The sequence below is a fragment of the Pelobates fuscus genome, chromosome 9 (assembly GCF_036172605.1).
Source record: "Pelobates fuscus isolate aPelFus1 chromosome 9, aPelFus1.pri, whole genome shotgun sequence".
Lineage (NCBI taxonomy): Eukaryota > Metazoa > Chordata > Amphibia > Anura > Pelobatidae > Pelobates > Pelobates fuscus.
In genome coordinates, this window is record NC_086325.1 from 82,148,120 (window position 1) to 82,220,208 (window position 72,089).

The 72,089-nt window shown below is 43.1% G+C and overlaps 1 protein-coding gene and 1 pseudogene across 1 annotated transcript; one reads left to right on the forward strand and one right to left on the reverse strand.

The window, feature by feature from the left end:
• Window positions 1-7,308: 7,308 nt before the first annotated feature.
• On the reverse strand, window positions 7,309-12,962 carry LOC134573655 (elongation factor 1-alpha, oocyte form-like; annotated as a pseudogene).
• A 1,170-nt stretch (window positions 12,963-14,132) lies between these two features.
• Window positions 14,133-42,327, forward strand: LOC134573656 (elongation factor 1-alpha, oocyte form-like). The gene is made up of 2 exons (XM_063433441.1): window positions 14,133-14,685; window positions 42,116-42,327. The coding sequence occupies exons 1-2, from the start codon at window positions 14,235-14,237 to the stop codon at window positions 42,325-42,327; spliced, it is 663 nt and encodes a 220-aa protein (XP_063289511.1). The 5' UTR covers window positions 14,133-14,234.
• The last annotated feature ends 29,762 nt before the right edge of the window (window positions 42,328-72,089 follow it).

Sequence of the window (72,089 nt, forward strand, 5' to 3'; positions counted from 1 at the left end):
TTTATTCGGCTGGTATCTCCGCCTAGTGGTTTGATGGTATTTGCTGTTTTACTCTGTATAATGTGTAGCTTCTCTGCCGTCCTGTTTTCAGGTTGTTAATGGTGGTTCTACTATTGGTGCATCCCATATAATACCATTAAATGCCTGACGCTATGCATGTACTATTTTATTGGGTCCAGTTAATCTAACTAACCTAACACTGTGTATATGTTGGATTTGTTTTATCTCCCAGATTACGCTTACACTTGCGCATCTCCTGTTATACATGCATCGAATTACCTCAGGTTCAGGCGTAACCGCCATTTGACATTCCCCGCTGATTTCTATTAATGTTGCATACTGTCATTTGTTACCATTAGACAGTCACTAGGTCGCTATTATCACCTATTTCTATCAGGTACAATTTGGTTTCATCCACACTTCAAACAACCGCCTCGACAAGGCCACGTTGTTACACGATGAGGTATCGAACCGGCAATCACAGTTACTATTTGTTTCATTTTGTCATCTGCTAGCAGTAGACAATTACTGGTTCACTATTGCCGCCTGTTTCTATCTGGTATAAATGTGTTCGTTCACATTTCCTACAATTGTTACACAATTGGCCTTTGTTAAACGATTATCGCCTGTTTCTATCAGGTTTGGTTTCATTGTGTTTCCTAACAACTGCCTCTACCAGGCCACGTTGTTACATGTTTGGGGTACGGGGGCTTGATTCCTGCCTTGCCTCGTCAGGCCACGGCTCCACTCCACAACTCTTCATTCGTACTCACTACCCGTAACAATCATTTTGTTACTCACTACCTTGCTAATTTCACCCTCCTCTCTCCGTCAGCTGCCACGACGTTTTCTTGGCACAACGCCTTCATTTCATCTCCTTTCAGGTTTATATGGTAACCACCATGAGAATCTTCAGCACCCTCGGGGTCTATCGATACTGCACTATCAGCTATATCTCCATAGTACTTCGCTATACTGCACATTATTTTCCTTCCCTCGACTTCAGTTCCTTCTTCTTTCTTCCTCCTTTCTCTCCCTTCGTTTCCTCTGTCTCTATCCGGGAATATCCGGGTATCTATCATTTACTACAACTTGGGTTTCCAAGCACGTTACGTTACCCCCTTATCAAGCCCCCGTCTAGGGTCAGAGAACTGGCTATCTAGGGTTAGGAGCTGGCCTTAGCTGTACACCGTAGCTGGTCCCGCGAGGCAAACTCCCCAATCTCAACACAGAGATTTCGCCCCTCGGCCTAAATCATAGTTAGTGCCTCGCATTCACCCACCTATCGGGTTTATAGTTAGGGCCTCACCTGACACGGCCACACGTTTTGGATCTTTACTGTCACCGAGAGGCCACCACCCCGCCACCACGCTAGTGGCTCGAGCCCCACGCCCAAATCATAGGTAGAGCCTCTCACCAGCCGCTTGGCTACTAGCAGGGCCTCACTTGTCACGGGGTAGTGAGCTTTTCGCTTCGGCACTAGTTAGCCAGCCAGTTCTATTTTACTTAACCATATTGTTGTTGTTTGAGTTCATTGTTGTTATGTTCTTTTTCAGGATGTCCTACATACGCAACGTCAGACGAGGGATTGCAGCATTTTCGTGTCTATCAGGGCCGACTATCCATGAGTCGCTCAGTCTCGTACCTCACCCAACTCACATCTCTCAGGCATAAGCTGCATTTTGGCATCCCCTTCCGGTCACTCGGCTGTTGGGGCTCGACACAAGTTATCATCTAGAACTTTATTCGTTTGCTCTAAGATACGTATAACAGAATCGTGACATTCTTCCAAGAAGCAGTGGAGCAGGACTTCCACAGGCATACTGATCACCCTGTAGTCTTTTCTACATTTTTGCCACCTTTTATTCAAACCTTCATACGTACATGATCGCACTATTCCGAACTGACATACACGTTTCTGACAAGCCTTTCAAACCATACCCCATTTTTTACACAAGATATCAAGATAATTGGTTATCGCTTCACAGTAACGTACGTACACAGGTGGGAATACCGGGCAGTATCAGACTCCCTAAACAGCATTCGCGCCACACAACCAGGTCTTAAATCTATGTGCCTGCAACCATACAAGGGTTCGGGAACCCTACAACTCCACGATCACAACTAATCAGACAGGTAAGTCATGTCTCCCCAAGGAAACTTTAAGAAGGTACAAACACTACACCGCGTCACGTCAACGTTCGAACCAGACAATCGAGACACTTAACCACTAATCACTCCCTATCTACTTCTAAATACGATTCTACGTTCACGTTCCGTCATTAGAGTAAGTAGGACCACTAGCTGCTATTTTCACATCCATTCTATAAGAACGACATCCAGTAGCAGTACGCCGGATCAAACATTAGAGGCACTAGGAATCGGCTATATATTATACAGGAACATTCCCAACACAGGAGTAGCAAGACATGGATTTTATATAGTGCTATAAGTGTGTTTTCTAGCATTTCCTTTTGCCCTCTTTTTCAGGCCTACCCTCTACGTCGGTTCCGGCACACCACACCGACTTAATTCCAATCACAAGGTACTTCACTATACGATATTAACCGACCACAAGTTTTAAGGCCGTAAGGCCTGTATTTGTGGGAGGAGTTAAGCGTTCCATATAAACGCTACTCCCCCCCCTTCCTACCTGCCGTACGCACGCTGTTCACCCCACCCACCTCTCCCTCTTATACAATTCATTCAGGGGGGCCCTCTTTTTCAGGCCTACCCTCTACGTCGGTTCCGGCACACCACACCGACTTAATTCCAATCACAAGGTACTTCACTATACGATATTAACCGACCACAAATATATAATATATACAAAACAAAATATGACAATGCCACAAATATATAAATATATACAATAACCCAATATATACAATAGAGCAGGCAGAGTCCACGATAGTCCTAGGCAAAGGTAAAGGCTTAGTCAGGTTAGTGCAGCCACCAAGTACAAAATGAACATCAAGGGGCAAAGTCCTAAGCAGGTCACACAGAAATAATGCAGCAAGGTCAGAATCACTGGAGAAGGAGTCTAGACAGGAACACTGCAGGCGAACACTGGAACAGGAGGCACAGGACACAGGACCATCAGATCAGGAAACACAAGATACTCAGGATACTCAGGAAACAAGACACAGGAGACAGGAGACAGGAGACAGAATCACGGGAGCCAGGAAACAGCAGGTACAGGGTCAAGGATAGAGGATAATGATCTGACAGGGAGTGAGGGGAGAAACCAGAATATATAGGTGCTAAACAAGGGCCAGGTGTAGTGCCTAACGAAAGGAAATGAGAACAGTGCCAAACAGAAAGAGTGGTGAGTGCGAGTACTGCACGAGGGCATATCGACTAAGGAGTGTCGTGACAGTACCCCCCCCTTAAGGAGCGACTCCCGGCGCTCCAAAACCCAAAGATCCCCCACGGGTGACAGAAGAAAATCAGGGCCACCCTACCAGTAGAGGAAAACAAGGAGGAGGCTTAGGAGGAATGAGAGGTGGACAATCCAACGAGGCAGAATAGAAACATACAAAAGCAAGGACTGTAGAGTAACATTTAGCAATAGAAGGGCAGACACAGAAACAGAAGGTAAAGGCACATAAGATAAGAAACACTCCATACCAGTGACCGACAAATGTGTTAACCCACTAGATCTGGGACTATTGCTAGTAACAGGTTCATCACTCAGAAGTCCTGGGTCTGACTTGGTTTCTGGATTGTGGGATCCTCGGAACAAAGACTGCGATGCAACTTCAGTCGAAGGGAGAACAGTCTCTGCGTAATCTTGGGTAGGTACCACTGGAACCAAACAAGGAGAATCCCCTAAATTAATAGGTACAGGATCAAGAACATTCTGCGAGCCTTCCTCCACAGACCGCAGATATGCATCAAGGAAGGGTTCCCCAAATTTCTCCGAGCACGGGGCTAACCGAAGCAGAGACGACTCTCTCTCAAATTGACATTTTTCTGTAGCGGCTAGAGATACCTGGTTAATGAAATCATTCTCTTCTTCCCTTGTGAACTCAGCTTGAGGTAGTTCTTTATTTGTCGTAGATAGACTTTCAACTGAAGGCAAGTCTTCATTTAATACTTGCTGGAGTTTAGGTGGAGTGATAGACATCATGGTAACTGAAATGTCATAGAAGGAGCTTCCTTCATCATGGGAACAGGTACCTCCTTGTTCGGTTACACTCCTTTCCTTTAGCGTTTGGTTAAGCGGCTGATTAGAATAATCTTCGGCGCTTGGTTCAGGTACAAGCTTGGTAGTTGGGGTTTCCTCTTGCAGCAGAGAAATTGTTCTACCAGAGCATGTAACTTGAAGAACTGTAGAGTCTTCTTCAGGCTGTGGGTTTAGAACAAGCCTGGTCTCATTTAGATTCTTCTCTTGGGCTTGATCCATCACGGGTTTGTCACGTTGCACCCAGTCTGAGTCTTTGTCTTCTATTTGAAGATAACTGTCTTTTTTACTTGGCGACAACTCATTTTCCACAGTTGCGGTTGTGAGAGGGGTGCCAATCTTTAAACCCCCAGAGGTAGAAGGGTTAAAATTGGAATCATCAAGCCTCCCCACATCAAAGTCATGAGCTGCCTTTGGCACAATAGCCTCTTCTTCCACTGGTTGTTCTGAAGTTTTCACCTTTGGTTCTTCAGCCTTCTCAGCCAGTGTCTTGAAAGAAGTAGGTCGTTTACCACGTCTCCTACGTGGTGACTTTTTGACAGGAGATTCACCTTCAACGAGATTGGTCCCCAATTTCAATGGTCCAACCTTGTCGTCACTTGCATCACCCGGAGCACATTTTATAGGGGACTCTTCTAGTTCGGATGCATTGTCCTTTGTGGGACAGGCCTTCAGATCAGATCCCGTTACCTGGTTAAGGTCACTGGTGGTCTCCTCAATTGGCACGGTGAGGTAGGAATTCGTATCTCTAGTTGCAGACTCAGGGGAGTCTGTTTCTGCTTCGTGGTTGGGCAGAGTTTGCTTGAGACTTTCTCTGACCAGACTTGTACCCTCTTGAACGGTGTTGAGATCATTCATCTTGGTAGCCGGTAGCTTCACCTTGGGAATAGGCGAGTGGATCTTGCAGAAAAGAGACGGTAATATAAGGGTACTATGGGTCTCTGGTACAGAGACAACATTAGGAAACTGCGTACTGGTACTACCTTCCCATTCAGACTGCTCATCCTCTAAAGCTGCTATGCAACGAGCACCCAGTTCATCAAAGACTTGGTCCATGAGGGGATCGCCAGTGCTGTATAACCCCTCAACATCTTCGTCTTTTGTTTGGGCAGGAAGGCATTCAGCTTTAATTTCCAGAGGGACTTCGGTTTTGCAGTCGGGAGGACCAACAAGCCATTTTCCCAAGTCAGAGTCAGGAGGATTTGTTATGCTATGTACATCAGAAAAGGGAATACCATCATTATTATCAGGCATAAAGACAGTCATTCTTTCTTGTACAAGATCAATAATAAATTGCACTTCAGGTAACAAGGCAACAAGATTATTGTGCATTACTCTCACTTGTCTCTGCAAATATGATAAAGATTTTTTTATGTGATATCTCTTTAAGAGACATACGGATAAGTGTATACACCCTACTTATCACAGGAGGCTCTCTCAACCATATATCGCAATTAGGTAACTGAAAAAGCAATGAATCACATATGTTTTTGTGAAAAGTTCATAGATAAATCCACATAATACAGATTTCTGGATTTGACAGGAGACATCTATAATAGATAAGCATAAATTAGAGGCCTTTCCAATCTGCCGCTGAATTTTTCCTAACTGATTACAACAAGTCTCAATGAGAGCACACTCTTGCTGTGAATCAGCGTGAATACCAACAAGGTTCTTCATTGTGATCCTAGACATTATACTCTGCCGGTTCCAAGTGGTCAGATCATTCTGTCAAGGCATGAAGGGGTGCTGCCCTGCAACAGCACTGTCCCTTTAAGTGTGGGAACCAACTTAGCAGAGAAATAATTCTAGGACACGATAAATGGAGTAATAAAGAAAATGTATTAAGGCAAGCCAAAAGGATATAGATATATATATAATATATACAAAACAAAATATGACAATGCCACAAATATATAAAATAACCCAATATATACAATAGAGCAGGCAGAGTCCACGATAGTCCTAGGCAAAGGTAAAGGCTTAGTCAGGTTAGTGCAGCCACCAAGTACAAAATGAACATCAAGGGGCAAAGTCCTAAGCAGGTCACACAGAAATAATGCAGCAAGGTCAGAATCACTGGAGAAGGAGTCTAGACAGGAACACTGCAGGCGAACACTGGAACAGGAGGCACAGGACACAGGACCATAAGGACATCGGAACACCAGATCAGGAAACACAAGATACTCAGGATACTCAGGAAACAAGACACAGGAGACAGGAGACAGGAGACAGGAGACAGGAGACAGGAGACAGGAGACAGGAGACAGGAGACAGGAGACAGGAGACAGGAGACAGGAGACAGGAGACAGGAGACAGGAGACAGGAGACAGGAGACAGGAGACAGGAGACAGGAGACAGGAGACAGGAGACAGGAGACAGGAGACAGAATCACGGGAGCCAGGAAACAGCAGGTACAGGGTCAAGGATAGAGGATAATGATCTGACAGGGAGTGAGGGGAGAAACCAGAATATATAGGTGCTAAACAAGGGCCAGGTGTAGTGCCTAACGAAAGGAAATGAGAACAGTGCCAAACAGAAAGAGTGGTGAGTGCGAGTACTGCACAAGGGCATGTCGACTAAGGAGTGTCGTGACAATAGTACAATTAGCCCCCTTGCATGTCATATTGGTGATGGGGGCTATTACCGAAGAGAAACCTTTGATGAATCTCCTGTAATAGTTAGAGAAACCAATAAACCTCTGTATGGCCTCTAGTTTGCAAGGATCCATTTGGAAACCAGAGGCAGAAATGTTATACCCCTAAAACTGAACCTCATGTTGATCAAATACGCATTTCTCAGGTTTACAATAAAGACCATTTTTAAGCAAAGTTTGTAGAACTTGTTTGACATGATCATGATAAGTTTGGATGTCGGGGGAATAAATAAGGATATCATCCAGGTATACAAGCACAAAAGAGTAAATATGGTCTCTGAGTACATCATTAATAAAATCTTAAAATATGCATTACATAACCCGAAGGGCATAACAAGATATTCGTAGTGCCCACTCCTAGTGTTAAATGCTGTTTTCCATTCATGATCCTCCCTAATTCTCACCAAATTGTACGCACTCCTAAGGTCAAGCCTTAGCACCCTGGAGTCTATCAAACAATTCGGATTCAGAATTCTCCATCTTTCTTAGCTACAAAAAAGAACCCTGCACCAGCAGGCGAGGATGATTTACGCATATGGCCCTTACTTAAAGATTCCTTGAAGTACTTATCCATTATTTTACTTTCTTGTGGGGATAGGGCATATGCCGCTCCTTTAGGAGGCATAGCCCTGAACAACAGATCAATGGAACAATCATAAGATCTGTGTGGAGGAAGAGCCTGCCTTTTACTAAAGCCTCTCTAACCTCCAAATACTATGTGGGAATTTCGGGAGTTGGAGACTTAGCAGCGGGTAAAGCAACAATGCCCACTTTTTCCGAAATGGGTAACATGCAGCTTTACTGACAGTCTCTACCCCATTCCAGTATTTCCCTTCTAGTCCAGTCAATATGAGGGTTATGCTTGATGAGACAAGGGAACCCTAATACGATGGGACAAGAAGAGGAAACAATTATCTGGAAAGTAATGTCTTCCTTATGCAAAGCTCCTATCATAATGCAAATAGGCAAGGTCTCATGGGTAATAAGAGGTTGAGATAGGGGTCTCCCATCAATAGCCTCAACCGCTAGAGGTGATGATCTATTCCTGACTGGTATAGTGTGTTGATTAACAAAACACAAATCAATAAAGTTACCAGCCGCACCTGAATCAACCAGGGCTTTGCATGAAAAGATCTCCTCGTTGCAAAAGGCAGAAATGTCAAGGAGAAATCTGCTTCAGGAATTACTAGAGGACGTATCCATTGCACCTAAGACCTGTCCCCTTAAGTTCTTAGGTGTGGAAGTTTGTATAAGACAAACATCTCTCATATGCCCTTTCTTGCCACAATATAAGCACAGACCCTCTCTTCTGTTTTTCTGCCTCACACAGTCCTGTAACCCCTAACTGCATAGGTTTGAGTTCAGACAGCGTTGAGAGGTCAGGGACAGCAGGTTTGGAGAATGGAGGTGATAGTGAAATAGTCAAACATCTAGTTCTGTTTCTAGTAATTTCCCTGGTCCTGAGTCTACTATTGATCTGCATCACATAGGTAATAAAGTCATTTAACCCCTTAGGTAGGTCTCTGGCAGCAATTTTGTCAAGTATAACTTTGGATAATCCTTTTTTAAAAGCAGCGATTAATCCGTTGTTAGTCCAGTCTACCTCAGATTCCAAGGTATGAAATTCTATGACATAATCCGAGATTATTATTATTATTATTATTATTGCCATTTATATAGCACCAACAGATTCCGTAGCACTTTACAATATTATGAGAGGGGGATTTTACTATAAATAGGACAATTACAAAGAACTTACGCGAACAATAGGTTGAAGAGGACCCTGCTCAATCGAGCTTACATTCTATAGGAGGTGGGGTGTAAAACACATTAGGACAGGAATTTTGCAGTCAAATAAGGTGGGTTGCCCTTTAGGAGAGAGCAAGAGACAGGTATGTGAGGTAGAGGTTACTCTGGGAGGCCATAAGCTTTCCTAAAGAGATGGGTTTTAAGGCACTTCTTAAAAGATGCAAGACTATTAGTACCTTGAATTGACTCCTATAGCATACAGGAAGCCAATGTAAGGACTGACAGAGGGGTGAGGTGTGAGAGAACTGACTAGAGAGGAAAATCAGTCTGGCAGCAGCGTTCATTACGGACTGTAGCGGTGCAGTACGGCTTTTGGGAAGACCAATCAGGAGAGGGTTACAATAATCCATGCGGGAAATTACTAGAGCATGGACAAGCTCCTTGGTAGACCTGTTCCCTTGTTTGCATTAGGGCAGTGGAGGAGTCTTCCTCTCTGCCTAATGGTTCAAACGTCAGTTTGAATTCAGCCAGGAATTCCTGGTAACAATGAGCGATACTCCTATTACTTTCCCACAATGGATTAGCCAATGGATTACCTTTAAGTTGGTTCATCAGATATCCAATCTTAGCTCTATCTGAAGGAAATGAACCAGGTGAGGCTTCAAAGTGGTACTCAATCTGATTGAGAAATCCCTTACATTTCTGGATATTACCAGAAAAATGTGGTGGAGGAGATAAGGAGATCATAGGTGCCTTATATACTATAGGTGGAGGTGCATTAGGCAGTGGTGACATAATTGGAGAAGCCTCAAGTTGTAAATGAGCCATCCTAGTAAGTAGCTTGCTAAAAGCCTGGGCAAATTAATCCATATGGTAATCATTCTCCTCTAGCTTTCTCTAAAGCTGCTATGTGCTGACACAATTCTGCAGGATCTATGGCCATGTCGTAATGTCAGGATTACAAGTTGATCCAGCAGGCAGTACTGTGTCACACCTAGGACTAAGGATAACATATAACCGGACCTTAGAATGGACAGATTTAACGTCTCCAAGATTAGTCAGGGACACAGATTTAGACACAAAGATGAGGGAAAGCCAAAAGTCAAAGATACCAGATAGCAGGGAAATCAAAACAAAGCCAAAGTAAAATACCAGAAAATCAAGATCAGGAACGCACTCTTGGATAACCATATGCATGAAACCACGACAGGGCACTGAGCAAGAGGAGAACTGGGCCTAAATACCCCTCCTTTGGATCTGATTGGCTGTAACCGGCCTTTGACCCAAAAGGCTATTACCAGGTTACCATTTCCATGATTGCTGCTCAGCACAAACCCTCCTGTGGATTTGAATACTGTTTGTCACAACTCGGCACGACAGTAATGTTGCTTGGCACAACTTTTCCTGTCAGGACAGTAACTGCCATTAACCACATTTTTATGTGCGGATGAATACGTGACAGCCCCCTTTTAAGCAGTGCCCTAGGCGGCCGCCTAGTTGGCGTATAGGACATTCCGGCCCTGATACCATCTTTCACTAAAAAAAAAAAAAAACACACTCAAGCTTATTTTTGGGAGATTTCTTATTTCGGGGGAAAACAGTAGCAAGCATGTGCTGGAAAGCAGGTCTACGGACATAGGCCAGTTCACCAGGGGTTGGAATCCAGCAAATCTATGTACTCACGAATAGAATCCTGCAAATCTATGTTCAGGGAAAACTCCCCTAACATAGATTAGTGAACTAGCGAACTAGCAACTAGGGCTTATTTTCGGGGTAGATCTTATATTCCAAGCATCCCTCAAAAATAAGCTAGAGCTTATTTTCAGGGGATGTCTTATTTTCAGGGAAAGACGGTATATACATAATACAAAATTATGTATGCATTTTGCAGTACAAAGATAGGGGAATTCTTTTCCCTATTTGGTTAACAGATCAATTGGGAAAATTGAGGGGAAACCAGAAACCAGATGAAACAGTGAAAGAAATCTATATTTATATAATTATTTATTATATATTTATTAAATATATAAACATAGATCACCCAATTGGCCCAAATTTTACTGAACTACATTTCAGTCCAAAAATAATCTCCAAGTCTAGTAACTGGTGATGTTTAGAGATTCTGGGGTGCTGGACTCTAATCATAATAATTTGCCACTACCATTTTGAGCTCTGCCCATTTAATCCGATGTACTCAACCCATGACAAAAAAGAAGTCATGCCCTGTTCAAGACCGTGAGCCTGCAGATACATTTATTTAATAACAACAGATAGCCAATTTATCTGAATCAAATATCCTTTTAGTCCACACCTCAATGCAATGGTTTCTAAAACAGTCCTCAAGGCACGCCTGCTAGTCCAGGATTTAGGGATTACCAAGTTGGGTCAAGATGTTTTTAGAAAGAAAAAAAAAACACCTCAACACAACTGGTTAATCCCTAAATGCTCGACTGGTAGGTGTGCCATGATGACGGTTTTGGAAAACAATACCTTAATGAAAAGATTCACCCCAGACTTACCCGTGGAGTCTTCTTCATTGAATAAGACTTTACAGGTAAAATCTGGATTCATTGATTTGTCAGGGGAGAAGCATTGCCTCACTGCCCCTTCTAGTTAGACTGGATGACTAGAATGAAGAAAGTGAATGGTTCATGGACTGAGCACATTTATCTTCAGCTTACATTACGCCTAGAATTGACCAGAAAGGGCATACAGATTATTAAATATGTATTTAGAAGGCTATATACACTGAACAAAATTATAAATGCAACACTTTTGTTTTTGTCCCCATTTTTCATGAGCTGAACTCAGAGATCTAAGACTTTTTCTATGGACACAAAATAACTATTTCTCTCAAATATTGTTCACAAATCTGGCTAAATCTGTGTTAGTGAGCACTTCTCCTTCGCCAAGATAATCCATCCACCTCACAGGTGTGGCATATCAAGATGCTGATTAGACAGCATGATTATTGCACAGCTGTGCCTTAGGCTGGCCACAATAAAAGGACACTCTAAAATGAGCTTTCTTGTCCACACCTTTGATAACACCCACTGCAACTGTTTGCCTCATATCACGGACAGCAAATCGGCCAAGAGGAGGATAGTTTGAGAAAGTCTTCACACACATTGGCTTCTCTGGAATCATCTCAATAATTGCAGCATCATCAGATTTTAAGAACTTGGGTTCAGCCTCCAATGTTTTGCCAGACCTGCGGTCTATGTTTTCCATCAATCTGGCAAACTTAAAGGCTATGTGAGATGTGTGGCAATCCAGGACTAAAGCATAGCCAGCACCAATCTGTCCTGGGTGATTAAGGATGAGCACCTGAGCTGTGAAGCTGCTAGCCTGCATTAGAGGATAATTTTTGCTATGACCAGCCACATTCCCTCTCCTGATATCTTTCACAGATATATTCTTCATGTTAAAGCCAACATTGTCATCCGGCATAACCTCAGTCAGAGCCTATTGGTGCATTTCCACAGACTTTACTTCTGTTGTGATGCCGGCTGGGGCAAATGTTACCACAATACCTGGCTTCAAGACACCAGTTTCTACTCATCCAACAGGTACAGTACCAATACCTCCAATCTTGTATACATCCTGCAGAGGAAGAAGAAGGGGTTTGTTTGTGGGTTTTGTGGGAGGCAGAATACAGTCCAGAGCCTCCAGAAGAGTAATTCCAGTGGTAGCTCCTTCTTCTTTTCTTTCTACCTTCCAGACTTTGAACCAGGTAATATTGCTGCTAGGCTCCAGCATTTTGTCTCCATGCCATCCTGATATTGGCACAAATGCTACGGAACGAGGATCATATTCCAATTTTCCCTATGTAGGTACTGACTTCCTTGGTAATCTCCTGGAATCTCTTCTGGCTATATGGAGGTTCAGTGGAATCCATCTTGCTGACACCAATTATAAGTTGCTTTACCCCCAGGGTATAAGCAAGGAGGGTATGCTCCCGAGTTTGTCCATTCTTTGAGATACCAGCTCCAAACTCACCTACACCTCAAGCCACAATAAGTACAGCACAGTCTGCCTGAGAAGCACCAGTGATCATGTTCTTGATGAATTCCTGGTGTCCAGGAGCGTCAATAATTGTGATGTATTATTCACTGGTCTTAAATTTCCACTAAGAAATATCAATAGTTATTCCACGTTCCTGCTCTGCCTTCAGTTTGTCCAAGACCCGAGCATACTTGAAGGACCCTTTGCCCATCTCGGCAGCTTCTTTCTCAAATTTTGCCATGGTCCTTTTATCGATGCCCCCACATTTGTAGATCAGATGGCCTGTGGTTGTGGATTTTCCAGAGTCGACATAGCCAATCACCACAATATTGATGTGGATCTTCTCTTTCCCCATTACAGCTATAAATCGGTGGCCTCAGCAATGGCAGATCAGTAAACAAGGCGAACGACGGAAGATTCAGAGTAAATATTAGCAGTTTTATCACACAGCCCAATGCCACAGATGTCGCAAGTTTTGAGGGAGTGTGCAATTGGCATGCTGATTGCAGGAATGTTCACCAGAACTGCTGTCCATGAATTTAATGTTTATTTCTCTACCATAAGCCATCTCCAAAGGCGTTTCAGAGAATTTGGCAGTACATCCAACCGGCCTCACAATCACAGACCACATGTAACCACACAAGCCCAGGACCTCCACATCCAGCATTTTCACCTCCAAGATAGTCTGAGACCAGTCATTCAGACAGCTGCTGCAACAATCGGTTTGCATAACCAAAGAATTTCTGCACAAACTGTCAGAAACCATCTTAGGGAAGCTCATCTGCATGCTCGTCGTCCTCATTGGGGTCTCAACCTGACTGCACTTCGTCATCGTAACCGACTTGAGTGGGCAAATGCTCACATTTGATGGCACTTTGGAGAGGTGTTCCCTTCATGGATGAATCACGGTTTTCACTGTACAGGGTAGATGGCAGACAGCATGTTTGGCATTGTGTGAGTGAACGGTTTGCTGATGTCAACGTTGTGGATTGAGTGGCCCATGGTGGCGGTGGGGTTATGGTATGGGCAGGTGTATGTTATGGACAACCAACACAGGTGCATTTTATTGATGGCATTTTCAATGCACAGAGATACAGCAACGAGATCCTATGGCCCATTGTTGTGCCATTCATCCACGGCCATCACCTCATGTTGCAGCATGATAATGCATGGCCCCATGTTGCAAGGATCTGTACACAATTCCTGGAAGCTGAAAACATCCCAGTTCTTGCATGGCCAGCATATTCACCGGACATGTCACCCATTGAGCATGTTTGGGATAATCTGGATCGGTGACAGCGTGTTCCAGGTCCTGCCAATATCCAGCAACTTTGCACAGCCATTGAAGAGGAGTGGACCAACATTCCACAGGCCACAATCAACAACCTGATCAAGTCTATGCAAAGGAGATGTGTTACACTGCATGAGGCAAATGGTGGTGACACCCAGATACTGGCTGGTTTCCAAACCCCCCCCCCCCCCCCCCCCGGACCACCCTAATACAGTATTGGTACTGTACCTGTTGGATGAGTAGAAACTGGTGTCTTGAAGCCAGGTATTGTGGTAACATTTGCCCCAGCCGGCATCACAACAGAAGTAAAGTCTGTGGAAATGCACCAATAGGCTCTGACTGAGGTTATGCCGGATGACAATGTTGGCTTTAACATGAAGAATATATCTGTGAAAGATATCAGGAGAGGGAATGTGGCTGGTCATAGCAAAAATTATCCTCTAATGCAGGCTAGCAGCTTCACAGCTCAGGTGCTCATCCTTAATCACCCAGGACAGATTGGTGCTGGCTATGCTTTAGTCCTGGATTGCCACACATCTCACATAGCCTTTAAGTTTGCCAGATTGATGGAAAACATAGACCGCAGGTCTGGCAAAACATTGGAGGCTGAACCCAAGTTCTTAAAATCTGATGATGCTGCAATTATTGAGATGATTCCAGAGAAGTCAATGTGTGTGAAGACTTTCTCAAACTATCCTCCTCTTGGCCGATTTGCTGTCCGTGATATGAGGCAAACAGTTGCAGTGGGTGTTATCAAAGGTGTGGACAAGAAAGCTCATTTTAGAGTGGCCATTTATTGTGGCCAGCCTAAGGCACACCTGTGCAATAATCATGCTGTCTAATCAGCATCTGGATATGCCACACCTGTGAGGTGGGTGGATTATCTCGGCAAAGGGGAAGTGCTCACTAACACAGATTTAGACAGATTTGTGAACAATATTTGAGAGAAATAGGCCTTTTTGTGTACATAAAAAAGTCTTAGATCTTTGAGTTCAGCATATGAAAAATGGGGGCAAAAACAAAAATGTTGCGTTTATAATTTTTGTTCAGTGTACATTCCCTGCTGAATCGATTTAAATCCAATAATTTATGTATGTAATAAATCAGTAAGAATCCGGGTGTCCGTCGGAGCCGGGAGCGCCGACATCCACAAGCGGCCTACTGGGACCGGAGCCGGGGGGAGGCGGCCGCTCTCCTCGGCTCGGGGGCCCTTAAGAGACCTCAACCCAGCAACCCCCCCCCCCCTCTGGACCGGTGGGGGTCATCCCGGTCCCCCCTGGACACATATCCGACCAAAGAGAAGGGCCAGCTACAAGGCATACAGGGGTTCCGGGACACCGGGACAAAACCAAAATGGCTGCCCAGCGTGGTAACAAGCAGAGAACCCGCATCCAAACACCATCAACAGCCCTGGGGTTTTTTGACTGGCTCTGTGCAAACCTCAGGGATGCACTACTGAGCAGAGGGGCAACATACCTCCAGGCTGAACGGACGGTGACCTCATGGATCAGACCCACAGCAAGACGCAGGCACTATAGGCACTTACCTCACGCATCCAAAGGGGCCACACGGCGGAGCAGGTACCTGAGATCCTCAAGGCGGGAACGGCGCCGTGCTCCACGGGCTCACGCCTCCACTCACTGGCAAACAAAAGCGGAACCACCAAACAAGTGACGCACACAAGCACCTCACCCGACCAAAACTGCGACAGTCACTACAGCATAACCCGAAGCCTTACAGCCAACGCTGCAAAACTGGAGGCCGAGTGGCCGCCCACCCCACGGAGCGAGACTGGAGCCGACCCACAAAGCGGAATCACCTTCCCCAAGAGCCACGAGGCTACCTGTCCCAGCGCACAAGACCTACCTTCGCTGGGCATAGGCTGAACTGCCCATCATGCTGCCTCACAGTTATTTCGGGCCTGGACTGCTACGAACGTCTGCTACAGCAGAATGCCCGGACTCAGACACCTAACACAGGCTACTTGCGGACTATGCCCCTATGCCATTCACTATTTTCATAGGCTATATCTACCACCTGCCCTCCCTAGGGAGTATTTGGGTTGCCCCAAGACTTTAATTGACCTAAAGCTGATTGTTCCAGTGCAATGCCCTATAAATAGACTTGAAGACCAGCAGTATACCACACTAAGATTAATTTTTTGTTTTTTTTTTGTTGTTGTTAATGCGCTACGACGACATACATTTAACTGACCAGCTTGCTCCAAATCTTAAGCGCAACCAGCATTGTTCCATGCATGCCTAGCTTAGCCTGTTACAACATGTAAACAAAGTTTAATAGTTTGACACTCTCATGTATTCTTCACAGTCGTAAATATGGCATAAGCGTAAACGTTTGACCTCCCCAGAAATGCAATACCATAGACACGACATAATATTTAACTTAAGCTTAAACGAGCCTAAACCACTTATAAGCTTGTATGGCCTAGCGTTTTAATTCTACCTACTATTGTTAAAAAGCCTGTTACTTTCATGTCAAAACAAAACAAAAATGTGCACACCTCTCATGCCACTGTTAATCCTATGTTTAACTCAAGCACGCTGTTGTGGCGTATGTTTATGCTCTGTAATCACATGCACGCTAAAAATAAAGAATTAAAAAAAAAAAAAAATCAGTAAGAATACATACACGTTTTGCTAAATATGGAATAATAATTTATTTCTTACCAATATGTTTTCTAGGAAAACAGCAAATGGCAATTAAGTAAAACAGGTATAGCTGTGATGAAATGAAGTATTTTAACTACAATTACTAATTAATGACAACTTAGAAACACCTACCAAAGAGATATAGTACAAAATCATTACAGATCATCTCATTAACTTTATCCAAACCTCCTTCACTTGGGTAACATTTAATCATATGACTACTAGCATTGATGACAAAAGTCTATTCTAGGAGCACTGTATGGTGCTTTGGGATTAACAAGGACAAACTGTACTATTATTTAATCCTATAAAATGGAACAACAGAAGAGAGTTTATTAGCTATGCTCTTGACTTTTACATATATACAATAAATGTATGTCTTTCATCTCTCCAGATACTTTTTAGGACACTTTGTGCCAATAGCAATACATTGTTTGAGGAAAGGTTAAGCAGACATTTCCAGAAAAACAAAATTCAACAATGCATTATAATTTTTCATACAGCCAATATAGTTTGACAGTTTAGAAACGTTTTTGATCTATGTGAAAAAGAAACATTGAAAATAATTTTAATAAAAATAAAAACTAGCCTTTGAGCAAAACAAAATATGATAGATAACCTTCTACTTTTGAGATGTGAATAAGATTGTCAAAAACATGGTAAATTAAACAAGGAATAATAATTATTATTGTAAATGATAGCTGTCATTATTGTACTTATTCAATTAAGATTAAATTTTTGGAATAGCAGAAATTAAAAGTGAAATAATGCAATATAATTTACTTTTTATTCCAGCACCAGGACAACCATTCTGCCTGTATATGCGTGTCTGTATATGCATGTCTGCATGTGTATATGTGTATCTGTATGTATATCATTTAGTCTGTGTGCCAGCATGTTTGTCTATATGTGTATGTATCTGTGTATCTGCATGTGTCTGTTTGTGTATCTATATGTGTGTCTTTATGTGTGTCTGTGTATCTGCATGTGAGGCTGTATGTGCATCTATCTGTTTGTCTGTATATGTATCTGTGTATCTGCATGTGTCTGTATGTGTATCTGCATGTGTCTGTATGTGTACCGGTGTCTCTGTGTATCTATCTGTTTGTCAGTATGCATATATGTGTGTTTGTGTGTGTATTTGTTTGTCTGGATGTGTGTCTTTGTATCTGTATTTGTTTCCTTACGTGTATCTGTATGTGTGTAAGTGTATCTGTGTGTGTCACTGTTTGTATCCACATGAGTGTAATTCTGTGTATCTGCATGTGTCCCAGTGTGTGTATCTGTGTATTTGTGTGTGTGTTTGTGTGCATACATCTCAGTATTTAAACACCAACACTACACACAAATAAACGTGTTTTCCAATATCAGAACTAGATACAGACACACCTACATGTAAATACAAACACTACACACAAGTAAACCACTGCTTTCAAGTGGCAACGGTACATATAAATACACAACACTACACACAAGTACACCCCTAGATTCACACACATACTCTATTAAGAAACATACTTACATTCAACAAACACTACAAGGATCAGCAAATGGAAAATCCCCAGCTGGAAAAACATTGTGGGAGTATATGATATGATCTGGCAGGAGAAACCGAAATCGTGCGAACCTTAAGGCAAACGACCCAGATCCAAAGAACACGAAATAGAGGAGCAACAGGGGAACAAAGAAAAAAGAGGGAAGAGATAGATACAAAAGGAATTTTCAATCTCACAGATTACCCGCTAAGGAAAGACGAAATAAATGTCCTAAAAAAAGGCCTTAAATTTGCCCCGACAGCAGAACTAGATACGTTCGATTTTTTCATAGACTTAAATAAATTCATAAGAAACCTATGTCTAAAAAAATTTTTTTACGATAAAGAAGAAACACCACATGTAGCTCCAGATCCTAAATATAAACAGACACAACTTAAAGAAAAATCCTCCTTTTTTTCCACAACACATGATATCTAATGCAATTACCACATTTGAAACTATGGTAATGGGAGACATTAAAAAAACTAAAAAAACTCAATAGATTCCAACAAAATATGTCCCATAGAGAAAAAACATTTTAAAACAACTACAAAAAAATTAAGAGATAATAATTAAGCCAGCTGACAAGGGGGGGCGGAATCGTCATCCTTTCTAAAGCACAATACAGAGGGGAGTCAGAACGTATTCTTTCAGATCACACTACTTACCAAAAACTTAATTCTAACCCTACAGAGGAAATAAAAAATAAATTTGAACAGTTCATTAAAAAAGGACTAGAAAAATAAATTTTAACTGAAAAAGAAAGTAAATATTTGCACATTCCACACCCCAAAATTCAGTTTTTTTACTACCTTCCAAAAATCCACAAAAGCCTCACCAACCCCCCAGGACGTCCCATCATATCAGGGATCGACTCGATATCTTCAAGAGTCTCGGAGTATATAGACACACTACTACAACCCCTGGTGTTAAAAAATCCATCGCATTTAAAGGACACTATTTACACTCTACATAAAATGGGACGCGAATTTCCACCTAGTCACCAGCGACGTGACATCTCTATATACCATCATTCCCCACAGCATAGGAATTAAAGCAGTACAATACTTTTTAAATAAAGCCAATTTCCACGAAGACCAAATCCAATTTATTATAGAAGGAATTTACCTCATTCTTACTAATAATTTCTTTTGGTATAACGACACGTTCTACCTCCAAATAAGAGGTACGGCGATGGGCACCAAATTCGCACCCAGTTATGCTAATCTACTTATGGCATACTGGGAAGAACACGTCATATTTTCTGAGCATCCCTGGGTGTCGAATTTGGTGTGCTATCGCCGTTACATCGACGACATACTCTTTAACTGGAACGGCCCAATTGAACTTTTAGATATGTTCAACTCTTTCCTGAGTGACAATGACTGGGGCATCACACTAACCACTACACACAGCCAAACAGACATCCACTTCTTAGATCTCCATATTTTCATACAAAACAATTCCATTACCACCAAAAATTTCTTTAAAACGGTAGATGCCAATGGATATATCGAGAAAAATAGCTGCCACCACAAACCATGGCTACAGAACGCACCAAAAGGCCAATTCTTAAGAATCAGACGAAACTGCACTAATAATGAAGATTACATACAACAAGCCACAAAAATAAAAGAACAATTCATCGAGAAAGGATACAAGGAAGAACAATTAACTTTAGAATTAGAAGAAGTCCAAAAGAAGCCACGTTTAGAACTTTTAACATACAAAATAAAAAATAAACAAGACACACAGACCAAAAAAATCCCTTTTATATGCAATTTTAATGGCCAAAATGGAAAAATTACAAAAATTATCAACAAATATTGGCACCTTTTACAGGAAGACCCTATTTTAAAAGATATTTTACCTATACGACCACAAATCACATACAGAGGAGCGCCGAATTTAAAAAGATCTCTAGTACTAAGTAGCCAAAATCCAACAACTACCAAACACTTTGTTACACAGGGAAGAGGTTTTTATGGATGCGGTACCTGCCTAGCGTGCAGGTCCACAAAAAGTAAAAAGAGACACCTTACCAATATACAACAATACATCAATAAAGAATTTACTATCCGAGACCAACTCACCTGTTTCTCAAAAGGTGTTATTTACGTTTTAAAGTGTCCATGCAACCTCCTTTACGTAGGCCGTACCATTAGATGTATCCATGTACGCATTTCAGAACACATCCGAAATATAAGGAATGGGCTGGAAACCCACAGTGTTTCCAACCATTTCAAAAAATACCATAACCAGAACCCAGAGAACCTTTTTTTCTGTCCCTTGAAGTTAGTCAAAAAAGATTGGAGGGGAGGCAACTATATTAAAAAAATAGGGTCAGAAGAAATTAAATTTATATTTGAATTCAACACTTTAATACCAAATGGTCTGAATTCAGATTTTGAATTGTGTCACTTTTTTAAAAATATTTTTCAAATATATATATTTTTAAATAGTGTATATGTTTTAATCACCTAAAACACTCTTATGCACTTTAAATACGGCACTTTAATTAAGTCACTGAAAATATGACTAAAGAATGCACTTACAACTGGTGAACATATAAACATCTTATAGTACTGCATTTTTAAGAAGTTACAGTCTTATTTCCTTTATTTTTTAATAGATCCTATAAATATATTTGATTCTTATATTATATTTTATAACAAATGTTTAAACGATGGGAATATGGACTATGAAAAGAACTGCAGAAATACTCCTGTATAATACCTTTAAAGCATCATTATTTAGGTATCAAAATAATAATATTGGTATACATTCTGTACACACAATATTGCATCATGTCCTCTTTTTTTCTAAAAAGAGTTCCCACTCAAATATGTCTTAAAATGGACTGTTCGCTTATATTCATATGTTTTTTCTTCTAATTACGCATATAAACGAGTGTGGAACGCACGTGCGTTCCACCGCGCATCCTAGTGACGTCACAAAAGTGCCAAAACGGAAACCCGGAAGTGACGTCACCGACGCATGGAACGCAACGTGCGTTCCAAACACCAACATCAGAACCCGGAAGTAAGCGCATAAAGCGGTATAAAAGACCACCAGAGAGCACACAAACTATCACAGACTGAGGAAGCCCCCACATTAGGGGCGAAATGCGTATCAGGACCCTTGAGGACATTTGTGCCTATTCACCACAAGATTTACAAGGTGATTTACACCTGTTCCAGCTGCACTTTACATTTTATGTTTTGGTGCTTTTTATGGACTTGGATAGCCATCTGGCTATTGGACTTTGCTTCTTTTTATTTTTTGTTTTATCAAGAGCAATCCTGTATATATATATTTTGTATTAATAAATCTACTTTGAAGAAAGAATCCCTTTCTCTGTCGGTCCTGTTATCTCCAGAACGACCAAAGGAAGGACAGGGTAGTCCTATTAAGTGTCCCACTGCTGAACTCATGGGAGCCATATGATTCTATTTGGCTCCCGGCTTGTGAGTACATGACCTTCAATTTTTTTCCTTTATATTTGCATATTGACTGTATTACACTATATGCTTTTATGCTTTTATTTTAGGAAACCTTAAGAAGTGTGATCCACCATTGTATGTATTGTATTTGTTATTATTAGAGTGGTTTGAGGGGTCCCACTCAGGTGGTTACAACAGCCTTGTCACACTCCATCACTTTTCTTTACTGTATTTGTTTTTACTTGTGCATTGTGGGAGTATTACCTAGCCTTTGGCTATACTTGATATTGCATTGGGGGAGGAGGGGAGCAAAAAATGTAGCACCAGTATGCTCTCTTTGTAGTTCTGCCACTGGTAGAATCTAAGCAATGATATTGTATCTAAGCAATTATTCTGAACTAGTAAGTTTACGTTTGCTCTTGAACAAAACCTGTAAAATAATTTATCCCAAAGCAAATTATTGTAATAAAAGCCTGTGAAATGTTTAATGTCCAGGAAGTCTGTTGAATATGAGACATAGAAACATAGAAACATAGAAACATAGAATGTGACGGCAGATAAGAACCATTCGGCCCATCTAGTCTGCCCAGTTTTCTAAATACTTTCATTAGTCCCTGGCCTTATCTTATAGTTAGGATAGCCTTATGCCTATCCCACGCATGCTTAAACTCCTTTACTGTGTTAACCTCTACCACTTCAGCTGGAAGGCTATTCCATGCATCCACTACCCTCTCAGTAAAGTAATACTTCCTGATATTATTTTTAAACCTTTGTCCCTCTAATTTAAGACTATGTCCTCTTGTTGTGGTAGTTTTTCTTCTTTTAAATATAGTCTCCTCCTTTACTGTGTTGATTCCCTTTATGTATTTAAATGTTTCTATCATATCCCCCCTGTCTCGTCTTTCCTCCATGCTATACATGTTAAGATTAACCTTTCCTGGTAAGTTTTATCCTGCAATCCATGAACCAGTTTAGTAGCCCTTCTTTGAACTCTCTCTAAGGTATCAATATCCTTCTGAAGATAGGGTCTCCAGTACTGTGTACAGTACTCCAAGTGAGGTCTCACCAGTGTTCTGTACAATGGCATGAGCACTTCCCTCTTTCTACTGCTAATACCTCTCCCTATACAACCAAGCATTCTGCTAGCATTTCCTGCTGCTCTATTACATTGTCTGCCTACCTTTAAGTCATCAGAAATAATCACCCCTGAATCCCTTTCCTCAGATGTTGAGGTTAGGACTCTATCAAATATTCTGTACTCTGCCCTTGGGTTTTTACGTCCAAGATGCATTATCTTGCACTTATCCACATTAAATGTCAGTTGCCACAACGCTGACCATTTTTCTAGTCTACCTAAATCATTTTCCATTTGGCTTATCCCTCCTGGAACATCAACCCTGTTACATATCTTAGTATCATCCGCAAAAAGACACACCTTACCATCAAGACCTTCTGCAATATCACTAATAAAAATATTAAAGAGAATGGGTCCAAGTACAGATCCCTGAGGTACCCCACTGGTGACAAGCCCAAGCTTTGAATATACTCCATTGACTACAACCCTCTGTTGCCTGTCACTCAGCCACTGCCTTACCCATTCAACAATATTGGAATCCAAACTCAAAGATTGTAGTTTGTTGATAAGCCTTCTATGTGCAACAGTGTCAAAAGCCTTACTGAAATCAAGGTAAGCAATGTCTACTGCACCACCCTGATCTATAATTTTAGTTACCCAATCAAAAAAATCAATAAGATTAGTTTGGCATGATCTCCCTGAAGTAAACCCATGTTGTCTCTGATCTTGAAATCCATGTGTTTTTAGATGTTCAACAATCCTATCCTTTAACATGGTTTCCATCACTTTCCCCACTACTGAAGTTAGGCTTACTGGCCTATAGTTGCCCGACTCCTCCCTATTACCTTTCTTGTGAATGGGCACAACATTCGCTAACTTCCAATCTTCTGGGACTACTCCTGTTATCAATGATTGGTTAAATAAATCTGTTAATGGTTTTGCTAGTACACCACTAAGCTCTTTTAATAGCTTTGGGTGTATTCCATCAGGTCCCATTGACTTATTTGTCTTTACTTTTGACAGTTGAAATAGAACCTCTTCCTCTGTAAACTCACGTGTAATAAATGACTCATTTATCCTTTTTCTTAACTGAGGTCCCTTTCCTTCATTTTCATCTGTAAATACCGAAGAAAAATATTCATTGAGGCAGTCAGCTAGACCTTTATCCTCATCTACATACCTTCCTTCTTTTGTTTTTAATCTAACTAATCCTTGTTTTACTTTTCTTTTCTCATTTATGTATCTAAAAAAGGTTTTGTCCCCCTTTTTTACTGACTGTGCTATTTTCTCTTCTGTGTGTGATTTGGAAGCTCTTATAACTTGCTTAGCCTCTTTCTGCCTAATCTTATAGGTCATTCTGTCTTCCTCACTCTGGGTTTTTTTATAATTACTAAATGCTAACTTTTTGTTTTTTACTATTTTGGCTACATCTGTGGAGTACCACAGTGGTTTCTTGATTTTTTTGCTTTTACTGACAAGCCTAATGCAATTTTCTGTTGCCTTCAGTAGTGCAACTTTTAAATAATCCCATTTCTTTTGGACTCCATTTAAATTGCTCCAGTCTGATAATGACTCCTTTACACATATTCTAATTTTGGAAAAGTCTGTTTTTCTAAAGTCTAAAACTTTTGTTTTTGTGTGGTGTGACTCAGACACTGTTCTTATATTAAACCACACTGACTGATGATCACTGGATCCTAAACTTTCACCTACAGTAATATCTGATACCAAATCTCCATTTGTTAACACTAAATCTAGTATGGCCTCTTTACGAGTTGGCTCCTCAACGACTTGTTTTAGAGACAATCCCAGTAGGGAGTTTAGAATATGTGTGCTCCTCGCACAAGTAGCTATTTTTGTTTTCCAATTTATATCAGGAAGATTAAAGTCACCCATGATGATAACTTCCCCCTTCATTGTCATTTTAGCTATTTCTTCAACTAGTAGATTATCTAACTCTTCAATTTGTCCTGGGGGCCTATAAATCACACCTACACGAGTTACTGTGTGATTACCAAATTCTAACGTAGCCCAAACTGACTCTATGTTCGCCTCACTAACCTTTATTAGGCTAGATTTTATGCTATTCTTTACATACAGGGCCACCCCTCCCCCTTTCTTGCCTTCCCTGTCTTTTCTATATAAAGAATACCCTGGTATTGCTATGTCCCAGTCATTTGTCTCATTATACCATGTCTCAGTAACAGCGACTAAATCTACACTATCAGTTGCCATTATTGCCACAAGTTCATGGATCTTATTCCCTAAACTGCGAGCATTTGTAGACATGACTCTAAGCTTATCATTTTTTAACACACTTGCTACAGGCACCTTCTGTCCTTGTTTTGGGGGACAATTGGATTGATGTTTTATCACCCTTTTGCCCCCCCCCTCCTAGTTTAAATACATTCTAGCAAAACCTCTGAACTGCTCACTGAGAACATTTGTTCCCTTTTGAGAAAGATGCAAACCATCTTTTTTGTACAGTTTATTTCCATTCCAAACAGAGCTACCATGAGCAATAAAGCCAAATCCTTGCTCCCGACACCATTCACCAAGCCACAAGTTAAAGTCCCTAATACGCATCCGCCTGTCATTCTGAGTGTTATGCACAGGCAGAACTTCAGAGAATGACAATGTGGAAGCAACCTGCCGTATATCATTGGCAAAAACACTAAAAACTTCCTTAACCTCTGAAACCTCATTGCAAGCCAAGTCATTTGTCCCTAAATGGACAAGTACATCCAATTCCCCTTCCTGCTTTGCTTGCTTAACAATATTACCGATAGGTCTCCTGTCTCTGTGAGCAGTAGCTCCGGGAAGACACCTCACAAGACCACCATTGTCCATCTCCACACCTCTTATGATGGAATCCCCCACCAACAACTGCTTTCTATTAGGCCTCACCAAGCCTCTCTGCACAACACCACTAGCCTCAGTGCCTCTCTGCACAACACCACTAGCCTCAGTGCCTCTCTTCACAACACCACTAGCCTCAGTGCCTCTCTTCACAACACCACTAGCCTCAGTGCCTCTCTGCACAACACCACTAGCCTCAGTGCCTCTCTGCACAACACCACTAGCCTCAGTGCCTCTCTGCACAACACCACTAGCCTCAGTGCCTCTCTGCACAACACCACTAGCCTCAGTGCCTCTCTGCACAACACCACTAGCCTCAGTGCCTCTCTGCACAACACCACTAGCCTCTCTGCACAACACCTCAGTGCCTCTCTGCACAACACCACTAGCCTCAGTGCCTCTCTGCACAACACCACTAGCCTCAGTGCCTCTCTGCACAACACCACTAGCCTCAGTGCCTCTCTGCACAACACCACTAGCCTCAGTGCCTCTCTGCACAACACCACTAGCCTCAGTGCCTCTCTGCACAACACCACTAGCCTCAGTGCCTCTCTGCACAACACCACTAGCCTCAGTGCCTCTCTGCACAACACCACTAGCCTCAGTGCCTCTCTGCACAACACCACTAGCCTCAGTGCCTCTCTGCACAACACCACTAGCCTCAGTGCCTCTCTGCACAACACCACTAGCCTCAGTGCCTCTCTGCACAACACCACTAGCCTCAGTGCCTCTCTGTACAACACCACTAGCCTCAGTGCCTCTCTGCACAACACCACTAGCTTCAGTGCCTCTCTGCACAACACCACTAGCTTCAGTGCCTCTCTGCACAACACCACTAGCCTCAGTGCCTCTCTGCACAACACCACTAGCCTCAGTGCCTCTCTGCACAACACCACTACACTCTGAAAGTGCAGAAAATGAATTATGTAGAGCAACAGGCTGTGCAATATGCCTTTTATCCACAACTCCAAGTCTACCAGATCCTACAGTAATCCATCTGCCATTCCTAGTATGTCTCTGCGGCAGTGGCTTTGCAGCAGTTCCAGCCTGAGTTTGTTTACCAGATAATTTACAAATCTCAGACTTCAAAAATACAATCTCCTGCCGCAAAATAGAGAACTGTCTACAGATTAGACAACAACCAAACCTCCAAAAAGTGGAACGTGAAACAAATGCAAAGCAACTATTACACTGAACTAAGTCTGCCATTCCAATGAGGTGAATAAGTTAAATCAAACAAACCTTAACTTTTTATTTATCCTCCTGAATACCTCAAATTACCTCCAGTTTATCTCCAGAATATCTCCATCCACACACACTTAGAAGCAACACTCTCCAGAATATCTCCAACCACACACACACTTAGAAGCAACACTCTCCAGAATATCTCCAACCACACACACACTTAGAAGCAACACTTAGATGAAGCAACCAAGCTCTATTAGCCAAGCTAATGACAACTACCCTTATATACTCCTAAAATCACCCCCCACTAGGAATGTTTAACACCTGGGTAGGCCTCTGCTTATTAGCAAACAATAGCTAATTTAAATAGCAATCAATAGCAAGTAGCTACCTAATCCAATCAAATGCCTTATAATTACCAACAGGAAATCAAACCTTGTGCAGTCAGTAACCTTTTCCTACAGATGAATCTTACCTGTAACAGTAAAAAAGAACTCTTAGCACAGCTCTTAGACAGTTGAAGCTTCTGTAAAAACTCTCCAGAATATCTCCAACCACACACACACTTAGAAGCAACACTTAGATGAAGCAAACAAGCTCTATTAGCCAAGCTAATGACAACTACCCTTATATACTCCTAAAATCACCTCCCACTAGGAATGTTTAACACCTGGGTAGGCCTCTGCTTATTAGCAAACAATAGCTAATTTAAATAGCAATCAATAGCAAGTAGCTACCTAATCCAATCAAATGCCTTATAATTACCAACAGGAAATCAAACCTTGTGCAGTCAGTAACCTTTTCCTACAGATGAATCTTACCTGTAACAGTAAAAAAGAACTCTTAGCACAGCTCTTAGACAGTTGAAGCTTCTGTAAAAACTCTCCAGAATATCTCCAACCACACACACACTTAGAAGCAACACTTAGATGAAGCAAACAAGCTCTATTAGCCAAGCTAATGACAACTACCCTTATATACTCCTAAAATCACCTCCCACTAGGAATGTTTAACACCTGGGTAGGCCTCTGCTTATTAGCAAACAATAGCTAATTTAAATAGCAATCAATAGCAAGTAGCTACCTAATCCAATCAAATGCCTTATAATTACCAACAGGAAATCAAACCTTGTGCAGTCAGTAACCTTTTCCTACAGATGAATCTTACCTGTAACAGTAAAAAAGAACTCTTAGCACAGCTCTTAGACAGTTGAAGCTTCTGTAAAAACTCTCCAGAATATCTCCAACCACACACACACTTAGAAGCAACACTTAGATGAAGCAACCAAGCTCTATATGTACATAGTGTAATTCTACAGCACCAGAGAAAATAATAATGTGTATCTAGTGAAAATAGATGAGAGTGTGAAGAATTCCTATTGGGTAAAGCAAGGTATGGATTAAACAAGCAAACAAATACACTGAAACATATTAATGACCATCAAATCCTTTTTTCTTAAAGGCTCCTGTTCATAGAACATAATACAAGTTTTAGATATATGACATAGAGGAGCTGCAAAGATCAATCCCTCAATATAATTCTTTCAGTTTATTTGAAACATGGGGTTCTTTGCAAGTACATAAATATAGGGTAATCCAGCAATTTCATGTATAATTTTTGGTCTGGTGATATTAAACAACTCTAAGTAACCGTACAAAATTAAAATTCTATTTTAGTGATAATATGTTTCATAAATTACAGGAATTCATTTTGCTGCAATATTTTAGAGAGTTTAGAATATTTGACTGGATTTTGAAATCCTCTAGACCAGGCCTGCACAACCTGCGCCAATCCCCCCCCCCCCCCCCCCCCCAAGATGTTTTGAACTACATGGCCCTTGATTATTTCAATGAAACAGATAACCAAATCCCATGTTTCTTTCAATGAAACAGATAGCCAGGGAATCATGGCTGATACCCAGGGAATCATTGGAGTTGTAGTTTGAAAACATCTGAGGGAGGGCACATGTTGTGCCGGCCTACCCTAGACTGAAGCTCATTTTGTTGCTTTCAAAAGTTCTAATGATTTCTCTCATTGTTGCAAAAGTTCCCTTAATAAAAGTGCACAAAAGCTCAACAAAAATGGTCATAACTCTGTTAATAGTTACGTAGAACACACAACACATATCTAAAGCAAGCATTTGTACAAAACAGAGCATTACAGGCTGCCACTACACCATCCTAAGATCCCCTGTTATGTATTGAGTATGTTAAGTTTCAACCTTCCCTCTTCTTGTTTCTAGACTCAAGCCATGCCGTTCTGTTGATACAGTATATGCAATAGTTTCTGCAGAGATGCAGAGGGACAGAATGGAGCCCTGGAAGGAAACTATGATTACGTTTAGAATTAATAAGCTGTTGTTGACAGTTCTTTGCACTAGAAAAGGAAAGTAAACGTGTAATGTGTATACACTTTGGTAGGAAAAATAATACAGCAAAAACATGACACCAGATAAAAGGTCTTATTACGTGGCATGTAGTAACTTAATTTTAGAAAAATAAAGCATAAAAGAAAGACCAAAATATTTAGCCAGTGATGTACTTAGATGATTATGGTTATCATCTCTGTGTATTCAGGAGAAGAGAGTCATCTTTGTGGTCAAAACACATCCCATATACTCATTTATCATCAAGTACAAAGACTGGTTATTACAAAAATGTGCACTTTCCTTCTCTCTAGATTTGTCAGTTACGAACTGACAAAAAAAATAATTTAAGAAAATGTAAAAGAAATGTACGTGGCAAAAAATATTTTTTTGGTTGATCAGAGAAGCAACAGGTGTGCTAACATATATTTCATGTGTACCATTATTTTACTTTGAGTCACGCGAAGTATATCACTCCTACTTCAAGATGCCAGTGTGACCTATCAGATGTTCTGATTCTCTGATGCAGCTAATCGGCTGTTGGTGAACGGTATGAAAGAATGTTAAAGTGATGTAAATAGAACACCTTGTGTATTACTAGCACATTATGTACTTTTCACCAAAGTAAACAACAACATCTGTTTAGAAGGTGTCAAATTAAAAGATAATATTATGTCAAAGTGAATAAGTGCATACCGAATAAAATAACAGTAAGATAATGTGTAGACATTCTAAACTTAATTATCACTTCTGTTCTTCAATTTGTTCATGTTTCTGAAGTCCCCAAGTACCAACCAGGTAAATATTACTATGTGAGCGTCTATATTTAATTGCCTTCAGTATATTTGAAAATTGACAATATTACGGTTGAAAAAAAAGCTAAAATTATAATGTAAGCAGTTACAAAGGGAGGTACATGCAGGAAAAAAAAGTAATTAATCCCTTCACTGCTGAGTTATTTTCACACAAAAATATACTTATTTATTTTTGAAGCAGGGGAAAATAAAATCAGAACAAACTGCAATATGTATTCAGAGCCTTGGTTACTTCTTTTGACTGCTAAAAACCCTTTTATTACAAAGTTGTGTATGCATACATTTATGTTTATTGTGCATTGCAAAACAATGCAATATAAAATGTACAAGGTTAGTCACTAAGGTGCAAATGGTCCCTTACTGAATGGGGCAAAACCATTTGGTGCAGTACAGGGTCATTCAGAAAAAAATTGGATATTGTTCACAGTTTGTAACAAGGTGTTTTTAAACCCTCTCCTGACCTGCAGTGGGTGGGGCATATCCACTAAGCAGTAAGTAGCCAGAAGCTGCTCACTAAAAACTAAACTAAAACTTACTAAAATGAATGGGGCATGACCAACCACTAAGCTGTATGGAACCTGACCAGCAGAGCTCCAAGATGAACAGGGCAAAATCCTGCTATTAAAAAAGGGAAAACCACTAAGATGGGAAATCAAAATAGTTCCCACATATCCCACAATTTGGAACAACTCTGACTGGCAATTCTGGAGCTCTACAATATATTTCATAGATTCTGCTGAACTTTGCAAAGTGTCTGATGATGCCAACATAGCACCCACATTTACCCAGAAGGGGTCCTCACCTCCAAGCTGAGATAGCACAGCTAAGCCCACAATGGCACATGCATAAGTGTGGGTATGGATGTTAATGATTGGCTGTGTAGTATATGTGGGAGTGGTTATGGAGTGTGTGTTTTGAGTTATGATATTCTCACCTCAGTGCCAGATGAAATTCGGGCCAGCAACAGCTTCTGCTTTGCCCTGGGCCTGTTTCTTTTCTGCTTGAGAGATGGATGTCTAGGCTATTTTGTTAGCCTTCAGAGCTTCTACTGCGCTAGATGGTGGTCGGCACTTTCGTGAGCAATTTGCTCACCTCCAACCTGGTTTTGATGCCGGTGTTGCCCTCCCCCCAGGTAACCAAGCCTCTCTAGAGGCCACACTAGCACCTCCTGAGGTACCGTCAATGAATGAAGTGGTGGTGCATTTCCTGGGACCAGATGGACATTGGCCTCTGGCTTTCCATTAAGACCCGCCTGATGCCGCAAAAAGTTATCTCTTGTCCTTTTTTTTGGGGGGGGGGCCCGTGGGGGAATGTCCACCACCTCATCGGCCTCCCACCAGAGGCCGGGCTGTTGTTGAAAATGTAATGACAGTCACTGTAAGTCACTGTAAGTGCCTCGTGGGGGGTTTGGTGAATGATGATATTTCTTCTGAACTTTGCCGGTTGTCCTACGTATACTTTGATGAGAAGGTCTGCATGGTCCAGCCTGCAGGGCCCTGGACCTTGTTTGCTAAAGCAGATGTGGAATCGGCTTTCAGGTTGCTTCCAGTGCACCCGTGCTGTCATCCTCTCCTTTTTTGTGCATTTGATGGCCAGTATAACATGGATATATGTCTCCTTCTGGGTTACTCCATATCTTGTTTTAAATTTAAATGTTTCAGCACTTTCTTGGAGTGGGTGGTGCAGAGGGAGGTGGGTGTCAAATCTTCATGATTTATTGTGTGCTGGTCTGGCTGATCCTCCTGTCTTTTCCTTGTTGCTGAGTATGGAGGGGGATGTATTTCAGTGCTTTGGCGTCCCATTTGCACATGACAAGACTATGGATTCAGTCACATGCCTCAGTTTCCTGGGTATTGTGATTGATTTTGTGGCCAGGGAATGCCGATTGCCCACTGATAAGGTTCAGGGCCTCCAGCAGGATGTGTCTCTAACCCTAGAGCTGCGTAAGATTTAACTGTGCCGCCTGCAGTCTCTTTTGGGTAAGCTGAACTTTGGCTGTTTGATCATGCCCAAGAGGCGGGTCTTTAACAGGCATTGAGGAGTCTGGGGCCATCAGGCATCAGTACTTCCTTCGGCTTACTCAGATTTTGAGTCAACATACAGTGGTACAATCCTCACTTATAGATATGTAGCTCTTTAGGTCTCTTAGCATACAGATGTATATGTAAAATATATAAAAAGCGGACAATAGTGCTCAATGTTATAAGTACAGTAATAAGTAAAACAAATAAGAATAGTCTACTCACATTTAATAAAGCGGTAACACCACTCATCCAGGCATTATCTGAAGTCTGGCCGGTTATCAGCAAGGGAATTCCCAAGCATTTGTGTACTTATTGTTATATTTGGAGCAACCTGTATTTGTGTTTTATACTACCAAAATATATCCATAAAGGTTTTTTCTACAAAATCCGTAAAGAGTTTACTTCTTTCATGTGGTTGTGCAAACAGTCCAGGCTATTATATTCTTTACTTACTCATTATATTCAAGATGGAAACCTGGGTCTTACTCATTTGAAACATTACTACACGGCAGTTATGTTTATCAAAATATATGACTGGTCCAGTCTCAAGGTCTTTAAAACGCATGATTCCTTTATTCCATCTCAAAAACAACATGACAACATTTTAGTTCCAATTAAGAACTTTCTTCAGGAAATATATTTACCATAATGTAGTCTAAAATTGGCTGTTGCCTTATACATGGAATGTCATTGCAGGGGTTGAGAAAAAACACTTGTGCGCTGAGCCTAAGCCAAGATGGCGCCTGACGCATTTCAGTGTGCCATGGCCCACACACATACCTGGCCTTCCAGCCCGCAACCCCATAGTGAGAGCAGGTCTGTATTATAGAAAAACTGAAGATGGAGGAAGATCTTTTAATCTCTGTCCATGTTGCACTCTCTCCCAATTAGAACCCGATCTCTATCCAGGTAATTGTCCCAGCATCACATGAAGCAGGGCCTGTAGACTTTACATCATGTAGCCCAGTTCTAAATGCAGAGGTAAGGAGAAAGAGGTCCCAATATGCATGGGAGCTGCAGCAGACATCAGCACTTACTACCAATAGAGCTCCAGAGACATGTCACACCATAAAAGGAGCAGCCATATTAAGGTATGCTCCACCCCAGGTAGGTCTTGCTTTCTGAATTATGTTTATGGGGGAGGAAATGGGGACCAGGGAACAGAGGGAATACTGCTGTGATGTCCTAGCATGCCCTCACACCACCTTCTGTATTGTGGGAGCTGTAGTCTCCCAGCATGCACTATGAAGCCATTAACTTCACAGAGTACAGTAGCTCAGGGGAGGCACGAGAATCGGAAGTGTGTTGTTCTTTATAGAAGTTCCCTCTAAAATATAAAAGTTGTTCTATTTGATATTTAAAATATTTATTTCTTAATTTTGGCCTCAAAAATAAGGGTCATCTTATACATGGTGGTGTCTTATACACAGAAAAATCTGGTAAATTGTGCATATATTTTGCAGTACTCTGATTGGCCAATGTTTGTGCCCTATTGGTTCATCTGAATTGTTTCATATTTGTATGGACAATATTCAGACAAGTGCAACTGTAACTCGTGTGGGTCAACATCCTGCATCTGTCTACTAGTTTCTTCAAAAGTCTCATTTACACAATGTAAAGCAACAACAATTGATGTTATCTTATCAAAATTTACAAAACAGAAGTGTTTATGGCATTGAGTTGTAAATCCTTCAAAATTCCTTTCAAAATTTTCTAGAATTTTTCCCAATCGCTGGTGTTATTAGATACAGGTTTTGGCAATACATTCTGTTTGAGAACCTGTACTGGATCCACAACAGCTACAGTTTGTGAAAATACCTGCTGTATAGAGTCATCATCCACAGGTTCTAACTAATCTGTTTTACGTAGTCCTCATCTACATCCATTATATGTTCTGGCAATACTTGTTGGTTAGGCTATTTATAAGGTTTATTCAAAGTTAATTCCAAAATGTAGGCTAAAAGAGCTGAATTAAAACAAGTATCCACATCAATGATGTGCTCAGTTTGCCTATTTTCACTCTACATTTGAAATTCACTTTGAATTCTCTTTACATTCTCTACATTTCGTGTGTGTATGTCTTCTAAACAGCACTTACCAAGAGAACATCTGCCTGTCATGTCCATCCTTGCTAATGTTCAATGACAGTTGATGTTATGCTGTTCATTTTCTGTAAGGCATTATCAAGTTTGCTAACACATTAATTTCATTGCACTGACAAAATCTGCATTTTATTACCTATACAGTTTGTTTAAAAAAATAAAAACTTCTCGACTTAAACTTCATGCACTTGCAATGTTTTATTTTATTTGCATAGTTGCAGAATGAGAGAGAGAGATAACAAAAACAGCAACCTCTGCAACTGATCCAAATTTTGTGTATATATGTTCACATGGGTGCATCCACATTTTCGAGACTTTCCATTTGTTAGATCGAGTAACTCAGTATTGGCTTCTGTCATTGCTTATTAACGTTCTCCCTTATGCACTCACGTAGATACCACAACATTTGCATTTTTCACTTCCGGTCTGTCTCCAGCGCTGATTTTGTGGACTGGAAGTTCCTCATTGCTTTTGCTGATATTGAAAAAGACCCAGAAGGTGTCAAAACATCGATCAGTAACTATGCTATTTATGTAATGGAAAAAGCATTTTTGATTTCACATTACATTACCACTAGTGATGTCGCGAACATAAAATTTTCCGTTCGCGAACGGCGAACGCGATCTTCCGCAAATCTTCACAAACGGGCGAACCGGGCGAACCGCCATAGACTTCAATAGGCAGGGACCCACAGGGACTCTTTTTGGCCACAATAGTGATGGAAAAGTTGTTTCAAGGGGACTAACACCTGGACTGTGGCATGCCGGAGGGGGTTCCATGGCAAAACTCCCATGGAAAATTATATAGTTGATGCAGAGTCTGGTTTTAATCCATAAAGGGCATAAATCACCTAACATTCCTAAATTGTTTGGAATAACATGATTTAAAACATCAGGTATGATTTTGTATTGATCAGGTAGTTTAAGGGTTACGCCCACTTCACAGTGACAGACCAAACTCCCCGTTTAACGCACCGCAAACAACCGCAAACAGTCCATTTGCACAACCGCAAATTCCCCATTTGCACAAGGTTGGATACCGATCGATGGTTCAATATTCTGAGCCCTCTCTGATTTACTGTACACGACTATTCGATAGTCCCACAAATTTTATATAGCATTTTATGTTTGTTTGAGACCACCTTAAAAATATTGGATATCGCAAAAAATCATGATCACTATATATATATTCTCTACTTTCTCTACAAACCTCTAAAACGAACCAAACTACTCATCCATCCGCTATACCACTTTATCCCACCTAGAACTAGTACCCAGTTAAAATACTTGACTCTTACTTACCCACACTCAGTCATGCCACACACATTTCACCACTACTCTCACTGAATCCCTCTGACTACGGCTAAATTCATCTTCTACATCAGAACACTACTCCTAAGATTGGGTTGTATCCATGTCTCGTGTCTTTCATTTAGAATAGGGGCAGCTTCGGTCTCCTTCAACACTGACACTCCAGTGCATATTATTAAAAGATTGGGCAGATGGAAATCCTCAGTCTACAACCGATATATTCCTCATCCCGAAAAAGAAATGAGGAAACTTTTAAAAGCTTTTAAAAGTTTGGCTTTGTAAATTTGATGCAATAAGTGTTTTTCTTTAATACCTTTTCAACCTCTTTTCATGAACCCGATTTACATATATTACTAATATGTTTCTGAACATATATATTATATTATTCACTCACTCACTCTTTGGGCCGGCCTAAGACATCATGCTGACTAGGTCCAACGATAAATGACTATGGGGGATAATGTATAATAAACACAGGTTACTGGCTATGGGGGGATAATGTATAATAAACACAGATTACTGGTTGTGGGGGGATAATGTATAATAAACACAGGTTACTGGTTGTGGGGGGATAATGTATAATAAACACAGGTTACTGGCTATGGGAGGATAATGTATAATAAACACAGGTTACTGGCTATGGGAGGATAATGTATAATAAACACAGGTTACTGGCTATGGGGATAATGTATAATAAACACAGGTTACTGGCTATGGGGGGATAATGTATAATAAACACAGGTTACTGGCTATGGGGGGAAAATTTATAATAAACACAGGATACTGGCTATGGAGGATAATGTATAATAAACACACAAAAAAACAAATAATAAAAAAAAAGAAAAAAAAGAATGAAGCTTCAGAATTAATCTAAATTGTATGCTGTCTAGGAGGTGGGAGGGTCTGGGAGGGAGGATCTGCTGCTGATTGGCTGGAATGTGTCTGCTGACTGTGAGGTACAGGGTCAAAGTTTACTCAATGATGACAAATAGGGGGCGGACCGAACATCGCATATGTTCGCCATCCGTGGCGAACGCGAACATGCGATGTTTGCCAGGGAACTATTCGCCAGCGAACCATTCGGAACTTCACTAATTACCACAGTTCACTACTGAAAACAGGGGGCTGAAAACTTTTTCTTTTTTATTGGCAACAAAAGTGAGTACACCCCTAAATAGAAATGTCCAGATTGGGCCCAAAGTGTCAATATTTTGTGTGGCTACCATTATTTTCTAGCACTGCCTTAACCCTCATGGGCATGGCGTTCACCAGAGCTGGAGGTCTGGAGACATGCTTTGCCAGTCCATCACCTTAACCTTCAGCTTTTTTAGCAAGGCAGTAGTCATCTTGGAGGTGTGTTTGGGGTCGTTATCATGTTGGAATACTGCCCTGTGGCCCAGTCTCCAAAGGTAGGGGATCATGCTCTGCTTCAGTATGTCACAGTACATGTTGGCATTCATGGTTCCCTTAATGAACTGTAGCTCCCCAGTGCTGGAAGCACTCATGCAGGCCCAGACCATATTTGTACTCCTCACCTGGTTGCCGCCACACACGCTTGACACCATCTAAACCAAATAAGTTTATCTTGGTCTGATCGGACCACAGGACATGGTTCCAGTAATCCATGTCCTTAGTCTGCTTGTCTTCAGAAAACTGTTTGCAGGCTTTCATGTACATCATCTTTAGAAGAGGCTTCATTCTGGGACGATAGCCATGCAGAACAATTTGATGCAGTGTGTGGCATATGGTCTGAGCACTAACAGGCTGACCCTCCACCCCTTCAACCTCTGCAGCAATGCTGGCAGCACTCATACATCTATTTTCCAAAGACAACCTCTGGATATGACGCTGAGCACGTGCACTCAGCTTCTTTGGTGGACCATGGCAAAGCCTGTTCTGAATGGAACCTGTTCAATTCAACCGCTGTTTGGTGTTACCCACCATGCTGCTGTTTAGTTTCAGGGTCTTGGCAATCTTCTTTTAGCCAAGGCCATCTTTATGTAGAACAACAATTCTTTTTTTCAGTTCCTCAGAGAGTTCTTTGCCATGAGGTGCCATGTTGAACTTCCAGTGACCAGTATGAGAGCGTGTGAGAGCAATAACACCAAATGTAACACACCTGCTCCCCATTCACACCTGAGAACTTGTAACACTAACAAGTCACATGACACAGAGGAGGGAAAATGGCTAATTGGGCCCAATCTGGACATTTCTACTTAGGGGTGTACTTACTTTTGTTGGCAATGGTTTGGACATTAATGGCTGTGTGTTGAGTTATTTTGAGGGGACAGCAAATTTACACTGTTATACAGGCTGTACACTTACTACTTTACATTGTAGCAGAGTAGACATGTGCAATTTGTTTCGTTCCGAATTAAAATTCGGCCGAATTTCAGGTAATTCGGACATTCGGGTGCTTCCGAATGTCCGAATAGTTGAATTGCCGAAGTGCCAAAGAGCCGAATAGCTGAAGTCCCAAAGTGGCGAAATTACAGAGTTTCCTAAGTGTAGTAGTGCTGAAGTGCCGAATTGCTGAAGTGCTGAAGTTGCCGAAGTTCCGAGGTGTCAAAGTGCCGAAGTTCCGAAGTTCCGAAGCACAGTATTGCCTAAGTACAAATATACTTACCCAGTGAAAGAAGAAGAATGTTACACTGTATACAATTTCAAATAAAAAGTATACAAACATAGCCAGGATCAAGCTGTAAGCATTTGCAACACTTACAACAATCAAGTAACATACATTCATATAAAATGTAAGTTACTTAGCCAGTCAGTGTAATGACAGGAATGAATAAGTAGATAACTCCCTAATTCCCACAGTGTTAGGGAGCTATCTACTAAAAGGCTGAAATACATAAATTGGTCTTTCAGCCAAATTTACTAATACTAAGTAAAAATTACTTAGTATTAGTAAATTATGCCCCTACTCGCTATACCGCGAGTAGGGGCATGTCTATTAAACAGTGAGCAGCCTTTGGCTGCTCACTGTTAAAAAAAATATAAAAATAATAAAAAAGGGTCCCCCCTCCCTGAGCGGGTGGGGGCCCTAAAGTAAAAAAAGGGGGGAGGACCTATTATCCTCCCCACCGGCCCCCACCCCTGAGCGGTGGGTGGGGGCCCTAAAGTAAAAAAAGGGGGAGGACCTATTGTCCTCCCCACCGGCCCCCACCCCTGAGTGGTGGGTGGGGGCCTAAAATAAAAATTGGGGGGGGACCTAATGTCCTCCACCCTGGCCCTCACCCCTGAGCAGTGGGTGGGGGCCCTAAACAAGACTAAGGGGGGGACCTAATGTCCTTCCCCCTGGCCCCCACCCCTTAGCGGTGGGTGAGGGCCCTAAACAAAAATAAGGGGGGGGACCCAATGTCCTCCCCCCTGGCCCCCACCCCTGAGTGGCGGGTGGGGGCCATAAATACATATTTAACCCCCCTCCCCCCAGGTGACTAGGGGTCCAAAAACCCCTAGTCACCCCCTCCCCCAAAAAATAAACTCCTACCTACCCCCCTCACCCTAAAAATAATGAGGGGGGACCTTTAAATAAATACCTGTAAGAATAAATAAAAATAAACTTACCATTCGATGTTTTCTTTCTTGTAAAATCTTCTTTTTTCAGCCCCAAAAAAGGGCAAATAAAAATCCATAATAACCGACGCATTTTAAAAAAAAAACAGGGCGCAAAAATAAATAATCCATCTTCACCCAGCGAGGGCTCCGCTCAGACTGAGCTCTGCAAGGCGGGGGAAGGTTTATAAAGCCTTGCCCCACCCTGCAATTAGGCTCAGAGCACTCTGATTGGTGGGTTTAAGCCATCCAATCAGAATGCTCTGACAGGTAAATGAAGAGACTGACAGGTAAGTCTCTACATTTACCTGTCACAGCACTCTGATTGGTTGGTTTGAAATCCACCAATCAGAGTGCTCTGTGTCATTTTACACAGCGTGGGAAAGTTCTTTGGAATTTCCCCACGCTGTGTAATTTGACTCATAACACTCTGATTGGTGGATTAAGTAACCAATCAGAGAGTTATGCGTCAAATTACACAGTGTGGGAAAATTCCAAAGAACTTTCCCACGCTGTGTAAAATGACACAGAGCACTCTGATTGGTGGATTTCAAACCAACCAATCAGAGTGCTGTGACAGGTAAATGTAGAGACTTACCGGTCAGTCTCTTCATTTACCTGTCAGAGCACTCTGATTGGATGGCTTAAACCCACCAATCAGAGTGCCCTGAGCCTAATTGCATGGCGGGGCAAGGCTTTATAAGCCTTCCCCCGCCCTGCAGAGCTCAGTCTGTGCGGAGCCCTCGCAGGGTGAAGATGGATTATTATTTTTTTTTGCGCTCAGTTTTTTTTTTTTTCTTTAATTGCGTTGGTTATTATGAATATATATTTGGCCGTTTTTGGGGCTGAATAAATGAGATTTTAGAAGAAAGAAAACATCGAATGGTAAGTTTATTTTTATTTTTACAGGTACTTAGTTAAATGGTCCCCCTCATTATTTTTAGGGTGAGGGGGGTAGGTAGGAGTTTATTTTTGGGGGGAGGGGGTGACTAGGGGTTTTGGGACCCCTAGTCACCTGGGGGAAAGGGTGGTTAAATTTTAATTTAGGGCCACCACCCACCGCTCAGGGGTGGGGGCCAGGGGGAGGACATTAGTTCCCCCCCATTTGTATTTAGGGCCCCAACCCGCCGCTCAGGGGTGGGGGCCAGGGGGGAGGACAATAGGTCCCCCCCTTATTTTTGTTTAGGGCCCCCAACCACCGCTCAGGGGTGGGGGCCAGGGGGGAGGACAATAGGTCCCCCCCTTTATTCTTGTTTAGGCCCCCACCCACTGCTCAGGGGTGAGGGCCAGGGGGGAGGACATTAGGTCCCCCCCTTATTCTTGTTTAGGGCCCCCACCCGCCGCTCAGGGGTGGGGGCCAGGGGGAAGGACAATAGTTCCCCCCATTTGTATTTAGGGCCCCCACCCGTCGCTCAGGGGTGGGGGCCAGGGGGGAGGACATTAGGTCCCCCCCAATTTTTATTTAGGGCCCCCACCACCACTCAGGGGTGGGGGCCGGTAGGAAGGACAATAGGTCCTCCCCCCTTTTTTTTATGTTAGGGCCCACAGGCTGCTCACTGTTTAATAGACATGCCCCTACTCACGGTATTGCGAGTACGGGCACAATTTTTAATTAGTATTAGTAAATTTGGCTGAAAGACCAATTTAGGTCTTTCAGCCTTTTGGTAGATAACTCCCTGATACCGTGGGAATTAAGGAGTTATCTACCAAGCGGCTGCAACAAAAGTCCCGAAATGCCGGAGTTCCGAAGTTGCCGAAGTTCCGAAGTGCCGAAGTTGCCGAAGTGCCGAAGTTCCGAAGTGTCTAAGATCCGAAGTTCTGAAGTTGCGAAGTTCCGAAGTGCCAAAGTTCCGAGTGGTCAAGTGCCGAAGTTCCGAAGTTGCCGAAGTTCTGAAGTTACAAAGTGCCGAATTGGCGAAGTCCCTAATTGATGAAGTCCCGAATTTCGGAATGCCGATCCGAGCCGAATATTTTCCCCATGCACATACCTATAGCAGAGTGTCATTTCTTCAGTGTTGTCACATGAAAAGATAAAATAAAATATTTACAAAAATGTGAGGGATGTACTGTTTATATACTTTCACATATACAAAGTGTATCTGTGTTTCTATTCATATATATATATATATATATAATCCAAATGAAATAGGCTGCTCTCCGGACTTAAAAAATTCAATCTTTATTAAAGTTGATTAAAAGCTACGACCAACGTTTCGGTCCCCGTTCGGGACCTTCCTCAGGGTCAAAATTCAGCAGGACAATACAACACATTACACATACTACCAATATATACCATTAATAATTAAGTAAACTACTCACCAAAAGTGTTTGCCGCCTAATCCGCCATCACCCAGTGTACTTCCGGGTATGCGCGCGCACCTCTGAACGTGCCCCGCCTCCCGTTACGTGATCGTGCGTGTATTACTGCCTCGATCACCAGGAGCTGCGGTTTCTATGGTGATGGTACACAAACGTGCATTATACATAAATCGGATGTGCTCCCAATTCCTAATACTATAAGGGGAACATAGTAAAGTGCTAAACAGTGCCTATTATGTATGAAACATAACCCTTAAATTCCTATGGTTATTGAATATAAAGTGTATAGACTTATTTGATATAAAGTGCTTAAATTGAGTGTTTAGCAGCCAATATTAATATATAAAGTGCCCAGTGTCAAAAAAAACTTCAAAAATTAGTGCTTAACGTGGATCAAACTAAAAAATAGTGCTGCCACATACCATATAACTCTAATCCTATGGTACATAAATCTATAATTATTTAAATACTATACATTCATACATATAAGATAAAAACATTGCAATTAAAAACTTTCTTAAACTTTTTTAAACTAGCTGGTTATCCTACAGAAAAGAGTGGTAAGAGATATTCTCGTTCAGTCCCAGGGGTGACACAGTATTCAATTGATTGATCCAAAACGCCTCTCGTTGAAGCAACAACTTGCCTCTATTACCCCCTCTCCGAGGGGGAGGGATGTGGTCTATCCCTATAAACTTTAGGGATGCCAAAGGGTGCTTTTTGTCCAAAAAGTGCTGTGCGACGGGTTTATCTGTTTGTCCATCCCTGTACGCTAACCTTATGCTTGACCGGTGACCCCTGATCCTCTCGCATAGGGGTGTTTCAGTCTTGCCCACGTAATGTAGACCACACGGGCACACCAATTTGTAGATTACATAAGGAGTTTTGCAGGTGATGGTGTGTCTTATCTCATAGACCTTATTGGTATGTGGGTGATTGAACTTTTTTGCTGTGATCATGTGCCCACAGGTCACACATCCCAAACATCGGATGCACCCCCTTATGTTGTGTTTGTCCACTTTGGAGTAACTTTCAACTGGGTCAGTATGCACCAACATGTCTTTGAGGTTCTTGCCCCTCCTATAGCATATCAGTGGTTTCTCCTTAAAAATCCTGGGCAAACTTTCATCCAAGGCGACCATCCTCCAATTGTCTTTGACAATCGCTGTAAATTCACTTGAGGTATTATGAAATGTCATCGGGAATACCATCCTCTGTATGGGATCCTTACTGGTAGGTACCGGAGCCATTTTAGCTTTCAACAGTGCCTGTTCCAACCCCCGACGGTCATAGCCTCTATCCAGGAATTTTTCAGCCATCGCCTGCAATTGTAACTCAGCTTTACTCTTATCTGAATTGTTGCGTATAACTCTTTGGAATTGAGCCTTAGGGATGGATTTTTTCAATGGTACTGGGTGTGCACTGTCTGCATGCACTGTCTGTATTGCGATCTGTCGGTTTTGAAAATAATGTATGTTGTATTGCCTCAGATGCAAATGTAAGTTCCAAATCCAAGTACTGTACACTAACTTCACTAACATTTGCCGTGAATTTAATGGGTGTTTGCAATGAGTTAAGCTGCTCTATCATAAAATGTGCCTCACTGCAGGTACCTCTCCAGATTATTAGCAGGTCATCTATGAAGCGGTAGTAGCCAATGATCTTGTCTTTGTACGGAGTCAGAATATATGTTTGCTCGTATACGTACATGTACGCGTTGGCGTACATAGGGGCCATAGCTGACCCCATCGATGTGCCCGCTATCTGCAAATACCACTTATCCTCAAATCTGAAGTAGTTGTTATACAGTACCAGGGATAAAAGTTCCAATGTAAACTCAATCATTGGAACTTGATAAACCGTCGAGTCGCATAACACTTGTCGCATAGCATCGATTCCATCTATGTGAGGGATGGCCGTATACAGGCTGTTAACGTCCATGGTAATGAATATAGGAGGTTGATCCCCAAATTCCAATGTCTGGATTCTACATAGAAGGGTCTGAGTGTCCTTGATGCAGGTGTCCAACTCTTCCACATGTCCTTTAAACATATGGTCTAACCACTGTGCTATGGGCTCTAAGATGCCTCCTATAGCGGACACTATGGGGCGTCCCGGAGGTTTCTGCATACTCTTATGGATTTTCGGTATACTGTATATGATGGGAGTCCGGGGGTGTTGCTTGTTCAAGAACTTATGTAGGTCCAGACTAATATATCCAGCCCTGAGGCCCATATCTGTAACATCACTGATCTTCCTTTGTATTTCAGCAGTAGGATCACCTGGCAAGAGACGATAAGTCTTCAGGTCTTGGAGCTGATGATATAAATCCTCCGCGTAATCTGTGTAATTCATAAGGACTACGCCGCCGCCCTTGTCCGCTGAGCGGATGACAATAGTGCGGTCTTTTGATAGACTATCCAGGACTTGTCGCTCCTTTTTGCTGATGTTATGTTTCTTTTTATGCCGCTTTGATATTACTTCTTGTGTCATCTTGGATGTAGTTGCCAAAAATGTCCTAATGGACGGTTTATTAGATTGTGGATCAAACGTGGACTTGGATTTAAATTTCTCCAAGCCCCCTGACGTCGGCATTGGCTTATCTTTATTAATGTTGTGAAAAAATTCCTTGAGTCTCATGTTCCTCCCGAATTGGAATAATTCAGTGTTCCACTTAAAGGGATTCACTACATTGGTAGGGACATAGGATAGTCCTTTGCTTAGGATCTTCTTCTCTGTGTCATTTAATTGTCTGTCTGAGAGGTTGAAAATGGGGTTCACCTCCGATGCGGAGGTTTGCCTCCTCGCGCCATGTTTGACCTTGTGCCCTCTCCTGTTTCTGAACTTTCTTCGGTTCTGACTCTGCTCCGGGTAACCGTACCCGTCCCGGACTGGCATAAAAAAGCCGAGGTCTCATTGGTATTTTCTGTCTCTGACGTGGATTCCCCAGAAGTGACATCTATAGTCGGTATCTTGGGGCGTATTATTTTTCTGCGGAATCGCCTTGGTCTCGATGGACGATCACCCGATAGCCATCTATACACTCGGTGATCCTTGTAGTCTTGCTGTACCATCTCGAACTTTTGCTTTTTAAATCTGACCAATTCGTTTTTGTATTTAAGCAACTCCGATTTGAGTTGTTGCTGCAGCTTTATCCCATCTGCTGAAGCCAGTAGTACCGCTTGTTCTGTCTCTAACGTTATAATCTGTTGTTTAATCTCAGCAAGGTCAGTTTTAACATCCTTGATTGTTATGAGCATCAGGTCTAAAGAGGCTTTATTTAAAACATGGGTCCAGTCTCTGCACACTGTTGCCTTGAGTCTGCCTATTGTTGGTATGTTCAATAACCTGAAGCCTCGGGGTATCATCTTTGCCTTGAAATAGTCTGATAAAAATAGACCATGCAGGTCTAAATCCACACTTTTCTTGTGTAGTCGTAACAATTTGTTCCCCTTATAGTATTAGGAATTGGGAGCACATCCGATTTATGTATAATGCACGTTTGTGTACCATCACCATAGAAACCGCAGCTCCTGGTGATCGAGGCAGTAATACACGCACGATCACGTAACGGGAGGCGGGGCACGTTCAGAGGTGCGCGCGCATACCCGGAAGTACACTGGGTGATGGCGGATTAGGCGGCAAACACTTTTGGTGAGTAGTTTACTTAATTATTAATGGTATATATTGGTAGTATGTGTAATGTGTTGTATTGTCCTGCTGAATTTTGACCCTGAGGAAGGTCCCGAACGGGGACCGAAACGTTGGTCGTAGCTTTTAATCAACTTTAATAAAGATTGAATTTTTTAAGTCCGGAGAGCAGCCTATTTCATTTGGATTATTTATCATTTTGGAGCTTTGGACTGGCGCCCGGCATTGGCTTATGGTACACGTGAGTGCTGGGGATTTCAAATATTTTTTATATATATATATATATATATATATATATCTCCCTCCTACTCCTATACAGTTTTCAAGATATAGGCAGTCTTATAGATTGCTTTTTATATGCTACAGATATGTGCTAGTCTTACTGTATGTTATGTTAAATTATTAAATGTTGTCTTATTCAATGTTTTTTTTCTGGATAGAAAGATATGAAATACAGTCCTTTTAATTTCAAAAGAATAAGTACACTGCTAAGTGAAAGAGAAGAATCTGCCAGTTGTTTTTCGCTATTGCCATTTATGTTCATTGAGTGGCCACCGAAGAAGCACTAAACCAGTAGCCTGTGACATTACAGTCATTTGGCTCTATGCCTACCATGAAAATGTGTCTTTTTTTTTTTAAATGCTATATTACTACAATTATATAAAACATAAAAACCTGGCTCACTCTTGGACCCCACCTGCCAAACTTTAATGTTTGATCATTTAATAAAATGATAACAATCTGAATAGAAACGATATCTTTATGCACCTCTCTTGCTAATAAAGTTAAAATATATGTCAAATTTAATGCTGCAACAGTCAGGTAAAAACACATTTCTAGGCAAACGTAAATGAAAGACATTGCAAAATTGTCACTCATGTTCTAGCAGAATAAAAATTAATGGCTGTAGTATTTAGTTATATCAAGCACACCAGAGAGAACTTTGCAACGCTTTCATAATTCACTAGTTTTTTTTTCGTAAACTTAACTAGCAGGTACTCACAACTAAAAAACGAAAATAGTAATTGTACTAGTCTATGTATGTGTACAGAGAGAGTGGAAATTCTTGTGCAACCAACTAACCTGAAAAACACACACCGCTTAATAACATTAATCTATGAAGTTTTGTGTACACTGTGTGCAGAATTATTAGGCAAATGAGTATTTTGACCACATCATCCTCTTTATGCATGTCGTCTTACTCCAAGCTGTATAGGCTCGAAAGCCTACTACCAATTAAGCATATTAGGTGATGTGCATCTCTGTAATGAGAAGGGGTGTGGTCTAATGACATCAACACCCTATATCAGGTGTGCATAATTATTAGGCAACTTCCTTTCCTTTGGCAAAATGGGTCAAAAGAAGGACTTGACAGGCTCAGAAAAGTAAAAAATAGTGAGATATCTTGCAGAGGGATGCAGCACTCTTAAAATTGCAAAGCTTCTGAAGAGTGATCATCGAACAATCAAGCGTTTCATTCAAAATAGTCAACAGGGTCGCAAGAAGCGTGTGGAGAAACCAAGGCGCAAAATAACTGCCCATGAACTGAGAAAAGTCAAGCGTGCAGCTGCCAAGATGCCACTTGCCACCAGTTTGGCCATATTTCAGAGCTGCAACATCACTGGAGTGCCCAAAAGCACAAGGTGTGCAATACTCAGAGACATGGCCAAGGTAAGAAAGGCTGAAAGACGACCACCACTGAACAAGACACACAAGCTGAAACGTCAAGACTGGGCCAAGAAATATCTCAAGACTGATTTTTCTAAGGTTTTATGGACTGATGAAATGATAGTGAGTCTTGATGGGCCAGATGGATGGATTGGTAAAGGGCAGAGAGCTCCAGTCCGACTCAGATGCCAGCAAGGTGGAGGTGGAGTACTGGTTTGGGCTGGTATCATCAAAGATGAGCTTGTGGGGCCTTTTCGGGTTGAGGATGGAGTCAAGCTCAACTCCCAGTTTCTGGAAGACTCCTTCTTCAAGCAGTGGTACAGGAAGAAGTCTGCATCCTTCAAGAAAAACATGATTTTCATGCAGGACAATGCTCCATCACACGCGTCCAAGTACTCCACAGCGTGGCTGGCAAGAAAGGGTATAAAAGAAGAAAATCTAATGACATGGCCTCCTTGTTCACCTGATCTGAACCCCATTGAGAACCTGTGGTCCATCATCAAATGTGAGATTTACAAGGAGGGAAAACAGTACACCTCTCTGAACAGTGTCTGGGAGGCTGTGGTTGCTGCTGCATGCAATGTTGATGGTGAACAGATCAAAACACTGACAGAATCCATGGATGGCAGGCTTTTGAGTGTCCTTGCAAAGAAAGGTGGCTATATTGGTCACTGATTTGTTTTTGTCATGTTTTTGAATGTCAGAAATGTATATTTGTGAATGTTGAGATGTTATATTGGTTTCACTGGTAAAAATAAATAATTGAAATGGGTATATATTTGTTTTTTGTTAAGTTGCCTAATAATTATGCACAGTAATAGTCACCTGCACACACATATATCCCCCTAAAATAGCTATAACTAAAAACAAACTAAAAACTACTTCCAAAAATATTCAGCTTTGATATTAATGATTTTTTTGGGTTCATTGAGAACATGGTTGTTGTTCAATAATAAAATTAATCCTCAAAAATACAACTTGCCTAATAATTCTGCACTCCCTGTATATCTTGAGTTAATATTTGTTTAGTTGTATTTAGTTGACAATGGAAAATATGTAAAAGCTAGATGCTAGATTACTTTCTTGTTCTGTCTCAACTGAGCATGTTTACACTTTTGTTTCCTTGTTATTCTGTGATGTCTATTTACCAGTTGTGACGAGGTGCCCTTCGCCACTTTGTCCTGGAGAGGCCTGCTTGCCCGCCTCCTCCCCTGCGACTATGGTCCTGGACTATATTGCACTGCAAACCCTGTATTCAGGCATATGGACTTGTATTAGACTGTCTTTTTCCCTTTATCTATGCTGTAGGTTTGGACTGCTAATATAACCTAACAGCCAGGGGATTTAGGCGAATATAGTGCATGAGAATGCCATTACTGGAGAATACAGCCGTTCGCATGATTTCATGCGAATTCTTCGTGCTCTGAATAGGTGGCCGCCATTTCGGGACTTTTCCACGTGTTCGCGGCCATCTTGCGTGCGAACAGCGGTGTTTGCCTGTAACCGCCTGGAACTGAAAACGGATACGCAAACAGGCGAACACCGCTGAATCCTCCAGACCTCCATAAGTTCGTACGGAAACTACCGAACGTCCCCTCGTTCGGTAGTTATATGCAATCATCTATGGGGATTCCAGCGAACCCCGCGATTCGCATGGATGGCCAGAGTATCATACCTTTTTACCGTGCGAACGGAGACCGACCGCAAGGCCAAAACTCATGGAACTAATTTCGGCTAGTTGGTCTGTGCGGTCGGTCAAAACTTTGGAACGTTGTATCTCCCGAACTGTACATCCGAATGGGGTGATTTTTGGATATATTGTCCCCCTGAAGGAGAGCTATCCAGCGCTACCGGATTTAAAGCTGTACCCCCTGTTTTTGGGGTACATCCAGAACTGGTGGAAAAATGTGGACATTTTAATTGGGTTATGTAGTTATCTGAGGGGAGGAGACGTGGGGGTGTTACCATCTGTATTATTGGTTGTTTTCATCCTCCCCCTGGGAGTGTCCTGTATGTACCTGATCCTAATAAAAAGCAGGCTGGGTGTTCCAGTCCTCAGACCTCTTCTGACCCTCAATACGTAGCCGTGTCTCGTTATTGGAGGGAACTGCTATATCACACTGGGGATTGCTATGCTCTGCATATTCCCCTGAGCTCTTAATCACTTAGCTCTTTTAAGAGCTTGTTCCTGTTACGCTCTCCTGGAGGAGAGGTCTTCCCCACACGGTCCTGGAGGACAGAAGCCGATCCAGGGTGGAAGGAAGACGGCGCGGCTCCAGTTAAGCTACGGCGGTTGTGGAGTCTGCGGTGGTTGTGGTGTCGTCTGCAGTGCTTGGAGTCCTCTGAGAGCGCTAGGAGCATCCATCAACGGAGGGTACTCGGTCGGGGTACACGGAGCTCCGTTACAGTGGTGGCAGCGGTGGGATAGCGTCCTAGTGCGAGGAGAAGCAGCTCAGAGACACGGGTAACGTTTGGAGTTACAATTGAGGGCAACGCTAGCCATTGGGCAGCGCCCCTGGCTACAACAGGATGGCTTCCCTAGGGTGAGGAACAGCATCCTGGGAACACCCAGCCAAACTGGACTATTGGTATAGTCACGTACAGTTTGACGCTATGCTGAAGCGGCGGTTGGATATCTACGGGTCCCTTCTAACCGAGGAAATGGTACCAAGAATAAGGAGAGAACTGGCGGAGTATCTGCAGATGGAAGCCGAATATCGGGCAGTGAGGGCAAAGTATTCCGTCCCTGCGCCCCAACAACAGCGTGAGTTACAGGGGGCCGAAGGTGCCGTCCTTCCCCCCCAGCAGCAGTGTGTCCTACAGAGAGCAGAGACAGTTGGTCCCTCTCTACAGCAACAGGACAATGGTAAGGGAGTGGAGACAGGCGGTCTCCCTCTCCAGCGGCAGTGTGTACCCCAGGGGGCCGAAGGTGCCGTCCTTCCCCCCCAGCAGCAGTATGTCCTACAGAGAGCAGAGACAGTTGGTCCCTCTCTACAGCAACAGGACCATGGTAAGGGAGCGGAGACAGGCGGTCTCCCTCTCCAGCGGCAGTGTGTACCCCAGGGGGCCGAAGGTGCCGTTCTTCCCCCCCAGCAGCAGTGTGTCCTACAGAGAGCAGAGACAGTTGGTCCCTCTCTACAGCAACAGGACCATGGTAAGGGAGTGGAGACAGGCGGTCTCCCTCTCCAGCGGCAGCCTGTGTTTCCAGGAGAGGAGCACAGCACCCCCTCTCCCCAGCGGCAGCTTCCCCCAACAAGGGGAGACACCAATCCTCCAGACGGCGCAGATGGGACCGTGGTCTCTGTGCCTGACCTACAGGGATGCTGGACAGCCCTTCCAGATCCCCAACTACCCTCACCGGGACACCCAGAGGAGGGGGTAAGTACAAATTCCCCTCCCCAGCTAACCCCTAGCGTGGCACCAGGGTTAACGGAGGCGATGCTAACCCCTCCTGACGTCCATGTTCCCTTGACTACTGAGCCGGACTATGGTCTCAGTACCCCAGCGGAAGAGCTGGCAGCTGGACAGAGCGCAGTCGGCCTCTGCCCTACCCTTGTCCCTGGTCCAGAGCCTGATGTCCTGCAGGCTACCCCAGCAGAAGAGCTGGCAGCTGGGCAGAGTGCAGTCGGCCTCTGCCCTACCTTTGTCCCTGGTCCAGAGCCTGATGTCCTGCAGGCTACCCCAGCAGAAGAGCTGGCATCTGGGCAGAGTGCAGTTGGCCTCTGCCCTTCAAGTACCCTCGGCATGTGGCCTCATTACCACAGCCAAATACCCAGGTGCAGTAACTGTGTGTTGTGGGTAGGCTGTTCCTGTACTTTGATGTTGTGGGGGGGCCACTCAGACATCTGTTTATTGTGGGTTGGTGGATCGACTAACGGAGGCACTGACCGACAGAAGGTCAGGTGCCTGGTTAGTCTTCCCCCCAAAGGGGAGATGTGTGACGAGGTGCCCTTCGCCACTTTGTCCTGGAGAGGCCTGCTTGCCCGCCTCCTCCCCTGCGACTATGGTCCTGGACTATATTGCACTGCAAACCCTGTATTCAGGCATATGGACTTGTATTAGACTGTCTTTTTCCCTTTATCTATGCTGTAGGTTTGGACTGCTAATATAACCTAACAGCCAGGGGATTTAGGCGAATATAGTGCATGAGAATGCCATTACTGGAGAATACAGCCGTTCGCATGATTTCATGCGAATTCTTCGTGCTCTGAATAGGTGGCCGCCATTTCGGGACTTTTCCACGTGTTCGCGGCCATCTTGCGTGCGAACAGCGGTGTTTGCCTGTAACCGCCTGGAACTGAAAACGGATACGCAAACAGGCGAACACCGCTGAATCCTCCAGACCTCCATAAGTTCGTACGGAAACTACCGAACGTCCCCTCGTTCGGTAGTTATATGCAATCATCTATGGGGATTCCAGCGAACCCCGCGATTCGCATGGATGGCCAGAGTATCATACCTTTTTACCGTGCGAACGGAGACCGACCGCAAGGCCAAAACTCATGGAACTAATTTCGGCTAGTTGGTCTGTGCGGTCGGTCAAAACTTTGGAACGTTGTATCTCCCGAACTGTACATCCGAATGGGGTGATTTTTGGATATATTGTCCCCCTGAAGGAGAGCTATCCAGCGCTACCGGATTTAAAGCTGTACCCCCTGTTTTTGGGGTACATCCAGAACTGGTGGAAAAATGTGGACATTTTAATTGGGTTATGTAGTTATCTGAGGGGAGGAGACGTGGGGGTGTTACCATCTGTATTATTGGTTGTTTTCATCCTCCCCCTGGGAGTGTCCTGTATGTACCTGATCCTAATAAAAAGCAGGCTGGGTGTTCCAGTCCTCAGACCTCTTCTGACCCTCAATACGTAGCCGTGTCTCGTTATTGGAGGGAACTGCTATATCACACTGGGGATTGCTATGCTCTGCATATTCCCCTGAGCTCTTAATCACTTAGCTCTTTTAAGAGCTTGTTCCTGTTACGCTCTCCTGGAGGAGAGGTCTTCCCCACACGGTCCTGGAGGACAGAAGCCGATCCAGGGTGGAAGGAAGACGGCGCGGCTCCAGTTAAGCTACGGCGGTTGTGGAGTCTGCGGTGGTTGTGGTGTCGTCTGCAGTGCTTGGAGTCCTCTGAGAGCGCTAGGAGCATCCATCAACGGAGGGTACTCGGTCGGGGTACACGGAGCTCCGTTACACCAGTCTTAGAAAGACGCAGTACAATTACAACTATATCGGTCAAAGTAACTTATATTGTTTACTATTTTATGCTCAGAAATGTAAAGTTCAACACTGGGTACTTGCTTTCCATATCCAGTTATAACCCATGTGCACACATATTTCTTTTTATTGAAGGAATTGTGATAAAAGACAATATGGGAGCTCGACTGACCAAAAGGTTATCTCAGTCAGCTGCCTAGGGTCCAGGAATTAGACAGGGATGTAAATCAATGGCTAACTAGATTTGTTTATTGTGCACCCACTCTGAGGTGTACACAAACGTGCCTGGTGTGCCCAAATGCACTCTGCATGGTGTTACTTTTTGTTTCAAAACCTTACTTGTGGCATGGCTGGCAGTCTGGCAAATTGAGAAGGAAACAGCTTTAGAAAATATTTCCTATTCTTGCAAGGAAGTGAACACTAAAGCTGTATACCCCCTTGTCCCTTGTGATTATCTCCATTCAAGCACCACTTGACCACCAGAATACGTTTCTACCACATTCTGTAATTTGCACTGGGTGAGTGGAATGGATTATTGATATGGAGCTGGGGAAATGCACATGTGAAAATGGATAATATGTACATATGTACATAGAGTATGCACTACTAAAGGGAGTATGGAGTTTCAGAGAAGATATGGAGTAGCAGAGGGGCCGGCTCGGACTGGCCATCGGGCAAACAGGGGAGATCTTGAGCTCCATCTCATAGATCTCCCTCAGCAACCACCGCACTGATATAAAGCGGGCCCTCAATTGCTCCAGCCAGTATATCAAAGGGTTGCTGCAAATTACCATGGCGATGCTCTGATAACTTACACAGTGCGGGACCAGTGCACGTGGTCTGCACCCTTCAGGGGTGGAAACAAAATACTTAAAAAAACTCCCCTTGCCACCAAGGACTAGAGGGAATATGGAGTTTCAGGGAAGATATGGAGTAGCAGAGGAGCAGGCCTGGACTGGCCATTGGGTAAACAGGGGAGATCCTGAGCAACCAGTGCATTGATATAAAGAATGGGCACTCGATTTCTCCAGCCAGTATATCAGGGGAGGGAGTGGGAGAATATCAGAAGAGGCAGGTGGAGTAGCCGTAGAGTTGTTTTTTTTTAAATATAATTTGATTAGAAATGTAAGGTTTTATTTATTATTTAAAGCCCCATATCCCCTTCTCACACCCAGCAGCCCATGTCCCCTCACACATCCAGCATCCCATATCCCTGTTTCACACCAAGCAGCCCGTGTCGCCTCTTACTTCCAGTAGCCCATGTTGCACGCACACCCAGCAGTCCATGTCACACGCACACCCGGCAGTCCATGTCCCCTCTCACATCCAGCAGCCCCATTTCCCCACTCACACCCAGCATCCTATGTCCCCTCACACATCTCTCACACCCAGCTGTCCATTTCCCCTTTTACATCCATCATCCGATTTCCTTCTCATACCCAGCAGACCATGTCTCCTCTCACACCCAGCAGTCCATTTCCCCTCTCACACACAGCAATCCATTTTCCCTCTAACATTCAGCAGCCCCATTTCCCCACTCACACCCAGCATCCTATGTCCCCTCACACATCTCTCACAGCCAGCTGTCCATTTCCCCTTTTACATCCAGCATCCGATTTCCTTCTCAAACCCAGCAGCCCATGTCTCCTCTCACACCCAGCAGTCCATTTCCCCTCTCACACCCAGCAGCACATGTCTCCTCTCACATCCAGCAGCCATGTCTCCTCTCATACCCATGGTATTCTCTCACACCTGCCTCATGTCCCCCTCTCACACTCTGCAGCCTACTCTAACACCCTGCAGACCCATACTGCATCCTATCCATTTCTGCAGAAGAGGTATGGAGTGGCAAAAGTAGTATGAAGTAGCAGAGGTAGTATAGAGTGGCAGTGGCAGTATAGAGTGGCAGGGAGGTATGGAGTGGCATTGGGACTATGTAGTGGCAGAGAGGGCACAGGAGGTATGAAGTGGCAGAAATTAAGTGGCAAGATGAAGGTTTTCATGAACCTTTTTGGTATGCATTTTTATAAAAATGCATACAATAAAACTTTTTGTTTTAACACACACTAAAATGTTAAATATCTTTAGAGTACTTTAATGAAAGAAACACTATTAAATGAAAACTAGAAATTTAAGAAAAAAAAATGTATTCCTAATGCTATCGTGTCTACTAAAGATTTAGTTGTCTATTCCCCCTCTTTGCAAAAAAAGGTGATTTACTCACTTTGTAGCCATCATCTGATCATTCTTTGTGATGCTGGTCCCATTTCCTAGGAAGAAATCAATCGTAATGATCTAATGATCTCAGCCAATTCAGTGCTTCCTCATAGGGTCTCTTGGAGCTGCATTTGACTGAGTGCCTGAATCTGACACAGTGCTTACAGGGGAAGTGCCTCTAGTGCCTGTCAGAAAGACAGCCTCTAGAGGTGTGTTAACTCTGCAATTATAACATTGAGGTATCTGCTAAAAAGGAATGTCTTAGTTTGCAGCGTTAAAACTAGAGCCGCTGGAGCGGCCGCATGTTCCTGAAGCTCCGAGCAGACAAACGCCCTAATAGCCGTGAAATTGGGTTTCCACCACCCCAAACCGCCGGAGAATCACCCCAAGCCCTGACCTACAAACCATGGGGAAGAAAAATAAAAAACAAAAATCAGAAAAAAACACATATGGGCATGAATATCGGCGACCTGTGGCGCCAGGCCCGGAGTGGAGTGGGGCCCAAGATGGCCGACTGCTCAGACGAAGACACAGACATATCGGAGGACTATTGCCTGGGACTAACAGAGGGAAATACAGTGGAACCACAAACCACCGCACCCTCCAGTTCCCTGCCGGACTCTGCCCCGGTAACGACGGCTATAATGAGAGGGCTCCTGGCAGAACTCAGACGGAATATACAGACCGATATGGTCCAAATCCGACAAGAGATTCGGGGCCTAACGGACCGCATGGAGGTCCTAGAAAGTGATGCCTGCAAAAACACCCAACAAACGACCCAACTTCAGAGGGCTGTACTGGATCTGCAGGCACACCAAGACAAAACAGATCAAAAAATGGCGGTGGCAGAGGACCAAAGGCGCAACCTCAACCTCAAGATAAGAGGTATACCAGAAGAGATTCCGGAGACGGAGACACCACACCTGCTGCGGCGCCTCCTCACAGCACTACTACCACCCAGGCAGGCAAAACAGGTGGGCCTAGAGGGGATGTTCCACCTGCAAAAATCGACGAAAGCACCAAGCTCAGCACCACGAGACCTCCTGGTGAAATTCCAGAGCAGCAAAGACAGATCGGCAGTCATGGGAGCCGTCCGGAACCACTCGCCCTACGCCTTTGAAGGTATGCAGCTCTCCTTCTACACAGACCTTTCAGGATACACCATGGCTTGGAGAAGATCGCTGCAAGCCTTCACGACCCTGCTCCGAGACAAAGGAATCCTGTACCGGTGGAGATTGCAACACACTCTAGAGGTCCAACGCGGCACCGCTACACACCCTATCCGGGACTTGAAGGAAGCGAGAGACCTGTTGCCAGCTTTGGGACTGTCTAGGGATGCTCTGAAATCAGCCACACCGCTCACCGCGGCCCCGGCAGCCCACACCTGGAATCTGGACACAGTACTCCCTTTTGTGCACCGGGAAACGAGGCCAGATGCCTATGTTGCGGTAACCACCTGATTAGCCACAGACACCCGGCTGAGGCCGGCTGATGCCGGCTGATGCCAACCCACTAGGACTGGTGGCCACGCCAACAGCTGAAGCTTGAAGGCTATAATTATCCATTCATATGTTATTTTTACGTTTTATGTCCAGTTTTGTTTTTCTCTATTTTCGCCTCTCTACTTTATTGTTATTTTAGATTTTATACAAGGCCTCCTTCATCGGACAGGCATAGGTATTGCATTTACGTGGACAGGGGACAGGAGGAAGGAACCACGCCCAATGACCACCCCCCTTTTCCCCCGAGTACCTACAGATAGTCTCCTGGTTTCCCACACATGGTCACTGGACACATAAATATGGCACAACGTTCTGGTACAAGTGGGGTTTGGAGGTACCGCTCTCCCCTCGGGAGCTTGGGGAGCTGACTGGAACATCACCCCCTAGAGGCCAACAACACCGACCGACACCACTTAACCCCCAAGGCTGCGTGCCCTGACGAAAACCTCTGTAGTAGCCCTACTTTCATATGCAAGGCATATGCCCCTATTCACAGGTTAACCCCTCGTAAACACAGCGCACGCCAGTGCCCCAACTTTACATGGACTGAAAGACGACAACCCCTCCCCCCCCCCCGCCCAGTAAGACACCCCGATACGCACAGGTGGACCGCTAGTCGTCTTACACCCTCACTGGACGTCAGTTAATGGCAACCCATGAGTACACCCAGATCACTTAAACTGTGATATCAACTACAGTACACACTGCTTTCTCCACACAACCACAAAGCGAGTTATACCAGTAACACTGTTTGCCAATACTATTTCTCTCCACACAAAATCATAATGTGCTTCTACTGCTAGTTAATGCCAAGTGGAAGACTAGGCATAAATATCAGTCTGACAGTTGTTACTATAGCCTTCACGTCTCTGTAAATAATTAAAAAATGTGCACTCTAATCAATGCCCAATATGATCCACAGATGTTACCTGACTGCGTGCTATTGTGGCACATTGTTTATGCTTGTTACTTTTATGCACAACCAAAAAAAGAATTAAAAAAAAAAAAAAACTAGAGCCGCTGCATCAAGTCACTGTACCCACACCACTTCATTGAGATGAAGTGGTATTGGGTGACTCTGGTAGTCATTTAAATAACGGGTTAAAATCTCTTCCTGCAGGGTTTCACACTCCAGGCACCATGGCCACTTCAAATCAGCACAAATGTCACCAATACACACACATATTCTCATACAGACACATTGATTCACACACAGGTAGAGAGACACTAACTAACACACACACAGAGATTTACAAAAGCCTACATATACAAACCAATTTCTATACACATATATTCAAGTACACATAAACATGTAGACATATACTCACACAGACATACATTAGTACAGTTTCATAGGCACTGATTCACAGAGGCACAGAGATTCAAAGGTACACAGATATACACACTGTACGATTTACGCACACAGTTTAGCACACACTCTTGAGTTCATACACACAGATTCATATAACAGATTTCAATACAGAAATTCACACTCACAGATTTGCACACACAGATTAATACTCACGCATTTAGACACACTTGCAGATTCTGACACAGAAACATTCTGATGCACAAATTCAGAAATTCAAATTAACACACACACTCACAGATTCACATACACAGGTTCACACACACAGATTTTGACAAAGATGTACATACAGATTCATACACTCATACACTCACAGACTCACACAAGCTCACAGATTCACATACACATAGATTCAGACAAATATTCAGACACACACAGATTCACAGAAACAGATTCGCACACTGACACTCACAAATTTACATACAGTTTCATGCAGACATCTACACTCTCACAGTAAATATCAAAGAGCGTGGCATTTTCAGACACCTCCTCTTCCATATTAACACAGGAGGATGACTAAGGCAAGGGCAGATACAACAAGTGCAGTATCTCCCTTCTGTGCAGATAGTGTTTGGAAGGAGTGACAGTGAGTGATATGATTGTAACGGATCCACTGGCACCCCGACTTGGTACCTCCGTTAATGGATGCTCCTAGTGCTTCCTGAGGACTCCAAGCACTCTGGCAGACACCATAATCACCGAATCCAAGAAACCTTTAAATTCTCCCAAGCATATGAATGCTGTAGACCATTGAATAGGAACCATACGAATAGTCTTGTACCCCTAGCAGTCAACTGGAACAGCATACAATAAATCCTTCCCCCAATAATGAGACGACACATCACTTTGAGGTTAAAACAGGAACTCTGGACTGTCTCATCCAGCCTGGCTTTTATTACAATAATACACATACAGGCCACACCCAGGGGGAGGCATAAAATAACCAATCACATACATGGTTCAGCCCACACATCCCCTCCCCTCAGATAACATTAAACCTAATTATCCGGTACACCTTTTCAGCCAAGTTCTGGATGTACCCCAAAACCAGGGGGTACACCTTTAAATCCAGCATCGCTGGATAGCCCTTATTCAGGGGGACAACATATCCAAAATTCAAGTAATTCGGATGAATGGTTCGGGAGATATGGGGTTCCAAAGATTTGACCGACCGCATGGGTAAAGTATCCGAAAACAGTTCCATGCATTTTGGCCCTGCGGTCGGTCACAAACAAGGGAATGAAAACAGGCGAATTGCCTGTGTTATAGAGCCTGGAGAGGGTTTGAATGAATTCCCTTGTTTGTGGGGTTCTTTCTACCGAACGGCGGGTCATTCGGTAGTTTCCATACGAATTTCTGGAAGTATGGAGGTCTCAGCGGTGTTTGCCTAGTCAAGTGTCCGATTTTAGTTCCAGACACTCGACGGCAAAACACCGCTGTTCGGTAGTTTAAGATGGCCGCCGCCACGTGTTTGTTTCCCGAATGGCGGCCACCCAGAGGACAAAGAATACATTACACTGATTTCCAATTACACGTTCGCAACATTGTTGCAAACTGTAATTGGAGGCACACTTATTCCTGGGTGGTCTGGTTGTTCGGTAGTTTCACTCAATATAATAAATGGAGTGATTCTACCGAACAATCAGGTGAATGCTGCATACATATCCCAGGTTAAACTTAATACACATATACACATATAATATTACAGGCAATATACTAGAATATGTATCACAGTCTTAAAGGGACAGTAGTCCCAAAAGTCCCAATATGTCCATAGATGCTGTTAAAAGGGCCAGTAGCAGCGATATACAGTACAATATGCCCCAAATAACCCAGGGGCCATAGTCAGCAGGTAGGAGGCTAGCAAACAGGCTTCTCCAGGGCCCAGTGGCGAGGTTGGTTTCGCCACATTTCTCCCCTTTTCCAAACAGACTAACAGGGTACCTGACCTCTTGCCGGTCAGTGCCCTTGTTAGTCCAGCAGCCCACCCACAAAACAGAAACAGCAGTACAGCCCACCCACAATAAATGGTTACTACACCTGAGTAAGAGAAAAACTTGTCCAGGTCCAGGTGCCTCACCATGGCTGTGTGGGGGACTGGTAGGCTGTTTTGGTGGGTTGCTGAGTGGGCAGAGCCCAGCGGTACTCTGCCCTGGTGCCAGCACTACCCCGGGAGTAGTCTGGTTGGAGCCTTGCTGGAGACCGACTGCCTCCCCTTTAGCTGCGCAGCTCTGCTGCTGGAGACCAACTGTCTCCCCTTGAGTTACACAGCTCTGCTGCTGGAGACCGACTGTCTCCCCTTTAGTTACACAGCTCTGCTGCTGGAGACAGACTGTCTCCCCTTTGGCTAAACAGCCCTGTTGTGGGGGGGCAGGACCGACCGTCCCTACCCCCTGTGCTGGAAGTGCAGAGACCACGGTCCCATCTGCACAGGTGTGGGGCTTACAGTCTCCCCCTGGTACATTAAGCTGCCGCTGGGGAGAGGTGGTAACCAGCTCCTCTCCCATTAGAACACTCTGCCCATCGATGATCCGTCGCTGGGGAGAGGTGGTAACAATCTCCTCTCCCATTAGAACACTCTGCCCATTGATGGTCTGCCGCTGGGGAGAGGGGGTAACAATCTCCTCTCCCATGCCTACTTTCAGTCTTTGTGGAGGGAGACCGACTGTCTCTCCTCCCAATTCAGTGTCCTGCTGCTGGGGAATAGAGACTGGGCTCTCTATTCCCAAACAATCATGCTGCTGCTGGGGGGTAGGACCAACTACCTCTGCCCCCTGTAACTCAGCCTTCCGCTGGGGAGGGAGGACGCTGCTCTCCTCTCCCTGCACTTCACACTGCCTTCCCGGCATATCACTCTGCTGCTGGGGGGTAGGACCAACTACCTCTGCCCCCTGTAACTCAGCCTGCCGCTGGGGAATGGAGACTGGGCTCCCAATTCCCTGCAATTCACACTGCCGCTGGGGAATGGAGACTGGGCTCCCAATTCCCAACAAATCACACTGCCGCTGGGGAGGGAGGACGGCCCCTTCAGCTCCCTGTAACTTGGGCGCAGAGACCACGGTCCCATCTGCGCTGGTGAGGGGTTTTCTGTCTCCCCTTGGTGGGTTAGGTTGTCGGTGGGGAGAGGGGGTATCAGGCGCCTCTCCCTGCACTGTAGACTGCCGCTGGGGAGCAGGGCTGACCCTCTGTACTCCCTGTAAGCAGGGCGCAGAGACCACAGTCCCATCTGCGCTGGTGAGGGGCTTACTGTCTCCCCTTGGTGAGCTGTGCTGCCGCTGGGGAGAGGTAATAACAGGCTCCTCTCCCTGAACCGTAGACTGCCGCTGGGGATCTGGGCCAACTGCCCAGCATCCCTGTAGGGCCGGTAGAGAGATCTCGGTCCCATCTCCACCTGCCATCTGTGGGTCTCTCCAGGACCAGTCTATGAGGTCCCCAACTTCTGCAGCTGGTAGTGAAGCAGGGGGTACCTCAGCCACATTTTCCCAGCTGTAGGCTAGCAGGTCTGGGTCTGCCACCCAGTTTTCCCGGTCTGCGTCCCTGCTCTGCGGCTGGCAGGAATTTAATAGTTCTACATAGTCCATCTCCAGCTCTCATTCCATGGCAGCGAAACGGCAGAGGTCTTGTCCCAGTCCAATAGATCTCGGGCCCTGTATCATCTCACCTCGGTAATGAAAGATAGCCCAGTACCGTGACTCTGCTGGACTGCCGAAGTCGACATCCTCCACTAAGGCTTTCCACAACAGGCCAGGGCTCGTGTAGTTCTCCCCCTCTGGCTGGATGCCCTCTGCCCTCCACGTCTCTGGCTGGACAGTGCACCACCACAGTGCCCGGTATGAGGTGTCCAGGCTCAGTTCCCTTTCCACGAGGTACTCGAGTTGTCTTACCCGCTGCCCTCCAGGTTGGTCTCCCAGAAGCGGCATCCGCCAGGCCATTTGTTCCTCCAACCGGTATGCGACACCAGGAAGGCGCTGCTGCCGTTGATACTGGACTTCCTCCAGGGCATCGTACCATAATTCTATCCGGGCATTATCTCTCCATTCTAATTCACTCTCTTCCTCAGGTGTGTGTGTTGCCCAGGGGTCTACGAACCCTATTTTCCCAAATCTTTATGTAAACAGGGACGCTGTATGCACACCAGCGTCGCCCTCAATTTGTAAATCCAAACGCACTGTGTCTCCGAGCTGCTTTACCTCGCACTAGGACGCCATCCCACCGCTTGCCACCAATGTAACGGATCCACTGGCACCCCGACTTGGTACCTCCGTTAATGGATGCTCCTAGTGCTTCCTGAGGACTCCGAGCACTCTGGCAGACACCATAATCACCGAATCCAAGAAACCTTTAAATTCTCCCAAGCATATGAATGCTGTAGACCATTGAATAGGAACCATACGAATAGTCTTGTACCCCTAGCAGTCAACTGGAACAGCATACAATAAATCCTTCCCCCAATAATGAGACGACACATCACTTTGAGGTTAAAACAGGAACTCTGGACTGTCTCATCCAGCCTGGCTTTTATTACAATAATACACATACAGGCCACACCCAGGGGGAGGCATAAAATAACCAATCACATACATGGTTCAGCCCACACATCCCCTCCCCTCAGATAACATTAAACCTAATTATCCGGTACACCTTTTCAGCCAAGTTCTGGATGTACCCCAAAACCAGGGGGTACACCTTTAAATCCAGCATCGCTGGATAGCCCTTATTCAGGGGGACAACATATCCAAAATTCAAGTAATTCGGATGAATGGTTCGGGAGATATGGGGTTCCAAAGATTTGACCGACCGCATGGGTAAAGTATCCGAAAACAGTTCCATGCATTTTGGCCCTGCGGTCGGTCACAAACAAGGGAATGAAAACAGGCGAATTGCCTGTGTTATAGAGCCTGGAGAGGGTTTGAATGAATTCCCTTGTTTGTGGGGTTCTTTCTACCGAACGGCGGGTCATTCGGTAGTTTCCATACGAATTTCTGGAAGTATGGAGGTCTCAGCGGTGTTTGCCTAGTCAAGTGTCCGATTTTAGTTCCAGACACTCGACGGCAAAACACCGCTGTTCGGTAGTTTAAGATGGCCGCCGCCACGTGTTTGTTTCCCGAATGGCGGCCACCCAGAGGACAAAGAATACATTACACTGATTTCCAATTACACGTTCGCAACATTGTTGCAAACTGTAATTGGAGGCACACTTATTCCTGGGTGGTCTGGTTGTTCGGTAGTTTCACTCAATATAATAAATGGAGTGATTCTACCGAACAATCAGGTGAATGCTGCATACATATCCCAGGTTAAACTTAATACACATATACACATATAATATTACAGGCAATATACTAGAATATGTATCACAGTCTTAAAGGGACAGTAGTCCCAAAAGTCCCAATATGTCCATAGATGCTGTTAAAAGGGCCAGTAGCAGCGATATACAGTACAATATGCCCCAAATAACCCAGGGGCCATAGTCAGCAGGTAGGAGGCTAGCAAACAGGCTTCTCCAGGGCCCAGTGGATACATTACACTGATTTCCAATTACACGTTCGCAACATTGTTGCAAACTGTAATTGGAGGCACACTTATTCCTGGGTGGTCTGGTTGTTCGGTAGTTTCACTCAATATAATAAATGGAGTGATTCTACCGAACAATCAGGTGAATGCTGCATACATATCCCAGGTTAAACTTAATACACATATACACATATAATATTACAGGCAATATACTAGAATATGTATCACAGTCTTAAAGGGACAGTAGTCCCAAAAGTCCCAATATGTCCATAGATGCTGTTAAAAGGGCCAGTAGCAGCGATATACAGTACAATATGCCCCAAATAACCCAGGGGCCATAGTCAGCAGGTAGGAGGCTAGCAAACAGGCTTCTCCAGGGCCCAGTGGCGAGGTTGGTTTCGCCACAATGATATCACTTTCAACCTCCCAGCACTGCCGAGGAATATTGTAGGGATACAAGTGGGAAAACAATTAGTGCAATGAGGGACTCAGAAAGATCACACACACACACAGACAGTGGTTGCTGGCTGAGAATCACAGAGTTTCACATTGTAGAGGGCCTATTTTGAGCCTACAACCTCACAAAGTATGTAAGCTGGTGAGATTGGGTGGTTGGTCTGGTTACAAGAAGTCTTATTCATTTGTACTTGTCACTGATGCCTAATATAGCCAGTCCTCCACCGATATCCACTCTTGCATGCTTCCTCCAGATGTATTTGCAAGAGCCCATTCTGTTTGGAATCTCTCAGCTTCCATTTTTTAAGTACTCTCTGCATCTTTTTCTCTTTACCTTCATCATACTTCACTATTAGCACACTAATGAGATACTAAGCATGCTCTAAATTACATTTTATCCAGCCTTCTCTCTCCCTAGCTTTATCAGTTAAAAATGAAATCTTCCCAGGAAGGTTGGTGCATTCTAAAGACCAGTAAAAATATGTATACTCAAGAGTCTATCTATCTATCTATTTCATCTGGGAGGATCAGAAATGACAAAACAACATAGTCTTATGTAAATATATATAAAGCTACACAAACAATATATTGTTCATCTGGGAAGGAGAATATTCCCTCAAGGATTTATTTTGCACCTTAATTCAAATGATTGGGGAGTACAACCCAACGCCCCATTCAGTGAATCAAAAGTAGAATTTTTAGATCTGGAGATCTACATTAAAATTAGAGCCATCAAAACCAAAACTCATTGTATGAATGTTAGTGTTAATAGCTTCATCCTCAAAGAAAGTGGGCATTATTAATCTTGCTTAAAAACATTCCTAATAATGAATTTAGGAGATTACGAAGGAATTGCACAGACGTTGAACAGTATAGAAATCAGACTGAGACTGAAGTTGAGGCTTATAGAAAAAGTATATGATGAAGATGAACTGAATGAGCAGATTACCAAAATAGAAGAAATGGAGAGATCTGTCTTAGTAAAACCCATAGTTCGAGCAGAAAACAACAGAATGCTATACCACCTATTATATTGTATTTTAACAGCGAGAACATAAGACTAAAGAAGACCTTAACCCCTTAAGGACCAAACTTCTGGAATAAAATGGAATCATGACGTGTCACACACGTCATGTGTCCTTAAGGGGTTTTAAAGAAACATTGGAAGCTGCTGAAAAGGGATAAGCTACTTCATGGGAACTTTAATTTTTTCTATACCTAGAAATGAAAGACCTTCAGGAGGCAGTCCTGAAGGCCTTTCATTTCTAGGTATAGAAAAATTAAAGTCCACTGGAGAGGAGGATGTAAGGATAACATTCTAAGCAGAGCAGAGATGAAGTGGATGTTTAACCTAAATACATTAACCCCAGAGGGTTTAAATGTAGATTTTGAGATGACTTCCTTTTTATAATATGTTTCCTAATATTTACATTCTTATTTGTATTTAGATTCATTTATGTTTTTTAGATATTTTTATGATATTTTTTGCCTCTTATAATATATTGATTGTTTATCTAACTATTTATTCTCTTCTCCCTCTGTCCTCTCTTTGTTATGATATGAGTTTTTTATTATATACTCCTTTTTATAATGTACAATTGTAAAATATGTTGTATTGGTAACTGTTACCTTTTAATGTTATTTATATGTAGTCCGATATTTTATAATGAACTTAGAAGTTTTTACGGACTTTTTTAGCGCACATGCACACTTTGAACTGTTTTATGCTAAAGCAAACCTCTCCGTAATACCGGAAGTTCGTCATCAAGAGATAGAGGAAACGGCCGCTGACCCGGAAGTATTCAGAGAGGATATGACGCAACCGGAAACCGGAAGCGATACAACAAAGCCGGAAAACGCGCCTTTTTCGGATATTTAAACCTGACAAGTAGTCACAAGATTTAGCACTTTGAAAAAGACCATCGGTCGAAACGCGTTGTGCATTTTATTGATTGGAGATCCTTTTTTATGCTGTCAAATAAAGATTTTGTCCCTGCATCTGCACCTTCGTTTGGTATTTGTTTAACCACCCAGGAGGAAAACAGAGGATCTGCAGTGGATTTTCTATACTACATCCAGCATCCTGGTCTCCTATTTACCCTAAGGCGCTTATAGTCTGAGCCACTCTTATGGGCTCAGCAATATGTGAGTGAGATTATTTCTTCTCCACTTTTTTTCATTTATATATACAGGCTATACTATGTCTTGTGTTTTATATTTTTAGGATACACAGATACATGGTAATATTGCATGTTTTATTCATTATTCACATTTGGTATATTCACCACTTACTTTGCTCTCACCATATTGTATATTATATATCCTTGTGGAGTCCATGCCTTGATGCATCACAGCTGTTTTGGCAGCATAAGGGGGGGCCTACACAATATTAGCCAGGCGGTTTTAATGTTATGGATGATCAGGGTATATTAGGAGAGAAGGCCATAAAGGACTCCTGAGACTTCATAATAAACCATATAAGGCCAAAGATCTCAGTGCTGCTCTAGATTAGTTGGAGTTATAGTCCTGGGAGGCATCTGTTTCAGGTGCAGCAGCTGCTACTCATTAGTGTAACTCCCAATAATATATGACAGATAGGGTATATATGTCCCATTCTAGCCAAGATTAGCCCCATACTGTACAATATTTTAAACCATGATATGATTGTAAATAATATATATATATATATATATATATATATATATATATATAAATTGCAACTGTTTCTGGCACTTATCCCAAACAAAAATAATTCAATCAGCAACTACCAGGTGCCTGTCCGTGTAATAATACCACCAGAAAGAAATTGAGAGCACTCCATGGATTTTGTGAATCAAAAAAATGTATTAAATCAAAAGCATATAAATCAACGTTTCGACCGTCTAGACGCTAGACGGTCGAAACGTAGATTTATATGCTTTTGATTTAATACATTTTTTTGATTCACAAAATCCATGGAGTGCTCTCAATTTCTTTCTGGATATATATATATATATATATATATATATATATATATATATATATATATATATATCCTGCATTGTGTGTGATTGTTTGCATAAACAAATATAATTTATTCTTGAATCACTTACAGTAATTAATTTAATTACTGACAAACAATATTGGTTGCCAGTGCTATTGAAATAATTTTGTCGTACCAGTTAAGGGCAAGTAACCTTTCTTGTAGACTGTTTTCTTATTAACGTACAGAAAGATCATATTGTTAAAAGCAAAAATTGATCAATTTAACTCCCTTAGTCTTAAAAAGACATTAAGAAAACAATAAATATTGACATGGTATCTTTCTGCATGACTACTCAATGTTTAAAAATCTTTGTTAGCACAAGATGAATGGTTCCTGGGACATGGAATACAATACCGTGCATGGATAATCTTCAATTTACATTACTTAGTGAAGGATTCTACGTGTCACCCACATTTACTGGGCTGAGTACAGAAAATCAATGCCTGCTAATGTTACCAGATCAGCAGTAGACTAGCTTTTGCCCTGAATGTTGGGTAGATTTGCTGATATCGTTACTTCATTGAAATTCCAGGAAACCTCAGGAGAGCCATATTTAATTGGAACCATTGAGATTTGTAACTATTATATAACCTAAATACTGCATTTGCATATTTAAAAGTGACCCAGTTTTTCCAAGTTTCTATGCCAATATTTTGAAAGGAAAAAATAAACCCACTACAAAACTGAAGCTCTAGTTTATATTGATTTCAATACTAAGCATGGGCAATTATGAAACAGTGCATTTTAAAATTAAAGATCTCCAAGTCTTAACATGATTCGCAAGTAAACGAAAATAGGAATGAAAAAAAGAGTTGTTCTTTCCTGAAAGTGTATTAAATGGAAAATGTGCAGTACTTAAGTGAATTTCTTAGCTCAGACATTGTGGAGCCTCACAGACAATTATTGCCAATGCCAGTAGTTTATTCATTATTGTATACACAAAGCATTCAGGTCTTTGTAATGCGTCTTGACACAGTAGAAAAAGAAATAGCTTCAGTTTAGTTCAACTAAATTGTATTATACATTGCATCAGATAATCCATATTAAAGTGGCTCTGTCACCTTCTGGGGGGTTTTGCATATTTTGCAAGGACCCCTGATGGGGACAACATCACTTGCAGTTAGGTTGGTGCAAAGGGTAGGGAAAGGTTAGTCTTATTTACCCGAATCTGTCCTTCTTGACTGCCACCATCATCTACCTGCTGATCCTCATTAGCTCCTGCAGCTTAATGTGCCAGGAGCCGTGTTGTACTTTCGCAAAAGTGGGATCCTCCATAGACAAAGCCTTTTGCCCTAGTGACAGCTGGGATTTTGACAAAGACATAGATAGCTCTTCTTTTTGTCAAGCTTTTGCAAGTGTAGGAAAAATACACAAGACAGATTGGTCCCTACCTTATCTTAAGATATATTTTAATTGTGATGGAATTTCAGTAAAAAAAATATCTTTTTTTGGGGGTAGGGAAATTGGTAATAGAGTCACTTTAAATCCTTGCATATTTCAAGTTGATATTAGGTAGTGAAAAAAATAGGTTCAGTGTTATTCACTAAAGTGAGAATTGTCAGTGATTTAAAGTAAATACAAAGTGAAATTCAAATTTAAGACCGAAGTAGCTGAACTGTAAAAATGATTCTAAGACTGCTATGCTTTCACTTTGAATTCATATTGAATCCCCAAAAATTTCCACTTTGATAAATAATTCCGCTAGTAAACTGGCTATGACATTGAGCCGAACAGTTGTTGGTCCTCAATAATACCGAAACAGGCACATAATAACTTGCTGGAAATTACCTAAGTAAGCTATGAGTGGTATTTTGTTTTTAAATAAATGTTTAATTGTTTTTTTTTTCTATTGTATGCCAGGCTTTCCTAGATATTATTATTATTATTATTGTTATTATTTTATTATTTATATAGCGCCATCAGATTCCGTAGCACTGTACAATGGGTGGACTAACAGACATATAATTGTAACCAGACAACTGGATGTACAGGAACATAGGGGTTGAGGGCCCTGCTCAATGAGCTTACATTCTAGAGGGAGTGGGGTATAGTGACACAAAGGGTAAAAGTAGGGGTACGAAGTAGGTGGTTAGAAAGGCAATTTTGACAGTTGCAGGAGCATGGGGGGTGGGGGATAAAAACCTGCTAACAGTTTAATTGATATGCTTTCTTGAAGATGTGAGTTTTCAATGATTTTTTGAATGAGGGGAGACTGGGTGAAAGTCTTACGGAGAAGGGAAGGGAGTTCCACAGAGGAGGTGCAGCCCTGGAGAAATCTTGGAGGGGAGCATTACAGGTGGGAGTATGGACAGAGGATACACGTAAGTCTTTGGCAGAGCGTAGGGGCCTCGACGGGGCATACTTGTGCATTAGGGAGGATAGGTAGGTTGGAGCAGCATTATGTAGGGACTTGAAAGCAAGCACCAGAATTTTAAATTGAGCCCTATATCTAACTGGAAGCCAGTGCATGGACTGACAGAGCGGGGAGGCGAGGGAGGTGCGAGCGGATAGATAAATGAGCCTCGCAGCTGCATTCATTATAGATTGCAGCGGCACAATCTGAGAACACGTAAGACCACAGACAAGGGAATTGCAGTAGTCAAGATATGATAAGGTTACATTAGTTACACAGTTCTCTTGAAGAAATCCTGGAGTGTTCATGTAGTATGCATGAGTGCCCATAACATTGCCCATATCTAGAATTGTTGTGGTAGCACTTCCTTTTTTATAGGGGTTTACTTTAGAAAACTACTTTAATGATGGTCTCACTTTCATTGAACAAGAATTAATCCCAAACAATCCCAAAACTAGCCTTAAACAACAACTAACATAATGAAAAATCAAATAAATCTTTACATCTTGTTAATCACAGCACACACATCCTCTAACCAGGAAGAAGACAGAAGTTTCTTCCCTTGTGCTATGTATTTATAGTAAAATGAACTAAAAACACACAGATTACCTTTATAACAGATGTTAAGTCATTCTTAATGCCTCAATTGACTTTTTTTCTTTCTGCATTATTTCTTTGCATTATCTTTATATCGCATTTAAAAAGGGATACCGAATACCTATGTGTGGGATATTTCAGATGTTAGCTAATTGTTTTCAAGCTAATAGATTAAAAAGGAAGGCTACACAAACATGCCACATTTACTGCCACATCTGATGCAAGAGAGTGACTATTTTGTGCCCTGTGCCATGCAGCGTACATCATGGTCAGTTATAGACTTGGTAACCAATGATTCATATTGAATGCTGACATTCAAAAGTGTACTTAGAAGGCCTAAAGAAACTCATCATAGAAATAGCCATCTAAAGGTTTGTGACGAACTCACTATCTCTCATATTCTAAGGACAGTTCCCGTCTAGTTTGTGTTATAAGTTTCCAGAAACACAAATACGTTTCCTCAGTTTGGCAGCTGTCATCTACCGAACTTATTACTACCGGCTTATTAACTACAAACTAACCACAAACCTAAGTGCTCTCTCTGTGTAGCTGTAACGCTTACATATATTGATATGGAGCACAACTGCAGATTTCTTAGGACTTAGATTGTTGAATAGGATATTCAGAAAATAGAATAGGAACTGAGTATTCAATTATGGATAATACAGGTACTGTATCTTTAATTACTTTGCTGTTTGTTTAAACGGAGCAAGCAGCTTCTGACATACATGCAATCTGGCACACTGGAGTTGCAAGTTTTATGGAAACACAGGAGTTAGAAATGAAGTTGAAGCAGGAGTGATTCGTTTTGGAGTTAGAGATAGCAGGCCTGAGAGCAGGCTGTAGCATGAATGCTTAGCGGACTTTAGAGCAGGCTGTAGCAGGAATGCTTATCGGGCTTGAGAGCAGAAAAGCTCCTATTACAGATATAGAATTTGACTTAGCTTCCAAGGGTGAAAAATCAGGTTCTGGAGTTCTCCTCCGGGGAGGGAAGTTTCTCAAATAGGATGAGGAAGGTCCAGATACTAGCCGTGGTCGAGGAAAGGAGAAGGAGGGTATGTAGATTTCCAGTCCGTTCGGTTCACAAGTAGAGGTTGCAGATAATCTTTAGCCGGTTTGATTTCGCGGTAACGCTGTTCAATAAACCAGCGTCTTGTATCTGGCGCGGTCGCATTATGTAGTGTGGGGAGACCGCGTCAGAGAAGGGGGTGTGGCTAAGCTCTGTCAACCCGGAAGAGACAAGGAATTACCGGTAGTTAAGGCATGACAGTAGCAGAGCATGTGCTGTGGAAAATGGCGGCCATCTGGTCTCATGAATGCAGGCACCGGCACTTGGTCATCGAGCGTATGGAACTCAAAGTCGGATACATCCACGTGCGAACCTCAGTGATCTTGCGTCGATGCCTGCTTCTGTTCCCGACAAGACGAGAGAGTGCTGTTCAGTAGGATTGTTTGCACAAACCAGGCAAGCAATCGCTACCTATGAGCAAGTGGAACTGTTCAACATATTGTTTACTTTGGAACTCCTGAAAGTGACCAACCGCTACCACTTTTTCTCTGGAACAGATTTGGGCAGACGCCACATGTGCGGTCGGTCAAAACTTTATCCCGGCGGCGATTCGGCTGTATTTTTGGGATATGAGTGCTATTTGGACACTGTGAGTGCTCAGACCCAGGCTATCAAGGGTTATGCTACTTGTGAGGGTTCCTATATGTGTTATGTGTATTTTAGGGTGTTTTTGTATAAAATATTTGTGACTGGGAGATAATTAATTTAAGCAAAAGCAAACTCTCTTATCTCCTAGACACAGAGGAGCCTGGGCGGGCTTACTGTGCAAGTGAATGGAGACCCCATGCTGGGGGGTCAGCGTATATAAACAGGTCACTGGGCCATAATATAACATTCTTCTTAAAATCCTTCATCAAGTCTTGGCTGATGTTTGGGTAGATCAGAGCTACTTCACCTTAGGACCCATGAGATTCACAATGGATATACTCAATCGGAGTATAGGTTTTCCTAAGCAAGTGATTGCAAGAATAGATGGCCTTAGATATTGTATACCTATTGAAGGCAGAAGTAGGCATCCATTTAAGCCAGCACACATGTATCACTGCATTTACTCTGCTATTACTGGAAGACTCAGCACTGAGGCTGTTCAGTAATAACCAAAGATATTTGCTACATGGCACATTATTTCTGTGACAGCCATTCACTTTAACCCTCTGCCACGATTGGTAGCTACTACCTGATTCCAGTAGTGCATACTGGAACCAGCTGTGAGGGAACTATTGCTGGCTGCTTGAAGTAAGAGAGTTCAGCAATAGTGAAAGCCAATCCTAGTGATGACATGCCTTGGCTTTAGCTCAACCTGAGACATTCTGCTAAGTAGCATATTGTTAAAGTTATAGTTGGCTAGACATAAGATATACACATAAAGATGCTCAATGACATTCTGAATAAGATGCTTAGACACATATATTGTGAGATGATAAAATAGTGCACAAACAAACGCATGGATACACACACAGATGTTTGAATACAAAAATACACACATGCTTACACAAACACCAGATAATTTAACACACACACTGTATGACCCTTATGCACACACTGCGTAACACTCGCAGATACAAAGACACTTGCACACATGTAGTGATGTCGCGAACATGAAATTTTCCGTTCGCAAATGGCGAACGCGAACTTCCGCAAATGTTCACGAACGGGCGAACCCGGCGAACCGCCATAGACTTATAGCAGTTTTAAAACCCACAGGGACTCTTTCTGGCCTGAGTGGTGTGTGGGGGCCCTAAACAAGAATAAGGGGGCGGACCTAATGTCCTCCCCTGGCCCCCACCCCTGAGTGGTGGGTGGGGGCCCTAAACACAAATTGGGGGGACACCAAATGTCCTCCCCCTGGCCCCCACGCCTGATCGGCAGGTGGGGGCCCTACATACCAATAGGGGGGAGACCTAATGTCCTCCCCCCTGCCTCCACCCCTGAGCGGCGGGTGGGAGCCCTAAATACCAATAGGGGGGACCTATTGTCCTCCCCTCGGCCCCCACCCCTGAGCGGCGGGTGGGGGCCCTAAATATCAATAGGGGGGACCTATTGTCCTCCCCTCGGCCCCCACCCCTGAGTGGTGGGTGGGGGCCCTAAATACTAATAGGGGGGGACCTATTGTCATCCCCCCCGGCCCCCACCCCTGATCGGCAGGTGGGGGCCCTACATACCAATAGGGGGGAGACCTAATGTCCTCCCCCCTGCCCCCACCCCTGAGCGGCGGGTGGGGGCCCTAAGTACCAATAGGGGGGTCCTATTGTCCTCCCCCCGGCCCCCACCCCTGAGTGGTGGGTGGGGGCCCTAAATACCAATAGGGG

Bases quoted from the DNA above. Each gene is read 5' to 3' on its own strand.
- LOC134573656 (XM_063433441.1), top strand. From the start codon at position 14,235: ATGCCGGATGACAATGTTGGCTTTAACATGAAGAATATATCTGTGAAA. The intron at 14,686-42,115 runs GTGGCCAGCCTA...ATGTGCCCACAG, and splicing joins TTTTAGAGTGGCCATTTATT to GTCACACATCCCAAACATCG.